Genomic DNA, 72,089 nt, shown 5'->3' with positions numbered 1-72,089 from the left:
GTACGGGTCTGGATTATGTTATCTGGGGTGCGGATTAACTCCAGGTCAAGAAATTCGATGTGTTCATAGTGAAAGTTCATTGTGAAGACCAACCCCCACTGGTTGTCATTAAGGGACTGAACAAAGGAAAGGGCTTTATCGTAGGTGCCTAACCATAAAAAGAACAAGTCATCAATAAAACGTCGATAAAAGGGCACGTGTTCAGTATAGGCTTGGGACTGTGCAATAAACAGGGCCTCAAACCTGCCCATGAACAAGTTGGCGAAGCTGGGCGCGAATCGAGTCTCCATGGCACAGCGCCTGGTCTGCCTGAACACGCATACAACCACAAAGAATATCACAAAGGATGCATACAACCGCACCAAAGATCTGCAGCAATCAGACATTGTAAGGGACATACAGAATAGGGATAGGAGTAGGAATGATGACACAAATACAATGGATAGAAATAATAAACACATGCCCAAACCAGGGAAATATGAATTTAATTTCATCACTAAATTTAACTGCGGTACCAGAGAAATCAGAAATAGTCTACAAAGGCATTGGCCATTAATACAAAATGACCCTATACTAAAAACAGTTGTACCACGTAACATTAATATTGCAAAATTACTGCAAAACTAAGAACCTGCGCAGTTACTTGGCCCCGAGCCGTCTTCGTAGTATTAAAGGTCCTGCGGCTGAGATTGGTACTGTGGGGGGCACTTCCCGCTGTGGGATATCTCGGTGCATGTGCTGGGCTTGGATCCCTGAACAACCTGTCAGTAGTTTCTCTTCTCTTATCACCAACAAGGTATTCAGAATAAAAGACAGATGCAACTTCTCTTCTGACTACGTGGTGTACCTGCTGAGCTGCCCGTGCCGCCTCCTCTATGTCGGCCGGACAGTTCAGACACTTTGTTGCAGAATGAACAAACATCATGCTAATATTAAAAATGGTTTTGTTAAACACAGCCTCTCCCGCCATTATCTGCTTAAACACCATAGCGACCCGTCTAGTTTAGTCCTCACAGTGATTGAACAGATTCCAATAAATGCCCAGAACAGATATAGGTCCCTAATCAACAGGGAGACCTATTGGATTTTTCACCTGTCATCTCTGGTACCGAATGGGTTAAACAAGTGCATTGATAGCATCAAATAATTTGTCATCCTTTTTTGCTATGTATATGAATTCTGGCTTTGGGTCCATGTATATGTGTATGTCTGTATGCATGTATATATGTGTATACTTATGGGTTTATATATACTCTGTATCCTCCTACTTGTGATGTCACTTCCTCTTGTTGGATTTAAATATGGCTACTTCCCACTGTATTAACTAAGCATCTGATGAAGAGACCAGTCAGCTCTAGAAACGCGTAATGCTGAGCCTTTTATACATGTTTTTATTATTTTAATAAAGTAGTTTTTTTACATCATCTGTTGGGAGTAGCTGCGCCTATTCATCCTGATGGAATTTGAAGAGGAGGTCTGCATCTTGTTACGGCCCTGGTGTGGGTTTGCAGGAAGGCGGCACACTGGTTCCCTTCTTGAGTATACGCATGGAGAGTTGTGCCTCGATCTTGCACAACTTAGCCAGGTGAGAGGGGACCCGGTTTTACTCCGGTACTGGAATTTTGACCATCCCATTGCAACTGGTCCTGCACATGGAGCGCTGTCTTTGTTCTCTTTTTCTCTGTCCCCAAATAAGGTGTTATTAATATAATTATTGACTCCTTGGGGGGAAAGTTCAGATTGCCATCACCCGACATATCCAGTATGCCTAGCTTCATTTTCTTTTTTTGAAATTCTCAATTTTATTAGAGTTTTCAAATTTTATGAACACAACAGTACAGACCGCACCCGTAAGGGTGAAACAATACATCCACGAAACACTCATGTCAGATCATAGTAGGAACAGTCAACGACAACAAACAATTGTGCTTGAACTAACAAGTGCACTTCACTACTCCCGACAGGGGATTGCATTGCAAGAGTATAGAGGAGTGGGGAATGAGTCACCACTCGGTCAGTGACCATGAGGGAACCACCAAGAAAGAGGAAGAGAGGGAAAAGGGAGGAAGAAAAAAAAACAAAAACAAAGGAAAGGAGGAGGAAGAGGAAAAAGAAGGGGGGGGGGGGAAGGGTGCAGGAGTGGGGTTAGGGTGTCCGTACCTCACTGAGCCAAAAGAGTCCCATATTCAGCCATCTCAGCGAATTGGTCCCAGTAAAACCATGTCCGGAAAGACTTGGAGTTACGTCCATGCAGCTGTGCAGTAAGGTCTTCCATGTGTTTAATGTCCTCGACTTTGCGGATCCACATGGCTATGCTAGGGGGGTCAGGGCGGCGCCAAAGAGCCGGAATGCATGCGCCTAGCTTCATTTTCACTTCATCTATAAGGGATGGGGGAGGAGGGGGGCATCTATAAGGGATGGGGGAGGAGGGGGGCATCTATGGGGGAAGGGGGGCCCATCTATAATGGGGGAGAAAGGGAGGCATCTATAAGGGGAGGGGGGAAGGGGGCCATCTATAATGGGGGAGAGGGGGGCATCTATAAGGGGAGGGGGGAAAGGGGGCCATCTATAAGGGAGGGGGGAGAAGAGGCCATCTATAAGGGGGGGCAAAATGCAGTGGGGGCCATCTATATATACTATAAGGGGGTCACATACAGTCAGCCTACCCACTAAATGAGGGTGTAAAGGGGCCAATACAGATGTGCAGTTTGTAGAGAGATGAGAATGGTGCCAGTGTGAGAGGCTTAAAGTGTCACTGTCGTGAATTTTTTTTTTGCAGAAATCAATAGTCCAGGCGATTTTAAGAAACTTTGTAATTGGGTTTATTATCCGAAAAATGCATTTTTATCATGAAAAAGCAGTTTGAAGCTCTCCCCCCTGTCTTCATTGTTCTCCTATGGAGAGAGCTAAAGAAAAGACCAAAACAGGACAACAAAGAGTTAATCTACAAATCCCTCACGGGATATCTCCTGTGACAGTCACCAGTGACCTGTCTGAGCTCGGATTACAGCTGTCACCCAGCTCCGTGCCTGTAATCCTCTGTTATCTGCTTTCTGCTGCTGGCTAACTCCTTCCTTCCTCCTCCCCCCTCCCCTCTCCCTAGAGCAGACAGGGGACGTCTCCTGCAACAAGTCACAATTTTCAGATTTTTCAGAGTGGATGAAAAAGAGGAAGGAGGGGGGGACCTGGGAAAAGGCTTTTTACATGCAGATAATGGCAGATTTGGCTAATAAACCCAATTACAAAGTTTCTTAAAATCGCCTGGACTATTGATTTCTGCAAAAAAAAAAAATACGACAGTGACTCTTTAACCCCTAGACGACCCAGGGCGTATAGTTACGCCATGGAAGTCTGTCCCCAGACGACCTAGGGCGTAACTGTACGCCCTGGGTGTTTCTCCCGCTATGAAGCGTGCTCCGGAGCGGAGCGCGCTTCATAGCAGGTGGGGGCCGGCTGCAATCAGCAGCCGGGACCTCACCGGCAATGACACGCTGCAGCGATCGCGCTGCCGCGTGTCATTAACTCCTTAAACGCCGCGGCCGCGACCGCGGCGTTTAAGTGTAAGTGACAGGGGGAGTCCCCTGTCACTTACCGATCGGGACCCCCGCAGTGTGACTGCGGGGGTCCCGATCGGTAAAACGGGCCGCCGGAGGTCTCTCACCTGCCTCCGTGCGGTCCGATCGGCGATCTGCTACACTAAGCCTGCACAGGCGGGCTCAATGAGCAGATCGCCGATAACACTGATGAATGCTATGCCTATGGCATAGCATTCATCAGTGTAGAAATCAAACTAATCTATGTAAAAGTCCCCCAAAGGGACTTCAAATGTGTAAAAAAAAAAAAGTTAAAAACACTAACACACTACCCCAAAACCCCTCCCCCAATAAAAGTTGAAATCACCCCCCTTTCCCATTATATAAATAAAACATATAAAAATAAATAAACAAATAAACATATAATATACCGTAGCATGCGTAATTGTCCGATCTATTAAAATATAACAAGCGTCATTGCGAACGGTAAACGGCGTAGACGAAAAGAGGGAAAAAAGTGCGCAGATTACCGATTTTATGTTACATTATATATAAAAAAAATTTAATAAAAAGTGATCAAAACGTCCAATCTTCACAAATATGGTATTAATAAAAACTAGAGATCATGGCGGAAAAAATGACACCCCATACAGCCCCGTAGGTGAAAAAATAAAACCGTTATAAGCGTCACAATAGGCCCATTTAATTTATAATTAATTGCCAAAAAAAAGGATTTAATTTAAAAAAAATATATAACATTAGAGAATCTGCGTAAACCTGCATATGGTTGTGTTCGGGCTGACCTATAGAATAATAGTATCATGTCATTGTTACCATATAGTGCATTACGTAGACACAGGAACCCCCCCAAACGTTACCATATTGCATTCTTTTTTGCGATTTCACCAATTTATATCTTCATAAATAATATATTTGGGATTCCGTCATACATGTTATGGTAAAATGAAAGACGCCATTACAAAGTAAAACTATTCCTGTAACAAACAAGACCTTACATGGCCTGTAGATAGAAAACTGAAAGTGCTAGAGCTCTTAGAAGGGGAGGAGGGAAAAACGGAAACACTAAGATCAAAATTTGCGCGGCCCACTGGGTCATTTTGGGCCTGGTCCTCAAAGGGTTAATGTGTCTGTCGGGCAGATTCTGTGGATCTGTGGCTCGGAGAAGTTCTCATAATTGCCCAGGGCAGATGGAGAAGAGAAGAAAATGAAAAGGGAATAACTTTGATCAGAGAAGATGTCCCCTGTGAGTCACCTGATATAACTGCACTGTAATTTATATGGTGTATACAACCTGTGTGGAGCTGCGTCCACCTCTATATGACTGGATAAGGTGATAGTGACAGTGTACAGTGGATCTTATTCAGTAGCAGCGGTGGTGTTAGTCAGTATGTGCTGGTATTAGTCGGTAAGTGGCGATGTTAGTCAGTATGTGGCGGTGTTAGTCAGTATGTGGTGGTAATATTTGTTACTTGTTATCTGGTACTGTGTTTTATTGGTGGCTGTGGCGGTAATATTTCCCCCTTGTATACTGGTATTATTGGTAATATTGTTCTCAGTATACAGGATTTGGACAGTAACAGTATTGCGGTAATATATATGGTGATATTTTTTCTTTCTATATGCTGGGGGGGGGGGGGGGCAAGTTGACCTCTAGCACCAGGGCCCAGGAGACATTAGCTACGCCCCTGACAGAAAGATTATCTGACAGATTATTTTCCAAATATTTGAAGCCAAAGCCAGAACCGGACTATAAATATAGATCAGGTCGTAAAGGAAAGCCTGAGATTTCTCCTCTTTTCAAATCCAGTCCTGGCTTTGGCGTCAAATCTTTGGCAGATAATCTGTCAGTTAATCTTTCTGTGTAAATGGACCCTTACAAAGTTATATAACTTTGTAAGGGTCCATTTACACAAAAAGATTATCTGACAGATTATCTGCCAAAGATTTGAAGCTAAAGCCTGGAGCAGACTGTAAACAGAGATCAGGTCATAAAGGAAAGCCTGAGATTTTTCCTCTTTTCAAATCCATTCCTGGCTTTGTCTTCAAATCTTTGGCAGATAATCTTTCTGTGTAAATGGACCCTAATATGCTTCAATCACCTATCTGACCCCCTTCCCTATGTTTCCCCCCCATCAGTCCCCTACCAGGAAGTGAAGTAAACTCATTCTTACCTAATCACTGTTGACCCCAGGCTGCTCTGTGAAAACCATTTTGTGACAATGACATCATCAAGAGGGAGGCGGGTCTAAGCCCTGTTAAGCCAGCCTCCCTTTGTCAGATGACTCAGGTTGCTCGGCTCTGATTGGCTAAACAAGATGTAAGCCATCTAACAGTTCTACAGAATCAGTTAGGCCACATTCACGTCAGTATATTTTCCTGGATGAAAATCTGGATCCTCTATTTTTCATCCTCAATCCACATTAAATCATCCGTTTTGCATCCGTATTGTGTTCCGTTTTTTAATATTTTTTTTTTTTTGCGGATCCGCCCAAAAAAGGTGTAGTGAAGAAAAAAGAGGGGATGGCAAAAATTATGTAATTTGCTGTCCCAACCCCCCCCCCCCCCCCCCCCCCCCCCCCCCAAAAGAAAAGAAAAAAGTCACCTGGTCATCTGGGGGAAATTTTACAGTCATTTCTATCAGGCAGGGGACGGTTCAGGGAAGAAAAAGAGTGCTGCACCTTACACCTGTGGCTGATACTAGTACCTCTCGGCTGCATAAAAAACATCAGAATTTTGTGTATGAATTGATCAAGCCACACTGCCCCATGTACCGCGTGCAGGTATCTGATACACATGGGTCCCTACACTAAGTCCACACTGTTCCGGTCAGTGACCACCACCCCCGCAGGCGTGCATGGGCAGGGAAGGGGGGCCATGGAATGGCCCTGTAACCCCCATTCCACAGGACCAGACCCAAAATGCCCTCCAAAAAACTCCCAGCCAGCACCGCCGGCGGAGGAAGCCGCCCCCAAACAGCACAAGTCTGGATAAGGTATTGCGCTCACCATTGCTAGTGCAGATAGAATGGGACAAACAAGAGAGATAAAAGCACAAGCACTCAGGTGTCTCCTTTTTTTTGGGGGGGGGGGGGCATTTTGGGTCTGGTCCTGTGGCATGGGGGTTGCAGAGCCATTCCATGGCTCCCCTTCCCTGCCCATGCACAACCTGCGGGGGTGGTGGTCACTGACCGGCACAGTGTGGACTTAGTGTAGGGACCCATGTGTATCAGATACCTGCACGTGGTACATGGGGCAGTGTGGCTTGATCAATTCATATACAAAATTCTGATGTTTCAGGATATTTCTGGCAGGAGGAGTTTGGTGATGTCATAAAAAAACGGATCCGTGATGGTTTTCACGGATGGTTTTACGGATTGCAATGTACTCTCCGCAAATTTTGTGCTCTCCGTAGACTTATATTGGGGTGTCCGTTCCGTAATTACGGACCGTATTAAATGTCCGGGTTTTTTTTTTGTCATGGATTGCGGATCCACAAAAAAACGGGATGTATGAATAGCACCATTGAAAATAATGGGTTGTAATGGATTCCGTATTTCCTGGTCAGGGACATGTGAATTAGGCCTTAGACATCACAAGAGACAAAGTGCATCATGGGAAAGCCCAAAAAATAGAGACACCAACTGGAGCTTCAGGGTCCTGCAAACAGGAGGGATGGTAAACGTAAAAGCTAAACGTAAAAGCTATGTTTATGATTGATTGTTTTTTTTTTTTATCAGCGCCGAAGTACCCCTTTAAGGCCCTATTACACAAAGCGATTATCAGCCGATACCGATCGTTACGTCCGATAATCGATTTGTGTAATAGAAGACAACGATCAGCCGACATCATCGTTGTCTTTCAACCCGTTGATTCTTCTTTGGCCTGGTATGGGCTTCCATTAATGGGATGCTGTTCATAGCCAGGAAGCTGCAGCATAGAAATACTGAAATACTTGTAATCATGAAATCATCTACAACTACTGTAACTACGTAATTTCTCCTTCATATAATAATAAAAATAATAATTATTATTTTTATTTATATAGTGTCAACAGATTCGGCAGCACTTTACAATTCTGGCGGTACATACATAGACAAAAAATAGACATTACAGAGGTATACATATGTGAGGAGTGATATCTGTACAGATACAAAAGGATGTCTAAGATGGAAAGTTTAGGCCACCCTCATACTAGTATTGTTTCCCTTTTTTTTTTTTAACTTTGCAGTCGTTTTAATAAATCACTGTTTATCAGCTGCAGAATAAACTGGGAGCACTAGTCTGTTTCTGAGCTGCTGCTTCTTCTGCCTGCCCACCACTGACTGGTCACTTTATGCCTAGACACAGTATAGAGGAAAAGCTGTCAATGAGCGGCAGTAGGATGGAGGGGAGAGGTCGCTCATGAGTGAGTCACACAGTACTTGACTTTCCCTGCAGCTGGTTAACCGTGATGTTATGAAAACGATTGGAAAAATAAACAAAGAAGGTGACTCAGCACTGGAATCAAAGTATCTGTCACTATGTCATGCTGCTGTCAGGTCGGGAAGCATTAAAGGGGACCTATCAGCTGGTTAGACTGATCTAACCTGCTGACAGCCCCCTATAGCGCCCGGGACGCGGAGGACGGTATGTGTCTTTTATCCTCAGCGCCAGTCCTGGGCTGTTAGTCGGTGTAATCTTCAGCCATGAGCACTGCCCTGCCCCTACAGCGTCATCCCACCGCCCACTCCATTGATTATCATTATTGGTGAAATCATAAAAAAGAATACAATACTTTTGGGGGGTTCCTGTGTCTACATAATACACTATATGGTAAAAGTGACATGATACCATTATTCTATATGCCAGTCCGAACACAACCATATGCAGGTTTACACAGATTCTCAAAAAAAATTTTTTTTTATGAAATCCTTTTTTTTTTTTTTTGCAATTAATTATTAATAAAATGGGCCTATTGTGACGCTTATAGCGGTTTTAGTTTTTCACCTACGGGACTACATGGGGTGTCATTTTTTGCACCATGATCCCTAGTTTTTATTAATACCATATTCGTGTAGCTCAGACGTTTTGATCACTTTTTAATTTTTTTATATATATAATGTAACAAAAAAATCGTCAATCCTGGCACTTTTTTCCCACTTTTCATTTACACAGTTCGCCATGATGATTGTTTTTTTTTAATAGATTAGACACCTACGCTACGGTATATATTTTCATATGTTTTATTTATATAATGGGATAGGGGGGTGAGTTTAATCTCTATTGGGGGAGGGGCTTTGGGGTAATTTTTTTTTTTACACATTATAAGTCCCCCTGGGGATTTTACATGCAATCATTAGATTGCATTCACTGATCACTGCTATGCCATAGGCATGGCTTGATCATAGTTATAGGCGCTCTACCGATTGAGCCTGCCTGTGGCAGACTCAATCAGCAGAGCGCCGTTCGGACTGCAAGGTAAGAGACCTCCGATGGTCCGTGAAAGCGATCGGGACCCCTGTAGTCACACTGCGGGGGTCCCAATTGGTAAGTGACAGGAGCTGCTCCTGTCACTTACACTTAAACGCTGTGATTTTGGCATTTAAGGGGTCAATGACAGGCTGCAGCCTGTGATTAACAGTGAGGAGTTTTCTTAATAATAAAAGTAAATTAAAAATCTCTGACACTTTGGCACTGGTTGATTTAGAATACACCTTTAAGAGGAAGGCGTCATTAGAAAATTACCCGATTGGAGGTGAACTCCTCTCTGCATCAAGAAATTTGGGTCAATATCAATGGATAGGAACATGTTGTAATGCACGCAACTTCATATCCATGGATACCCAAACTTTTATAGGGTCAGCAGACTTCATGACAGGTACCCTTTAAACATATTTCTAAAGATTTTTTTGTGATAGTACAGTGAAACGTGACACTAGTATATAGATAACAGGGTGTCCACCACAATTAGCTGCACAGAGCATGCTCCAAATGTGTCCATTGCAAAGAATAGGGTCTGGAGATGTTAAGTGCGTCTATGTCCTTGAGGCTTGCTTTAAAGCATGTCACTAAATGCTGATAAACACAGCCCCCCTAATAATCTACTACAAACAGGGCTGTCTTAACAGCATTATGGGCCCCTGGGCAGAGCTGTGAACCGGAACTGTGAACTACATTCTCTGTAAGACGGTTTATCCTATACTTACATAAACTTTCTTTAACACCAAGACGACCCTGGACGTACAGTTACGTCATGGAAGTCTGTCACCAGACGACCCTGGACGTAACTTTACGTCCTGGGTGTTTCTCCCGCTATGAAGCGCGCTCCGGCGCGGCCGCGGTGTTTAAGTGTGACAGGGGGAGTCCCCTGTCACTTACCGGAGGTCTCTCACGTGCCTCCATGCGGTCCGATCGCGATCTGCTTCACTGAGCCTGCACAGGCAGGCTCAATGAGCAGATCGCCTATCACACTGATCAATGCTATGCCTATGGCATAGCAGTGATCAGTGTAAAAATCAAACAAATATATGTAAAAGTCCCCCAAAGGGACTTCAAAATGGGTAAGAAAAAAAAGAGTTAAAAATCACTATTACACTACCCCAAAGCCCCTCCCCCAATAAAAGTTGAAATCACCCCCCCATCCCATTATATAAATAAAACATATAAAAATAAATAAACATATAATATACTGTAGCGTGCGTAACTGTCCAATCTATTAAAATATAACAAGCGTCATTGTGAACGGTGAATGGCGTACACGAAAAGAGGGAAAAAAGTGCGCGGATTACCGATTTTATGTTACATTATATATAAAAAAAAAAAAAAAAAAAAGTGATCAAAACGTCCGATCTTCACAAATATGGTATTAATAAAAACTAGAGATCATGGCGGAATAAAATGACACCCCATACAGCCCCGTAGGTGAAAAAATTAAACCATTATAAGCGTCACTATAAGCCCATTTTATTAATAACTAATTGCCAAAAAAAAGGATTTCATTAAAAAAAATATATATATATCATTATAGAATGTGTGCAAACCTGCATATGGTTGTGTTCGGACTGACCTATAGAATAACAGTATCATGTCGCTTTTGCCATATAGTGCATTACGTAGACACAGGAACCCCCCAAAAGTTACCATATTGCATTCTTTTTTACGATTTCACCAATTTATATCTTCATAAATAATATATTTGGGATTCCGCCATTCATGTTATGGTAGAATGAAAGACGCCATTACAAAGTACAACCATTCCTGTAACAAATGGCCTTGTAGATAGAAAACTGAAAGTGCTAGAGCTCTTAGAAGGGGAGGAGGGAAAAACGAAAACACTGAAATCAAAATTTGCGCGGTCCACTGGGTCATTTTGGGCCTGGTCTTCAAAGGGTTAAAAGGGGCTATCCAGGCTTAGTAAAACATGGCTGCTTTCTTCCAAAAATTCACAGATCCTTATGACCAGGTGAAGCCCCAGCACAGAGGTCCTTATGTCCAGATGAAGCCCGGCACAGAGGTCCCTATGCCCTTGGAATTGAAATACAGAACAAGTTTTATGGTTAATATTGCTGCCACGAATTGTGTGTGGAGTATGGACATGAAGTCCAGAAAGTTGCCTGTACATGTACCAGGACCTAAGTAAATGGTGTACATAGATGTGATAGTATGAATATGGTTGAGCGGCTTTTCTTTGTCTTTCAAAAAAGGTGTCCCTATGCTCAGATGAAGACCCAGCACCGAGGTGTCTATGCCCAGGTGAAGAACTTGCCCATATGTCGCAGCACAGGTGAAGCCCTGGCACAGAGACCCCTATACACAGGTGAAGCCCTGGCACAGAAGTCACTATGCACAGGTGAAGCCCTGGCACAGAGCTCCCAGCACAGAGGTCCCTATGCCCAGGTGAAGCCCCGACACAGAGTTTCCAGCTAGAATCGTAAATTCAATTTTCACAAAAAATTATTGCGAACGCCGCGGTACAGAGTGAGGCGGGCGAGTAGTCCGGAAAGGGGCGGTGTGCGCCCTTCAGGCGGGCAGTACCAAAAGATGCGTTGGGCAGCCCCCAGAAGCTGCTGAACTGCCCCTTACACACAGCGTCCCGCTCCCCGGTCTCTGGAGGAGGCAGCAGGGACTCTCCCAGCTCCCCTCTGTCACTCCAGCTCCCCAATCCCCCTTTGTCACCCCCAGTCCCCATCTGTCACCCCAGCTCCCCTCAGTTGCCCCCAGGCTCCCTCAGTCACCCACAGTCTGCCCTAGTCACAGGGGGAGCACTGTATAGTTTTTGTCTCAAACGTCATTAAAATAGTATCTGACCGACTCATCGTGCCTACAAAAAGTGGACTCAGATTGAGAAACTTTGGCTGGCCCCTTTCCACCCTAACTCCTATCTGTGGAGTTCCTCCCCTCCAGCCTTGCCGACAGGCCCCTTGTTAGGACCCATCCTGTTTACTAAGCAGATCTGGTCCTCCTGTGCGGATAAATTTAAGTTATACTCTAAGAATTGCCCACTGACTTCCTTCCTCCTAACCCCATTATTCTCTACCAGCCTAGATTCCCGAGTGGTCCGAACTTGGCGGGGATAGGGGATTATTTCAGTTTGCAGATGTGGTGGACCCCCTGACGCGCACGCTGTTACCTTTTCATAGACTCTCAGAAAGGTCTAGCCTCCCTAGAACTGAACTCTAAACGCAAACACGTTTACAGCACTTCATGATGTCCGTCATGGGGACCACCACAGTCTCTAAACCCACGGCCTTCAAGCAGCTCTGCAGGGCGGGCACCTCCACAAAAGGCCTGATCTCTGATATTTACAAAATTCTAAGTACTGAAGGCAGTGATGGTGCAATCAGACATACATATATGGATAAGTGGGAAAGGACACTATCTAGGCCCATCTCTCGAGTCTTGGGAGATTATCTTGAGCAGAGCAGCCAAATCCTCCATATGCACCACCTATAAGGAGGTGCATTATAAACTTCTCATGCACTGGTACCACACCCCCGAATTATTGAACAGGCTCAATGGGTCGATCTCCCCGCTCTGCTGGAGATGCCAGAGCTCTATTGGTTCTCTTTACCACATCTTCTGGTCCTGTTCAGGCATCCAGGGGTACTGGTCGACTGTCAGCACTCTGGTCAACGATCTACTGAGCACCCAGATTCCGTTAGATCCTCTGATTTACCTGCTCAACCTTAGTCCTAAGTCTCTGGGGAAGAAGCCTACCAAACTGGCACTTCAGGTCTTGACGGCTGCCAAGACCCTGATTGCCCGAAATTGGAAAAATACTGTACCACCATCAACCCCCGAGCTTATTGCTAGAATAAAAGAGATAAGATCACTAGAACGCCTGACGGCATCCCTGAATAACACACTCCCCATGTTCGAGTCGGTATTGTCACCTTGGGAGGCCTACTGTTTGAGATCGGGTTACACGTGTTGATCATAGGTTCGACGGTCTCATATCCATGCTGTTTACTTACTTTGGTTCCCCCCCCCCCCATGTGTTTATCCCTGTTTCAGCTTGTACTGTTATAGTTTAACTTGATACTCCACTAACTTTTTTTTTAAAGAATGCGACTGGGCTTTAGCCTGTGCTAATGCTCATGGTTTATTGTCATACTTTGCCTACAGCTGTTCATATGCATATAGGTTTATGTTTATTTCGATTCGTTCTTACTGCTTCCTCCGTTTGTGAGGAATCTACAACATTGTTTGTATTCTCCATTTATTTTCTGATATTGAAACAAAAAAAAAAAAAACTTAAACATCACAATTTAAGAAAAAATAGTATCTGACAGTGCAAGAAAATCTTTCAGTTTATTTAGCAAAAATTTTAAAAATCGAGATTTTATTTTTTTGCCATATCGCCCAGCCCTAGTCCCAGCACAAGTAAAGCCCCGGCACCGCGGCCCCTATGCCCAGGTAAAGCCCCGGCACCCCTATGCCCAGGTAAAGCCCCGGCACAGAGCTCCCAGCACAGGTGAAGCACAGGAGTCCTAGCACTGGAGTCTCCGGCACAAAGCTCCCAGCACAGGTAAAGCCCAGGAGTCCCGGCACTGGAGTCTCCGGCACAGAGCTCCCATCACAGGAGTCCTAGCACTGGAGTCTCCGGCACAGAGCTCCCAGCACAGGTGAAGCCCAGAAGTCCTAGCACAGAGCTCCCAGCACAGGTGAAGCCCAGGAGTCCCGACACTGGAGTCTCCGGCACAGAGCTCCCAGCACAGGTAAAGCCCAGGAGTCCCGGCACTGGAGTCTCCGGCACAGAGCTCCCAGCACAGGTGAAGCCCAGGAGTCCTAGCACTGGAGTCTCCAGCACAGAGCTCCCAGCACAGGTGAAGCACTGGAGTCTCCAGCACAGAGCTCCTAGCACAGGTGAAGCACTGGAGTCTTCGGCACAGAGCTCCCAGCACAGGAGTCCTAGCACTGGAGTCTCCGGCACAGAGCTCCCAGCACAGGTGAAGCCCAGGAGTCCAGGAACTGGAGACTCCGGCACAGAGCTCCCAGCACAGGTAAAGCCCAGGAGTCCCGGCACTGGAGTCTCCGGCACAGAGCTCCCAGCACAGGAGTCCTAGCACTGGAGTCTCCGGCACAGAGCTCCCAGCACAGGTGAAGCCCAGAAGTCCTAGCACAGAGCTCCCAGCACAGGAGTCCCAGCACTGGAGTCTCCGGCACAGAGCTCCCAGCACAGGTGAAGCCCAGGAGTCCCGGCACTGGAGTCTCCGGCACAGAGCTCCCAGCACAGGTGAAGCCCAGGAGTCTCCGGCACAGAGCTCCCAGCACAGGTGAAGCCCAGGAGTCCTAGCACTGGAGTCTCCGGCACAGAGCTCCCAGCACAGGTGAAGCACTGGAGTCCTAGCACAGAGCTCCCAGCACAGGTGAAGCACAGGAGTCCTAGCACTGGAGTCTCCGGCACAGAGCTCCCAGCACAGGTGAAGCACTGGAGTCTCCAGCACAGAGCTCCTAACACAGGTGAAGCACTGGAGTCTCTGGCACAGTGGCTGCAGCACAAGTGAAGCACAGGAGTCCCAGCACTGGAGTCTCCGGCACAGAGCTCCCAGCACAGGAGTCCCAGCACTGGAGTCCCTGGCACAGAGCTCCCAGCACAGGTGAAGCCCAGAAGTCCTAGCACAGAGCTCCCAGCACAGGAGTCCCAGCACTGGAGTCTTCGGCACAGAGCTCCCAGCACAGGTGAAGCCCAGGAGTCCCGGCACTGGAGTCTCCAGCACAGAGCTCCCAGCACAGGTGAAGCCCAGGAGTCTCCGGCACAGAGCTCCCAGCACAGGTGAAGCCCAGGAGTCCCGGCACTGGAGTCTCCAGCACAGAGCTCCCAGCACAGGTGAAGCCCAGGAGTCTCCGGCACAGAGCTCCCAGCACAGGTGAAGCCCAGGAGTCCTAGCACTGGAGTCTCCGGCACAGAGCTCCCAGCACAGGTGAAGCCTAGGAGTCTCCGGCACAGAGCTCCCAGCACAGGTGAAGCACTGGAGTCCTAGCACAGAGCTCCCAGCACAGGTGAAGCACTGGAGTCTCCAGCACAGAGCTCCCAGCACAGGTGAAGCACTGGAGTCCTAGCACTGGAGTCTCTGGCACAGTGGCTGCAGCACAAGTGAAGCACAGGAGTCCCAGCACTGGAGTCTCCGGCACAGAGCTCCCAGCACAGGAGTCCCAGCACTGGAGTCCCTGGCACAGAGCTCCCAGCACAGGTGAAGCTCAGGAGTCCCGGCACTGGAGTCTCCGGCACAGAGCTCCCAGCACAGGTGAAGCACTGGAGTCTCCGGCACAGAGCTCCCAGCACAGGTGAAGCCCAGAAGTCCTAGCACAGAGCTCCCAGCACAGGTGAAGCCCAGAAGTCCTAGCACAGAGCTCCCAGCACAGGAGTCCCAGCACTGGAGTCTTCGGCACAGAGCTCCCAGCACAGGTGAAGCCCAGGAGTCCCGGCACTGGAGTCTCCGGCACAGAGCTCCCAGCACAGGTAAAGCCCAGGAGTCCCGGCACTGGAGTCTCCGGCACAGAGCTCCCAGCACAGGTGAAGCCCAGGAGTCCTAGCACTGGAGTCTCCAGCACAGAGCTCCCAGCACAGGTGAAGCCCAGGAGTCTCCGGCACAGAGCTCCCAGCACAGGTGAAGCCCAGGAGTCCTAGCACTGGAGTCCCCGGCACAGAGCTCCCAGCACAGGTGAAGCCTAGGAGTCTCCGGCACAGAGCTCCCAACACAGGTGAAGCACTGGATTCCTAGCACAGAGCTCCCAGCACAGGTGAAGCACAGGAGTCCTAGCACTGGAGTCTCCGGCACAGAGCTCCCAGCACAGGTGAAGCACTGGAGTCTCTGGCACAGTGGCTGCAGCACAAGTGAAGCACAGGAGTCCCAGCACTGGAGTCTCCGGCACAGAGCTCCCAGCACAGGAGTCCCAGCACTGGAGTCTCCGGCACAGAGCTCCCAGCACAGGTGAAGCTCAGGAGTCCCGGCACTGGAGTCTCCGGCACAGAGCTCCCAGCACAGGTGAAGCACTGGAGTCTCCGGCACAGAGCTCCCAGCACAGGTCAAGCCCAGGAGTCCTAGCACTGGAGTCTCCGGCACAGAGCTCCCAGCACAGGTGAAGCCCAGGAGTCCCGGCACTGGAGTCTCCGGCACAGAGCTCCCAGCACAGGTGAAGCCCAGGAGTCCCGGCACTGGAGTCTCCGGCACAGAGCTCCCAGCACAGGTGAAGCCCAGGAGTCCCGGCACTGGAGTCTCCGGCAGAGAGCTCCCAGCACAGGTGAAGCTCAGGAGTCTCCGGCACAGAGCTCCCAGCACAGGTGAAACCCAGGAGTCCTAGCACTGGAGTCTCCGGCACAGAGCTCCCAGCCCAGGAGTCCTAGCACTGGAGTCTCCGGCACAGAGCTCCCAGCACAGGAGTCCTAGCACTGGAGTCTCCGGCACAGAGCTCCCAGCACAGGTAAAGCCCAGGAGTCCTGGCATTGGAGTCTCCGGCACAGAGCTCCCAGCACAGGTGAAGCACTGGAGTCTCCGGCACAGAGCTCCCAGCACAGGTGAAGCACTGGAGTCCCGGCACTAGAGTCTCCGGCACAGAGCTCCCAGCACAGGAGTCCTAGCACTGGAGTCTCCGGCACAGAGCTCCCAGCACAGGAGTCCTAGCACTGGAGCCTTCGGCACAGAGCTCCCAGCACAGGTGAAGCCCAGGAGTCCCGGCAGTGGAGTCTCCGGCACAGAGCTCCCAGCACAGGTGAAGCCCAGGAGTCCCGGCACTGGAGTCTCCGGCACAGAGCTCCCAGCACAGGAGTCCTAGCACTGGAGTCTCCGGCACAGAGCTCCCAGCACAGGTGAAGCCCTGGAGTCCTAGCACTGGAGTCTCCGGCACAGAGCTCCCAGCATAGGTGAAGCCCAGGAGCCCGGCACTGGAGTCTCCGGCACAGAGCTCCCAGCACAGGTGAAGCCCAGGAGTCCGGCACTGGAGTCTCCGGCACAGAGCTCCCAGCACAGGTGAAGCACTGGAGTCTCCGGCACAGAGCTCCCAGCACAGGTGAAGCACTGGAGTCCCGGCACTGGAGTCTCCGGCACAGAGCTCCCAGCACAGGAGTCCTAGCACTGGAGTCTCCGGCCAGAGCTCCCAGCACAGGAGTCCTAGCACTGGAGTCTTCGGCACAGAGCTCCCAGCACAGGAGTCCTAGCACTGGAGTCTCCGGCACAGAGCTCCCAGCACAGGAGTCCTAGCACTGGAGTCTCCGGCACAGAGCTCCCAGCACAGGAGTCCTAGCACTGGAGTCTCCGGCACAGAGCTCCCAGCACAGGAGTCCTAGCACTGGAGTCTCCGGCACAGAGCTCCCAGCACAGGAGTCCTAGCACTGGAGTCTCCGGCACAGAGCTCCTAGCACAGGTGAAGCACAGGAGTCCTAGCACTGGAGTCTCCGGCACAGAGCTCCTAGCACAGGTAAAGCACAGGAGTCCTAGCACTGGAGTCTCCGGCACAGAGCTCCCAGCACAGGTAAAGCACTGGAGTCTCCGGCACAGAGCTCCCAGCACAGGTGAAGCCCAGGAGTCTCCGGCACAGAGCTCCCAGCACAGGTGAAGCCCAGGAGTCCTAGCACTGGAGTCTCCAGCACAGAGCTTCCAGCAAAGGTGAAGCCCAGGAGTCCCGGCACTGGAGTCTCCAGCACAGAGCTCCCAGCACAGGTGAAGCCCAGGAGTCTCCGGCACAGAGCTCCCAGCACAGGTGAAGCCCAGGAGTCCTAGAACTGGAGTCTCCAGCACAGAGCTCCCAGCACAGGTGAAGCCCAGGAGTCCTAGCACTGGAGTCTCCAGCACAGAGCTCCCAGCACAGGTGAAGCCCAGGAGTCTCCGGCACAGAGCTCCCAGCACAGGTGAAGCCCAGGAGCCAGGCACTGGAGTCTCCAGCACAGGTGAAGCCCAGGAGCCAGGCACTGGAGTCTCCGGCACAGGTGAAGCATTGGAGTCTCCGGCACAGAGCTCCCAGCACAGGTGAAGCCCAGGAGTCCTAGCACTGGAGTCTCCGGCACAGAGCTCCCAGCACAGGTGAAGCCCAGGAGTCCTAGCACTGGAGTCTCCGACACAGAGCTCCCAGCACAGGTGAAGCACTGGAGTCTCCGGCACAGAGCTCCCAGCACAGGAGTCCTAGCACTGGAGTCTCCGGCACAGAGCTCCCAGCACAGGAGTCCTAGCACTGGAGTCTCCGGCACAGAGCTCCCAGCACAGGAGTCCTAGCACTGGAGTCTCCGGCACAGAGCTCCCAGCACAGGAGTCCTAGCACTGGAGTCTCCGGCACAGAGCTCCCAGCACAGGAGTCCTAGCACTGGAGTCTCCGGCACAGAGCTCCTAGCACAGGTGAAGCACAGGAGTCCTAGCACTGGAGTCTCCGGCACAGAGCTCCTAGCACAGGTAAAGCACAGGAGTCCTAGCACTGGAGTCTCCGGCACAGAGCTCCCAGCACAGGTGAAGCACTGGAGTCTCCGGCACAGAGCTCCCAGCACAGGTGAAGCACTGGAGTCTCCGGCACAGAGCTCCTAGCACAGGTAAAGCACAGGAGTCCTAGCACTGGAGTCTCCGGCACAGAGCTCCCAGCACAGGTGAAGCACTGGAGTCTCCGGCACAGAGCTCCCAGCACAGGTGAAGCACTGGAGTCTCCGGCACAGAGCTCCCAGCACAGGTGAAGCACTGGAGTCTCCGGCACAGAGCTCCCAGCACAGGTGAAGCACTGGAGTCTCCGGCACAGAGCTCCCAGCACAGGTGAAGCCCAGGAGTCCTAGCACTGAAGTCTCCGGCACAGAGCTCCCAGCACAGGTGAAGCCCAGGAGTCCGGCACTGGAGTCTCCAGCACAGGTGAAGCCCAGGAGCCAGGCACTGGAGTCTCCGGCACAGGTGAAGCATTGGAGTCTCCGGCAGGACAGGGCTCACATGACGCCTGTGGAATGAGGCCGCCCGCACCCTGGGAGGAGTCTGCGCACAGGAACTCCCCGTCTCATCCTGTTTCCTACTAACAGCCAGAGACCTGGGGAGAGAAGAGCTGGAGTTGGGCAGTCGCCCCGCTTGGACTTTTTCCCGTCACTGTCGTTGAGGCGCCGCTGCAGGTAGGTGTCTGGGGCGGAGAGGACACATGGCGGGGAGGCTGAGGCTCACTCTGGGAGTTTGCTATAAGTTGTGGAGTTGCTGGGACTGGCCGGAGTCCATGTTGGCGCGTCACCTGTCTGAGCGGAGGGGCTGTGGGCTTGTTATGGCAGTGCGGGGGAGGCGCCGGGCTGCGGCTGCTGTGCACCGGTCTCCTGCACTAAGTCTCCCACACATGGGGCGTCCTGTCCGCTCATCCTGTGGTCCGGCAGAGGCGCTGGAGGTGTCCGCCCTGTGGTCCGGCAGAGGCGCTGGAGGTGTCCGCTCATCCTGTGGTCCGGCAGAGGCGCTGGAGGTGTCCGCCCTGTGGTCCGGCAGAGGCGCTGGAGCGGACCGCACTGCGCCCCTCCCTCCGCGCCGCATTGTTCCTCAGGAATGCTCCTACCTTCCACCACGCCCTGTCATCTCTGCGAGGAACTTTCCTTCTCCCACAGACTTGTTGAAGATGCGGGAAAAACTTTATCCCGTGAAATGATGCGGTTTTACTGCGGTTCTGATCTGTCAATTTAGGATGAAAAGTTTTTTTTAAATTGGCTCACAGACTACGTGTTTCCGTCCCTGCTTCTCTACCAGCTGTCAGAACCCATTGCTGTATACAGTAAGAGCCCATTGCTATATATCCCGTATACAGTCAGAGCCCATTGCTGTATACAGTCAGAGCCCATTGCTGTATACAGTCAGAGCCCATTGCTGTATATCCCGTATACAGTAAGAGCCCATTGCTGTATACAGTCAGAGCCCATTGCTGTATACAGTCAGAGCCCATTGCTATATATCCTGTATTCAGTTAGAACCCATTGCTGTATATCCCGTGTACAGTCGGAGCCCATTGCTGTATATCCCGTGTACAGTCGGAGCCCATTGCTGTATATCCCGTGTACAGTCGGAGCCCATTGCTGTCTATCCCGTGTACAGTCGGAGCCCATTGCTGTCTATCCCGTGTACAGTCGGAGCCCATTGCTGTCTATCCCGTGTACAGTCGGAGCCCATTGCTGTCTATCCCGTGTACAGTCGGAGCCCATTGCTGTATATCCCGTGTACAGTCGGAGCCCATTGCTGTATATCCCGTGTACAGTCGGAGCCCATTGCTGTATATCCCGTGTACAGTCGGAGCCCATTGCTGTATATCCCGTATACAGTCAGAACCCATTGGTGTCCCGTGTACAGTCGGAGCCCATTGCTGTCTATCCCGTGTACAGTCGGAGCCCATTACCTTATACTGTATACAGTTAGGAGGTATTATACCCTGTATACAGCTGAAGCTAGTCAGGAGCCATTGCCGTATATACTTCCATGTGTCGCTGTGGGGGATTCTGAGCAGAGAGTAATAATAAAATGATTTAGGATGTGACAATACTAATCTGTGTCATGCACTTTTATTTTCAGTATTGTAGGGTGTGACAGCCACTTCCTTGTCCGCTATCTGTCTCCTCGATTGAGAAATGTTCCTTTTTGTTTCCCTCCGCCCACAGCAATCCAGTAGGGCACTGTTCACATGACCTCCTTATCTGAATTTACCATGATGCATGCACTAAATTGTCAATATTGTTGCATTATATATACACCATAAAAAGAGTGTCGCTTTAATGGTGCGTTCACACCTACAGGATCTGCAGCTGATTTTCTGCAGCAGATTTCATTTAAATAACTAACACAGCATCAAATCTGCTGCAGATCTGCTGCAGATCCTGTAGGTGTGAACGCACCCTAAAGAAGCGTTTAACCTGTTAAGTTGTGGTCAGTGGATGCCTGACTGCTCAGACCCCCTTTGGTCACTAGGAGGAGTTTAGCTCTGTGCTTCTCTCCTCCTACTCTTCCATGCTGCAGGCAATGGGCTCCATAGACTTCACTGCAACACCCCAAAAAAAACGCAGCTACTTTCGTGCGAGTTTTACGCAGTGAGTCTGTGCGTGTGAACAGACCCTTAAACTTTAGGATGATAACTTCACTGAGTCTTATAAATAATACAACTGGATGGCGCACTATTCTACCTTGTGAACATACCCTTATGGTGTGTAGTTTGTATAGTTGAGATTTATAAACCTTATAGTTGATGCATCTACCTGAATTATGAAATGAGAACTGTCATAATTTGGCGAGTCAGCGACTTTCTGGCTATAAAGTGACAGAGGTCGAGCATTTGCTGCCATAATCCTGCTCTCCTGTTTGCGCCTCGGCTCTATCCCATGACTGGCCTCAGTGTAGCAGGTACAGCTCCTCTGTAGATATCTAGTACCCTGTGTATGTAATGCCATGTCCCCTTCCTGCAGGTGACTCCCTTTATGCTTCTCGGACACAGAGAAGTGTAGAACTGTCTTGCATATAGTGGTCAGAAAAGTAACCTAAGGCCATTGTGGATTGTGCATCTAGACCTAGTCAGACTATTCCATGGCAGTATAGTATACAGGAATTGCTAGGATCTGTGAATTACTGTTCCTTAATGGAAAGATAATAAATGATGCCCAGATGCCATATCCCGCATCATGCCCATTGTTGACCCAGATTCCATGCTGTAAAGCTATGGATGAGCTCCAGGGGACTGCACATAGGGCGTGCTGCTCAGTTTACATTCCCCAGGTTTGGACTTCCTGTTTTGAAAATTTCTGCACTTGAATGTTTTTCCAACACACCAGAGGTAGGGAACCGTGGCTCCCCAGCAAAGCTTTGGCTGTCCAGGCATGATGGGAGTTGTAGTTTAGCAACATCTGGAGAGACAAGATTCCTTACCCCTGCAATGCACTGAAGTGTACCCAGAAGTACCCTGAAGTCATGTATCTGCCCCATAGAAGTCTATGAATACTGTACAGTGTTGTGTAGTCTGTCCTGAGAACGATCCTTTCCCTCAGGGGGATTCTTTCTTCTGTCGCAGCCTTATGCTACAGCCAGGATCTGCAGTTCATCTCTTAGGAATGTTAGGCTCCTTATAGACAGGCATGCTGCTGCCCGATCCAAGATCCCTTCCATTATATACAAATTAGACGGACACTTGTTGGAGAGTCTTTTACACCACTCAGTTATTGGGAGTGAAGGGTGGCATGACTACATGGTAGTTTGTGATGCCTTTTAGTATCGTTATTGCTCTTTATACAAGGAGACCTGCTGCTGGCAGTGATTTTCAGGGTCACACATGGTTATGGGGCCTAACACACCAGTTTTACTAATAATCACATCATGTAAAAGTGGATCAGAAAAACAGACTTGCTTTTTCCTATATTCAAGGTACAGTAAAGAATGACCTGGTCCTCTTAGATTCTGTGTTCATACGTTCTGCCAGTTTCTATAACTCTTTCCAAATGAGAGCAGACCATGAGTGATGGAATAATAATACATGGCACCTGGGTATTTCCACCTGCTGTCTGTATACAGCTGGATACAGCTCAGCATGTTTTTATAGAACCAGTGTGGTGTTGTTTTGTTACCCATAATATTTAGGGTTTGTTTGTATTGTTGTTTTCAACACAAACGCTAAATGAGAGATACAATACTAAAAATAACAAAATACTAGCAACACCATGCAGAATGTATTGAAGCCGTATCTGTCGGTTTCAGAGACTTGTTTCCCAACTTCCATTGTCATTCATTTTCTATTGTTTTTTATGAGGTTGAATGTCACAGTCAGAGTTGTGTGTTTTTTTTCTTTTAATATCCTTATAGGCAATAGTAGTATTTGCATTTCTATTGTAACTTGCCTTCAGCTTGAAAGCAGTTAGGCCACATTCACTCATTCCGTGTCCTGCAAGGAACACAGACGTGGAATGCGTGTAACAGACTCCCCCTCCATCCGGGCAGCCTCTGTAATAAGATGCTGAGAGCAGAGGAACTGTATGCCTATGCGCCGCGCTGTAATGACTGTGCTGCTTCATTACAGCGCGGCGCATAGGCATACAGTTTCCCCGCTCCCAGCATCTAATAACAGATGTTGCCCAGGCGGAAGGGGAGTCCGTTACACGTATTCCATGTCTGTGTTCCGTGCAGAACACGGAACGTGTGAATGCTGGGTTCATACTACGTCATTTAAAAAATGGATCAAAAAAGATGCAGAGAAATGCAACCCTTTTTTTTTATCCTTTTTTGTAAAAATGTATGAAAAAAAGTGTGAGCCCAACCTTATCTGAAAATTACAAGTTATCTATCCGCAGGGTAGGTTATAAATACAGCGGCTGTAGTGCAGCAGTAGAATTCACGTGATCACAAGAAAGGGGTCCCTTGTCTCCTGTATATATGAAGCAGCCGTCAAGCATGCATGCTGACACTCTATTGATTTACCTTGGGATTTCAGAAGATAACCGAGCCCTCTTATCTACTATTTCCATCCGTCCCATAGAGAAAAGTTGGACCCTCACAAATCAGTTACCTATTACCTATCCTGGGGATAGATACGTTCTAGTCTTGAGATAGCACCTTTGTGTCAACAACAAGGTTTCTCAGGTTCCAGGATTCAGTTACACAAAGATTTATCTGACAGATCATTGAAGCCAAAGCCATTATCAGACTATAAACAGGGAACAGGTCATAACCGAAAGACTGAGATTTCTCTTTTCAAATCCATTCCTGGCTTTGGCTTCAAAAATCTGTCAAATAAATCTGTGTGTGTAATAGAGTCTTAAGAGACACTCGCCCTGTGTACAAGGGCCAGCTATCAACAAAGCATGTTCAATGGATGATTGGATCTCTTGTGCAGTCATATAAACTAACCATATCTGCTGCACATCTTCCTGTCTAAACAGAGGATGTAGGACCAATAACAATGAATTTAAATGGCTGCACAAACGATCCTACAATTATTCGGCCGCACAATTAATTGAGCCATCTAAGGATGCGTTTACACAGAAAGATTTATCTGACAGATTTTGGAAGCCAAAGCCAGGAATGGATTTGTAAAGAGGACTGATTCCAGTCTTTCCTTTATGACCTGATCCCTGTTTATAGTCTGTTCCTGGTTTTGGCTTCAAAGATCTGTCAGATAAATCTGTCTGTCTAAACGCACCATAAGCGTGCGGTTACACAGAGATTTATCTGGCAGATTTTTTAAGCCAAAGCTAGAAACAGACTATAAACAGAGAACAGATCATAAAGGAAAGACTGAGATTTCTCCTTTTCTCAAATCCGTTCCTGGCTTTGGCTTAAAAAATCTGTCAGATAAATCTCTGTGTAAACACACCATAAGGCTAAACTACAAAAAGAAGAGCTGTCATTGAGTGAAATATACGGAGCTCCACCTTCACCCTTGGATGCTTCCATAATTTACAACATATAACAACCATCACGAGGTGCTGCACTGTTGCGATACCGCGCATTAGATACACATAAAGTAATTTTTTTCCCTGCACTTACTACTGCATCAAGGCTTCACTACCTGGATAAAATGGTGATGTCACGACCCGACTCCCAGAGCTGTGCGGGCTGTGGCTGCTGGAGAGGATGATGACAGGGGGATGCTCAGTGTCACTCCAGTGCCCTGTGTCCGTGCAGTGCCCTTTGTCCCTCAGTGTCATAAATGTATATTGGTGATTTGTATAGCTTTTGGGGGGCAATACAATACTTTAATAAAAATTTTCACCGGACTTCTCCTTTAAGTTATATTTGAACTGTTCCTAGGGGGAAATAGAACCCAGAACCTGGTGTACAATGCATCTTCACCTGTAGTCTCATAACCCGGCTTACATACTGTGCCACAAGAGACTTCCATTTAGGATGCCTTTTGATCCACATGTAAAGTCAACTAATTCCAATGTTTTTATTGTTTTTGTTACAGAAATGACGCTGAATGCAGGAAATATCAATTTTAAGTGGGACCCAAAAAGTCTGGAAATTCGAACCCTTGCAGTTGAAAGACTTCTTGAACCACTTGTTACTCAGGTATGTAAGACTCCTCTGCAAGTGTTGACAAGAGCAGAAGTTTCTGGGTTACAACTGTATTATAATAATTGAGATGATGTGGGTGTTTTTTATGTTTTTGTAAAGATATGTGAAGTGATGTCAGTTATGTCTCCCACCTTCCTCCCATCCTCCCCATACACAGGAATGTTTAGAATGTCCAAGTTTTCCTGTGTTCTCTATGGGAAGAGGAGGGGTAAACCGCAGCCTGAGTTGTTCTGACTTTTTTTTTTTTTTACCATTTTTTTTTTAAATCAGTGTTTCCTTCTTATATTTTGCCCTTTTAAGCTGCCATAAAAAACTACATTTGTGATTTCAGCCTAAAAGATGCAATCTATAGACGAGGCTGGGTTCACACTGTGTTTTTGCAATAGTTTTTTCCATCCATTTTATGTACAAAACAGACACATCTGTGTGCATCTGTTTTACCATTGACTTCCATTTTAAGAAAAAAAGGTTAAAAAAACAGGTCAAATCACATCCTTTTTAGCATACACAAAAGGCTAAAAAAAATGCATTTTAATCTGTTTTTGGATGCTTTTTTTTTTTTAATAATAGAAGTCAATGCTAAAACGTATACACACAAATGCATTAGTTTTTGCATAAAACCAATGGGGGGGGGGCGTGGCTTAGCCATGGAGCTGTGAGGAAGCAGCGTGTAGAGCTCCGGGTCCAGCAGTGCAGTTTTTGCCGTTTTCCCCCTCCTGTCTGACCGCCGCACACATGCCTAACAAGAAGGACAAGAGCGTGGACCCCACCAGTCACCCGGTGACCCGCTCTGCAAGCTCCGTTACGCGGATTGACCGCTTTTTACAGCTCACCCGGCCCGACGCTGCAGAAGCCGAGAGATCCATCATGGCGCCGCCGCTCTCCCAGCCAGCCATGCGGGAGTCCTGCTCCGCCTCGGCCTCCAGCACCATGCCACAAGCCGGTCAGTTTGTCCCGCAGGGCCCCAGGGACCTCGATGCCCGGCCGCCTCTCTCCCAGTCTCCTCCGTTACGAGGCTCCGACCCACAGGCGGTGGACCGCCAGCAAGGTACTCTCGCCCACTCAGAATTTCAGCTCCTGAGAGAGCTCATACAGGCGCTCCCGACCCGCTCTGACTTAGACTCTGTGGTCCAGCGCATAGAGCAGGCCCAGCAGCACGCCATTGCCTCAGTCCGCGCTGAGGTGGAACAATTGGCGCAACGCACCTCCTCCACTGAGGACGCTGTGGCGGCCATGTCTGACCGGATGACCTCCCTAGAGCGTGATATGGCGCGCTCCCGGGCGCACACCCAGCAGCTCTCCCTACTCTTGGATGACCAAGAGAATAGAGGGAGACGGAATAACATTCGCCTGAAAGGCCTCCCAGAACGGGCCCAGGAGGACGAGCTGGCCCAGCGGGTAACCGAAATTTTTAATATGGTTGCTGCGCGCCCCCTGGACTCCACTTTCATCATAGACCGAGTCCACAGAGTAGCCAGGCCCCAGCTGGGAGACGGGTCCATTCCTAGAGATGTGCTGTGTCGCCTACATTACTACTCCGATAAGGAGCGCATCATACAAGCTGTGCGGCACGCTGGAACGGTTCAATACGAGGGGGCTCAGATTAGGCTCTTTCCGGACGTCTCCCCCCGTACCCTGTATATGAGGCGCCTGCTTCAACCCGTGCTGACGGCCATTAGAGAGTCCGGGGCCACCTACCGCTGGGGTCACCCCATACAAGTGTTAGTCCGACGGGGCTCGGCCTCCTTCACCCTGCGCCGCCACGCGGACCTCCCACAGCTGTTTGAATTCCTGGCCATTCCACCGGTGTCGGTCCCTGACTGGCTGGCAATTGACAGACCGGAGCCTGTCCATCAGCCTCCCCGGCGCCGCCGGCTTTCTTCTTCAAGAGGTGCCCCGCCATCCCCGGGTCCCTTTGGGTCGGACACCATGGACCTGTCGCAGAGACTGCCACAGGAGGCTTGAACGCTGTCATGGATCTCACTTCACTCCCGCCTGCACACTCTTGGTGTGACGTGGAATAGTGACGCTCTCTAACTCATCTTACCCCCCCAGGCTTACACCACCTACGTGCCCTCATTTGAGATGCCCAGCCCTCCCATGTCACGCCACCTACGGCCGTCACATCGTTTGGTTGACCATTTTTTCTCCCCTTTTTTTTCCTTTCTCTTTGTTTTTTTTTTTTTTTTTTGGTTGCCCCCTGGTCATCTTTCACCTATTTTCTGGCCTTAGACCTCTGGTGGGGGTCCATCATTGTTTTCCTCGTTTATATTGTCTATATATGTTTCATTCTGTACATTTATTGGTCTGGAGGGAGGGGGAACTAAGTTGTGCCCTGGTCCCGCGCGGTCGGGGCCTCCACCCCGAATATTACGGGGGGCGGTTCCCGGACGTGGCGGTTCCGGAGATTGTTCTACTGTGCTGCTGGCCCGGAGCCGGCTCTTATGGTTTTCTACATCCCCATTCTGTCCTTTTCTACCCTTTTTTTTTCTGTGGGTCTTTCTCGGGCCTTCCTTTGTGATTTGCACTTTGGTGCCCTTTCTTCTCAGGCGTTAGCCGTCCGCCTCTTTGGACTGGTCCGCCTTTTGCTTTTCTTTTTCTTCGCCCTTCTCTGCCTCTTCTGGTCCCCTCTTCCTCCCCTCCCTCGTTTCTGTCCCCTTGTTTCCTTCCCTCCCCTTTTTCCCCTTGTCCACCCCAGTTGTCCCTATCTGTCTACACTCCCTCTTGTGTTTGTTGGTTGTCTCCCCCATGTCGCGGCGGTCCCAGACGGTGCTGAGGGTCGGCTCCCTCAATGTGAAGGGGCTACACGACTGTGGGAAACGCTCAATAATGTTGAACCTCTTCAAAAAACGCAACCTGCAAGTTGCTTTTGTACAAGAAACCCATATGATGTCCTCCCACAAATTCTCATTGTCTAATTCCTGGTTTCCATTTGTTTATCATAGTTTTTCTCCGATACAGAAGGCTAGGGGCACCTCCATTCTGATCTCGCGTTCCCTTCCATGGGAACTGATGGAGTCTCGCTGTGATGATGAAGGTCGATTCCTATTTGTCAAAGGTCGCATCTCCGCGCAGGTATTCACTTTCGCTTCTCTATATCTCCCAAACTCCGGCCAGGCCAGCGCTCTGGAACGCTACCTTGAGGCCCTTGATGAGTTTGCGGAGGGGGTGGTGGTCTTGGGTGGTGACATTAATGTTGCCTTAGACCCTACTCTCGACACCTCTAGAGGCTTCTCCCATATGAACCGGGCCACCCTTAGGAAGATATCCGCGCTCCTAAGAGATTACCAGTTGATAGACTCCTGGAGGCTGTGCCATCCCAGTGACCGAGACTACTCTTTCTACTCCACGCCTCATGACTCATACTCCAGGCTGGACTACTTCCTTTTGAGACACAGGGATCTGGCACTCCTCCTGGACTCCTCAATTGATAACATCACCTTTTCAGATCACGCTATGATCCTCTTACAAATTGCCCTCCCCTCACCCTACCCGACACAATGGCAGTGGCAGCTCAACCCTTCCTTGATTCAGGACATAGCCGTTTTGGCTGACCTGAAGAAGGAACTCGCGGAATACTTCCGCCTCAATGACACTGATGACATTTCCCCTATGACCCTATGGGAGGCCCACAAATGTGTCGCTAGGGGGGTGCTGGTGCGGCATGGGGCCCGCCTGAAGCGGGAGAAGTCTGCTAAGACATCTAAACTTCTACGCCGCCTCGGTGAGCTGGAGGCAGTTCACAAACGAACATCTTCCAGCGAGGTGCGGGGAGAATTAACGCGGGCCAGGGAGGAGCTGCGCACACACTTGAATGACAAGGCCAAAGCCACACTCACCAAATGCAGGAGACATTTTTATGAGTTCGGGAATAAATGCGGCCGAACATTGGCCAGGGCTTTGCGGACCCAGCGGTCTCGCACATTTGTACCCCATATCTCAACACCTCAAGGCGGCAAGGAGCACCTGCCTGTGGAGATTGCCCGGGTGTTCCGGGATTTCTATGCTTCCCTCTATACCTGTGACCGTACTAACCCCCTGACTCTCAGTGCTGATTTCAGATCCAGGATTCAGGCCTATGTGGCGGAGTCCGGCATGCCTCGCCTATCTGGGGAGGTCTTATCGGACCTTGAGGCCCCTATTTCCTCCACTGAGTGGCAGGAGGCTCTGAAGGCTACCCAAACAGGGAAGGCGCCGGGGCCGGACGGCCTTACGCTCAATTACTATAAAGCGCTTGAATCTCTTTTAGCCCCCCACTTTTTAGAAGCCTTCAACTCCCTGTCCTCCGGTATCACCCCCCCCGCGGATACGACCAGGGCGATCATTGCCGTAATTCCCAAGGAGGGCAAGGACCCAGCGCAGTGCGCCAGCTACAGGCCCATCTCGCTCCTGAATGTAGATCTAAAACTCTTCGCAAAGATCCTGGCCTCGCGGCTGGCTCATCCCCTGGGGGGCTCCATTCACCTGGACCAAACCGGTTTCTTACCTGGACGGGAGGCTCGAGACAATACGATACGCGCAGTTGACTTGATCCACAAGGCCAAGGTAGATGGAACCCCTCTCATGCTCCTATCAACTGATGCAGAGAAGGCCTTCGATCGAGTCAACTGGGTGTTCATGGAGGAGACTCTCCGGGCCTTGGGCCTCGGCTCTACCTTCCTGTCTTGGGTCTTGGCCCTTTACTCTAATCCGTCTGCGGTGGTCCGGGTGAATGGAGTCCTATCTGAGAGCTTTCCCATTGCCAACGGTACCCGTCAGGGGTGTCCCCTCTCCCCACTCATCTTCGTTCTGTCACTGGAGCCCTTCTTATCCAGAATCCGGGCCTTGCGGGACCTGGGGGGGATCCGGGCGGGGGAGACCATGCACAAGGTGGCGGCGTACGCAGACGACCTGCTGTTTTTTGTGTCCAATCCTGCCACATCCTTGCCTGTCTTGATGCGTGAGTTGGAGACGTTTGCCTCTCTTTCCAATTTCAAAGTAAATTATTCCAAGTCGGTGGCCCTCAACGTCTCCCTGCCGTCTGGCGTGGTCTCCCTCCTCCGGTCCTCGTTCGGGTTCAGGTGGGCAGTTGGATCCATAAAATACCTGGGCATCTCCCTTCCATCTAACCTCGCTGATCTGTTTCGGCTCAACTTCCCCCCCATATTGGCCCACATCCAGGCCTGCTGCCAGTCATGGGGCTCAGGTACCTTCACTTGGTTTGGCAGGTGCTCCATTTTTAAAATGTCCCTCTTACCCAAGCTCCTCTATGCTTTCCAGTGTGTGCCAGCAAAGATCCCGAAGGCCTTCTTTAAGGCCCTCTCCTCCATACAAATCAAGTTCATCTGGGGCTCCAAACCGGCGAGACTGAAGAGATCACTGCTGTGCAGGGCCAAGACACATGGCGGAGTGGCTTTACCTGATATACAGAGCTACCATCTGGCGTCCTCCTTGGTGAGGGTGATCGACTGGTTTCGCCATGGGCATGTCAAACAGTGGGTGGGCATTGAGCAATCCTTCACCGGCATCCCCCTGCGACACATTCCTTGGCTGCCGCGCCGATATCTAACCGACCTGGTGCCCCATCCGTCTGTTGGCCCTCTGATCGCGGCATGCAACGAGGCTGAGACTCGAGCTCGCCTCGCTCCATTCCTTTCCCCAATGCTGCCCGTGTTGGGCCATCCCGCCTTTGCACCTGGCCTCTCGGATCCAGTATTTCGTGTCTGGGCCCGGGAGGGGAGGGGCACGGCCTCGGAATTTAGGGTTGGCGCGGTCTGGGCGCCTATTGCGGACCTTGCTGCCAGGTCTGACCCAGTCCCTCTGGGGTTCTGGCGAGCTAACCAGCTCTCCCATTATCTCCGCACGTTGCCGTCTCCTGATCAGATTCCCTCCTCGAGGACGTACTTCGAGACACTGTGTGATGGAGAGGGTCCTCTCCGGCACTCCCTTTCCCTGATTTATAGGGAACTGTTGGTTCCACCGGATTCTGAGCCCCCTCCCTTCTTGGTCAAGTGGGAAGAGGAGCTGCAGTTGACGCTAACCCCGGCCCAGCGCTCTGACATCCTCACAATGGCTCATAAATGCTCTATCAGTTCCCGCTTCCAGGAAGCTGGATATAAAATAGTCTCGCGCTGGTACAGGGTCCCCGTTAAACTACACGCAATCTGGCCGGAGGCCGATCCCACCTGTTGGAGATGCGGAACTGCGGAGGGCACGTTCCTACATATTTTTTGGTCCTGTCCCTCCTTAACCCAGTTCTGGACCACAGTCCAGGAGGTGGCCCGAAAGGTGTCCGGGGCCACTGTGGACTTCTCGCCTGCACTCTTCCTGCTTCATCACAGCGACATGTCCTCCAAAAAATACCGCCGGTCTATCCTTCGCTTTCTTGTGATGACGGCGAGGGCCTGTATTCCCCTATATTGGAAACGGGTGGAGGCTCCCCCTATTTCTCTCTGGATACGGAAAATGAATGAGGTAATGAGAATGGAGGATTTGACTGCCTCCCTCCAAAACTCCAATTCTCGGTTTTACCGGACTTGGCTCCCTTGGACGGACTTTCAACAGTCCGCAGATTACGCTATGCTCCTCAGTGAGCCCACACTTCCTGCGGAGTGAGGGGTTCGATCATGGCAAACTCTGGGCCCTCTGTGTGTCTACCTGTTTTCCCCCTTGTTGTGTCCTGTCTTACGTCGTCCCCCCCTCCCCTCTTCTGTCCTGCCCCCTTCTTTTCCCTACCCCGTCCCCTCCACGCTGCCCCGCTGGGCCTTGGAGTGGACTTACTCCTTCTTTCCTTAATTACACTGAATGTGAAAATGGATGTGGGGGCCAGTAACGGGATGCCCCGGTATTCTCATTTTCTTCTAATGTCTGCTATAAGCTGTTTGCTCGTGCATTATTTTCCTGCCTATTCATAGTGGATATTCGAGCTGTTTGTCCAATGTTTGGTTTTACTGCACTTTGTCCGGGGCTGCGTCCCCTATGCTGGCCTGCCAGAGGTGTTTGTTAAATAAAGAATTTATAAAAAAAAAAACCAATGGGGGAAAAAAAACATTGCAAAAACGCAGTGTAAGGCTGGCTTCATACTAAGTTTTTGCAATGTTTTTTTTTTCATCCGTTTTTGCAAAAAAACTGATGCATTTGTGTGCATCCATTTTAATCCGTCTTTTCATTGACTTCTATTATAAAACGTAGTGTGAACCCACCCTAAGAAGGGCACGTGACCGGACACATCTATCAGGAACCTAGGCATTACTCTCGTTTAACCCCTTTCCTGTCAGTAACATTTATATATGCGTTCCTACTGCACATACCCCTTGCAGTAGGAATGTATTATATATATATATATATATATATATATATATATATATATATATATATGTTTATATATACATTCCTGTACTGATGGGGCTTCCTGATGTGAGCGGGATCACTGCAGTGAGAGCGATCCCGCTCACATCAGTGTCCGGGGCCAGAGGTGATGAGAAGCAGCTGCATCTCATTAAGCCCTTAAACACCGTGATCTACAGCAATCACAGCGTTTAAGGTACTCAGTGATAGATCAAGCATCTGTCACTGAGTGATAGGGATCTCCGCAGCCGTGTTGCAGGGGTCCCGATCGTATGTGCTGACAGGCGGGGGTAAGCCCCTTACCTCCGTTCTGTCGGTTCGGTGATCCATGTATAGAGTCTGCTCTCAGGCAGGCTCTATACATAGATCGCAGATAACACTGATCTATGCTATGCTATGCTATGGCATAGCATAGACCAGTATATGCAGTCTAATGATTGCATCTTTTACAGTAAATAAGTGTAAAAAATAAGGTGTCAGAAAGAAGTTTTATAAAAGTATTAAAAAACCCTTTATAACCCCCCAATAAAAGTTTAAAAGACCCCCTTGCTCATTATAAAAATATAAATAAACATATTACATATCGTAGCGTGTAAACGGGAAAAAAAACACCAGGATTGCTGATTTTTTTTAAATTATATATTACAAAAAAAATTATTAAAAGCAATCAAAATTTTTCTGTAACACCAATATGATATTAATAAAAACTAGAGATCATGGCACATAAAATGACACCCCAACCAGCCTTGTAGGTGGAAAAATAAAAGCGCTATTGCTCTTAGAAGGCGGGGAGGAACATTGCATTAATTTGACCCGGCCTTTTGTGCATCAAAGGGCTCTGTCTTGAAGGGGTTAAAAAACCTTCAGATGGGTTTTACCTGTCAAAAGTTTGATTGCTCAGTGTCTGGGTGTTCAGAGCCCCACAATCACTAGAAAGAGGTTGGCATTTTTTGAGTATAGTACTTTTATGTTTAGATTTGCTGGTGACAAAGCCAAAGCCTGAGACATTCTTAATGAGAGCTACCAATGATTTTGAAAGGTGCTGTAGTGTTAAGATCTGAAGAAGATTCAGGTCACCATCATTATTTAATTGTTACATAATCTGCGATGTGCCATGTGAGGATAATTCTATAGTGTCCCCAGCTCAGGCACATACAAGCTTAAGTATGCCAGTGCAGGTGGGGGGAGGGGGTATACGGATTGGTAGTAGGAATACACAGTTTCTTAAAATTATATGGCTTACTTAAAGCGACTCTGTACCCACAATCTGACACCCCCCTAAACCACTTTTACCTTCAGATAGCTGCTTTTAATCCAAGATCTGTCCTGGGGTCCGTTCGGCAGGGGAGGCAGTTATTGTCATAAAAGCAACTTTTAATCCGGCAGCGCTGTGTCTAATGGTCGGGGCTCATCATTAGGAATGCTCCAGGCAGATTGCTTCCTATTCCCCACCTTTGTGTATAATGAACATGGGCTGGATCGTTAATACACACTTGTGCAAAGCTCAAACAGCAGTAAATGATGAGGATTTTGGGGAGGAAGGACGGAGAGGTGGTGTCAGCCTAATGCATATACAAATGTAAGCCCCGGCCTTTAGACACAGCGCTGCCGGATTAAAAGTTGTTTTTAGGACAATAACTGCATCCCCTGCCGAACGGACCCCAGGACAGATCTTGGATTAAAAGCAGCTATTCGAAGGTACAAGTGGTTTGGGGGGGACAGATTGTGGGTACAGAGTCGCTTTAACTCCCTAGGGATTTAGCCAGTTTTCATTTTCCTTGTATGAGGGCTTGTTTTCTTTAAGACGAATTGTATTTTAAAGGGGTATTCCCCCAAAAAATATTTTTGCATTAATACATTGCCCACCCGTAGCTTTCCATCTTTCCAATATAAAGCTATTATGAATTCTGCACAGTTTTGCTGTTATCTAGTTGCATTCACCCCCACCGTTTGCATAAAATCATCAGATCTCAGTCCACTCCGACACGGCTCCCTGCTCCTGGCCCGCACCCTCCGAGACGGCATCATGTGTCCTCCCTCTCTTCAATGGGCTGGGTTAGTGCTTCTAACCCTGCCCATTGAAGTGAGGGAGGACACTGACAGCTTCTGCTGATCAGTGTCTCCAGACTACATCCCCCCAGGTCATCTTTGTGCCCCAGCTCACCTGTGGCCCCCACTCTGTGCCCCCTGACATTTCCCCCCTGCAGCTTACATGTATCTCGGGACGTCCCGGGAGAAGCAACATCGGGCAGCAGCCATCACGGGGGGTGGATTACTGCAGCCGCTCTGCCTATGGAGGATGAGAGGAGACGGCGGCACCACCTAACCCCCCCCGACCCAACACCGGCAGCCCGCGGCAATAACAACCGCCCCCCCCCCCCCCCCTCGAACTCAGCACCGGCGGGCGCACTCATCACTTGCGGCAGCACCAAAGCTTTCCCCCCCGGGACGCAGCCCCCGCTCGCCCCGGAACTCATTATCGGCAGCTAGCGGCGGCCCCCCGAATCCATCACTGGCGGCCCGCGGCAGCACTCTTGCCGCCAGCCCCCCCTGAACTCACCATCGGCGGCCAGTGGCAGCACTCTTGCCCTCCCCCCGAACTCATCATCGGCGGCCCGCGGGAAAAGGGGCTGATTTAAACTTTTAGGGGAAGGGATTTTTTTGTTAATAAAAAAAACTAATACAACTGCACTGATCTCTCATAGAGCTCAATGCAGTTTATACGTACTGCATTGAGGGGGATGGGGGGGGGTAGTCCTGCACCAAAGCACCTCATTTACATATCTAAAAAGCGGATCAAATTGCAGAGGATCAAGACAATTGCCTTCATCCTCAGTGCCCTGTGCACTATGGGGATATAGCAGGAGGTGAGACGCTTGTAACCTACTAATAGTTTCCTTATAAACATTTAAAAATTGCTTTGCATCTCCATATTCCCCCTTACTTTTTCATCTATAAAGCTAGGGCTTGTTTTCTTTTGTAATGGTGCGTTCACACCTACAGGATCTGCAGCTGATTTTCTGCAGCAGATTTCATTTAAATAACTGAACACAGCATCAAATCTGCTGCAGATCTGCTGCAGATCCTGTAGGTGTGAACGCACCCTAAAGGGTCTATATTTGTTAGTACCATTTTTGGGGTAGATGGGACTCCTTGACTAGTTTTATATTCCTTGTTTTGTTGGATGTGAGATAATGAAAATATGCAATCCTGGCAGCCGCTACCCAACATATATTGAGCTGACAGAGCTATGTGTATGGTGGATGTTGCCAAGGGGTTAAAGGGGTAGTGCGGTGCTAAGAAATTATTCACAAAATAACACACATTACAGAGTTATACAATTTTGTAATATATGTTATGTATGTGAATGGTCCCCTTCCGTGTGTTCCCCGACCTCCGCCCGTGGGCCCGGAAGTGTAGTGTACCATACATACCTGATCCGTGTCGACCGACCCCCGTCAAAGACGTCATCTTCGGGAGGCCGGCCGACCCACTCCTGCCGTCCCTCATGCTGGCCCCCCTCTGCCGCGTCATAACTATGCTCAGCCGCGATTGGCTGAGCACAGTTATGCTCAGCCAATCGCGGCTGAGCACAGTTATGACGCGGCAGAGGGGGGCCAGCATGAGGGACGGCAGGAGTGGGTCGGCCGGCCTCCCGAAGACTACATCACTGTCAGAAGACGGCGGACGGGGGTCGACGCGAATCAGGTATGTATAATGCACTACGTATAATGCACTACACTTCCGGGTACACGGGCGGTAGTCGGGGAACACAGGGAAGGGGACCATTCAGATACATAACATACATTACAAAGTTGTATAACTTTGTAATGTGTGTTATTTTGTGAATAATTTCTTAGTGCCGCACTACCCCTTTAATATTAGGACACATGATGTATGTATTTAGAAAGTAGACAGCCCTTTTATGTCCAGGAAAACAGATATACGTAGGAAAATTTTCTGTGATTTAAAAATTGTAAAATAAACATATTTCTATGCAGGTAACAACTTTGGTTAATACCAGCAACAAAGGACCATCCAATAAAAAGAAAGGCCGTTCTAAGAAAGCTCATGTTCTGGCTGCATCTGTGGAGCAAGCAACTCAGAATTTTCTGGAAAAAGGAGACAAGATAGCCAAAGAAAGCCAGTTTCTAAAGCAGGAGTTAATAGATGCAGTTGAGGATGTTCGGAAACAAGGTATGTTCTCCAGATAAACATGTCTGGTAATAAAGAAAACTTCTGATCTTCCACTAGAATGCCAGAGAGCAGGGAAACTGAACAGATGAATATAGTAAAAGATTCAGTGTAACTTGTAATTTATTCACTTATATATCTGCTACTCTTGCTCTTTAACTTGATTTTATTAGTAAGAATGGGGACATGTTGCCTTAAGGATAGCCTGGCCTTTACCTATCTTCTTTAAATGCCTGGGCACCTGTCTGCCATGAAGATTGTTAAAAAGTCTATACCAAGATCCGCAGACAGAGCATGTGTTGTTGCACTCCCCTCTGGGCACTCTGACTCTGCTTTTTGAGCTGCTTTCAGTCACATACTGCTCTCTCTCTCTCTCCCTCCCTCTCTCTCTCCCTCCCTCTCTCCCCCTCTCCTTTAGGCATTGGCTTCTAGTACAACTAGACCTCCGTCTTCTTGGTCACTTTCCTGAGCTGGGAACACGCTGTAAGTGTTCAATGCATGCTTTAAGATCCTTCTTGTTGCAGTCCTCCCGTGGAAACACCCTACATTTGGGTGTGATGCCCTGTACAGCCAATTCAGACCACAGAGCCACATTTTCCAGTACAATGACAGCCGTTGTCACATACTTTGCTTTACTCACTGCAACAAAAAAATCCTATTTTGGGCTATCTAAACCCTGCTGCCCAATGTGCATTGAACATAGATTACCCCTGTAGCCCTGCTATCCCCTGAACCTTTATCCAGTCAGTCAAAAAGTGCATAACTGAAGTGTGCCCACACACTGGTGACTTCACTAGGGTTTCCCAGTCTATGATGGGCCATCTTCTCCTTAGGTAAACTTAGCACAATGTTCAGGTTTGTATATTCTTGCCTATATCTGGTCTTGTCTCCTTGTCTCCTATATCCTTGTCTCCTTCAGTGGTTCAGTCTGAGACATCAGTTCCTCCCAGGGATTCAGATTCCAATTTTTTTTTTATTAAATTGTCCAAAAAATTGTCTAGCGCCTGTCTGCGTTTATACAGGGATATGGGAAGCAGCAGTCACTTCTTAGCAAGCCCTTTTGGTGAGTAACAACAGTTACAGTGTGGAACATGATGGGCATGACAGGAGATTTGTGGCTGTGTGGAGCTAGTAATAGCTGCAGCAATGGTAGCAGCAGTAGTACAGCATGCACCATTATGGATATTCTCAGAACATTCCCAGAAAGATTGTCCCTCATGCTATGGCCAGTTTAAACAATTATAATGGTCAATATATTACTGGGTCTGCAAAATGAGCATTTATCAGACAATTGTTTCCTCCAAAGTTGTTTATAGAGATCTATTACCTTCATGCATAATAGACAGCTTGTTTGGGTGAATAGGGCAGGTTACTGTAATAATCATACTCCTGTCCAATGATTATACACTTGATACTCCATTGACTGACTCCTTTCTGTCTCTTAAAAATGTCCTCCTCTTTTCTCCTCACTATAAAACACACCCACTGAGCTGGCACTAATCCGCCATCTGTATATGCTGTGTTTTACTATATTTCATTCTCTGTCTGACCTTTCTCCTATTTCTGTCCTTACAAAATAGCAGGATTTCCTGGTTGGGCTGTTTTATAGTGGCTATAACCTATTCACTGAATCATCTCTGTGATTATGTGACTCACACCTATAGTCTCTCATGATTGGCTGTGCTACAGGATAAGCTGTCTGCAAGGCGTTATGGGGGAGCCTGCTGGGGCGTGTCAGTCCTCCCTTACCTGCATGACATCATTACAGCCTTGAAGTTCACACTTCGGCTGGATGATCAGTCTATCCTTGTCCTCTTTTTTTCCCTTCTCAAGTTTTTTCCCCTGGTCATGTCTGTCGTCACTACTCACTTCACACCTTCTAGCAGGGTATTGCCCAGGTGGTACTTCTGTACAGATACCTTACTCCTCTGTTGAATCTGAATTTAGTCCTTGATGCCCTTGAGTCTGTTCCTTTTGGAATTCTTCATTTGCTGGTTTGGAGGGGTGGTCTTCCATGTAAAGGTTCTCTCTTCGTTTCTGAAACGTTGTTCTGGACCCATCTTTTCCTTTCTTAGGGTATGTTCACACTGAGCAAATACGGCGGAGCTCTCCACCTGTCTGTGTCCCGATGTGAGTAAATGGGAGGACGCACTCTTCCGCTGCAGTCGCTCTCTGCTTAAAGAAGTGGCACGTCACTTCTTTGAGCAGAGAGGGGCGGCTGCGGAGGAGTGCGCGCCCTGGCACACATGGGCTATGGCACACTGAGACAGGCGGGATTCCGCGGCGGAAAGTTCCGTCACGTAATTCCACCTGTCTTACTCAGTGGGAACATACCCTTAAAGGCCTATTACACTGGATGATATTTAGTACAACTTGCCTGAGCTCTTGACGCCCTTTACTGTTCAATTTGTCTTTTTAGTCTTGCCCATTATATTCTTCCCTTGTTCTTATAAGGAGGAGGATTATTAATTTAGCCCAAACAGTTAACATAACCCAACATAGCTCTGTTTTCATGCATGCCGTCCCTAACTTGCTTTATAGAGGAAAACAGTACATCCCCTGTCTGCCCCCCTAATTGTTGAAATCCTCCCCTTTAGTCTTGTAACTATAGGCTTGATGATGCCACCTAGCCGTGGCCTTATCGTAGGTTTCAGAAGCTTATTCCAGATTGTGAGGTGATGCTTTAGATACAGATGCAGGTCACATAAGAGGCTGTACATGGAGCATTTGTACACTAGCTTTGTCATACATGCTGGAGCTCACTGCCTGGAGGTAAGGAAGATGGTGGCTGGCAGTGGTCTTACATTATCCCCAGGGCACAGGCAGGAAGAGAGTCCGCGTCATCCCAGTGTAGTCTATGGTTGTTGTCGTACAGACACATTCTGCATGATATTTAGTTACTTGGAAGCCTAGAGGCAGTAGTGGCATCAGACATTTTGAATACCACTGAGAATCCATATGGTTTTGATGTAGAGGAGGTAGATATGAAACATTAAATTGTTTTTCTTCTACTTTAGATCTCTTTTGACAGAAACTTTTCTTTACTTTCAGGAGAGGTAATGAGAAGCGCATCTGGAGAGTTTGCTGATGATCCGTGCTCCTCTGTGAAACGTGGAAACATGGTCCGAGCTGCACGTGCGTTGCTGTCTGCAGTTACCAGGTTGCTTATATTGGCTGATATGGCTGATGTCTACAAGCTACTTGTTCAGCTGAAAGTGGTAATGTACTTATTTTTTAATTTCTTAATTCATTTATTTACATTTTTTATTCTTTCGATCCAGAATACAAATAATTTTAAAACAGCAACACATTATCATGTATCATCACCTCGTAATTCCATATTTAAACAATTTTTTTCTTATTCCGTTATTATACTTTCTCAACTGCTAGCTCTCCTTTCCTTTCCTTTCCTCTCAAGACATAAAACAAACAAACAAAAATGTACTGATGTCCTTTAGGGCCCGTTTACACTACGGAATCGGTGCTGAAATTTTGTGCAGAATCTGTGCTGAATCCTGCCTGCTATCTGTTTGAATGGGAGGGCTTGTGCGCCTCTGCTCTCCGCACCTCTCTGCACATAGAATTGACATGTCCGATTCTGTAGTGTGAACGGGCCCTTAGTATGCAATACTTTTACCTGTCCAATGAGGTTATTTATTTGTTCTTTCTTTTGAAAGGTGGAAGAAGGAATTGTAAAATTAAGAAATGCTGGTACAGAGCAGGATTTAGGAATACAATACAAGGCTTTAAAAGCAGAGGTTGACAAGTTAAATGTAATGGCTGCAAAAAGGCAACAGGTAAACCTATGGGCAGTATTTGTATGTGTATATATGTGCATCATTGTGATTTATTTGGAGTTGTGTAGAGCTAAAGCTTACCAAGGTAACTGTGATTCCAAGTAATATTAAAGAATCAGGGCACAGCAGCTACCACCCTTAACAAGGATTGGAAGGTGTTTTAGGGGATCTGTAAATGCATAGTGTAAGGCTGGGTTCACACTGCGTTTCACACAGCTATAGGATTGTTTTCTAATCTACTCGTCATTCCAATTCTAACTCTATACACTAATTGTAAGGCATGAAGGGGGATACTAGTGGAGATGATGTAGCAGAAGGCATCCCAAATTTCTGATCCACTAGTGTTTCAGAAGTTATGTAAACAGCCAAGATCCTGGGGGTATGCCTTTTGCACAACTCCAACTAGTCAAGGGGAGTTACACCAATGGTTCAACTGTTTATGGCTTTCCGACCACCGCTGGCAGCCAAAAACAGGCCAGAGGACACGGCCATCTTTATGAAATGGAAATACCCCTTTAGGTATGTTCATACTGAGTAAATTCGGCGGAAGTCCCCGTTGCGGAATCCCGCTTTTCTCATTGTACCATAGCCCGTCTAAGGCAGAGCGCACGCCCCTCCCCTGCCATGGCTCTCCACTCACAGAAGTGACATGTCACTTCCCTGAGCGGAGAGCGGCGGCAGCGGAGGAGCATGTGCTCTTTCATAGAGAAGAAGTGTCACACTAAGACAGGCGGGATTTCATGGCCGAGAGTTCCGTGGCGGAATTCCGTCTGATTTACTTTAGTGTGAACATACCTGTTAGGTAAGAAGCTCGCATTACACTCTGTAGAACTTACAAGTTTAGTTGGGGATTTATTTTGCCACTGGCAAATAAGAGAGGTTTTGTATTCTTTTATTTTTTGTGGCCCTTCACCACAGTTTCCTAACTTGTCAATCATAGACTTAAGTTGTCTTTATTACTTTGCCCCCATTATAGGAGTTAAAAGATATAGGGCACAGAGATCAGATGGCTGCAGCTCGAGGAATTCTGCAGAAGAATATCCCAATTCTTTATACCGCTTCCCAAGCATGTCTGCAGCATCCTGATGTGGCTGCTTACAAAGCAAACAGAGACCTGATCTATAAACAACTCCAGCAAGCAGTCACTGGCATCTCGAATGCAGCACAAGCCACATCATCGGAGGAAGTCTCTTCACAACATGGAGGAGGAGGAGGAGGAGAGCTGGCCATTGCGCTAAACAATTTTGATGTGAGTTTTAATTTTGTAGGTTTAGCTAGGATGGTAATAACCCAAAGTATAAATAGGCTGCACCTCACGATAATGAATAGGAAATATATGGTATTTAATTTTATTAGTATGCAAATAAAGACCACAATACATTTTTAAAAAGGGGGAAAAATGGCATACACTGGTCCCTGATAAGACTCTTTGTAAACTTGTACACCCAATATATTTATAAAGAGCAGAAAATAACAATATACTAGAGGTCTGCTATACATTGATGAATAGTGCAGGACACACAGTGCCAGTGCAAAAGCTATCAATGTGTAAACTTTAACATATATTAAGTTGCAATGCAGAAAAAAATGTAAATGTGTTTGCACAATAAGGCCCTGTTCAGACATGGCAAAACAGTGGCTTTTTTGTGATACGGCCGTGTCACAGAACGACCTCTGTCTGAGATGAAAATATACAACAACAGCCAATAAACAGACAACAGACAATAAAAAGATACATAGTGTAAAAGTGGCCTAAAAACGCAAAAGAAAATGCCCAAAATAGTGACAATACTGCTCAAACAGGTGGACAGGATTATATCCCCATGCATTTTGTCCCTCACACTTCAGGAGTTAATGGTTGGGCCCAAGTTTGCAATATTTATTGCACCGTCTTTGCTCTTGTGACCTAGTCACATGATCCAATCGCTGATCTCGCAAGGCAGTCACAAGATGATGGGAGAATTTTGGCACATGCGTATTAAGAATAGAACCATAATAAACCCAATTGCATGGGAAAAATAGTAGCGAAAGATGGAGTCTGGTCTGTAGGGTTTTGGACACCATGAAAAATTCAATGCCATATTCTCCTACACATCCATATAATTACCTTTTTATAGGATGTGTATGTGGTTTCTAGTAAATTCTAGTAATACAAAGTGTAGTGAGAGTCCATAACCTATTTTCTGTTCTGTTTAATCAGAAACAAATCATTGTGGATCCCCTTGGCTTTAGTGAAGAAAGATTCAGACCATCCTTGGAGGAGCGACTGGAAAGTATCATCAGCGGGGCAGCTCTGATGGCCGATTCTTCCTGCACCCGTGATGATCGCCGTGAACGAATAGTGGCTGAGTGTAATTCTGTTCGACAAGCTTTGCAGGATCTTCTCTCAGAATACATGGGAAATGTAAGGACTGTTAATTGGTTATTATTGGCTTCAAATATAGAAACTTTTATTTAGTAAATAATAATGTAAAATCAGATCCAATAGGATGACAAATTGCTGTCATAGAAAACCAGACAATGCGCAGGACTGGGTCATTATGTTGTCTGATGTCCAGTGAATACCATGACAGTTCAGGTTTAATATATCAGAAGAAGGTTCTGCAGGCTGGAGGTACAACCGTGCAAGAGGTCCAGGACTTTGGTGGCACTGACTGCATCCGATGGATTTTACTCCTTGAATGATGGCAGTAGTAGTGGTAGATGTAAAATCAGAACTTTATTACAATTATTACGCGTTTCAAGGCACAACCTCTTCATCAGATTAGTATCTTTTAAATAAGAGTTTGGTTGCAGCTGGAGCATTTGAGACCAGACAGAGCAGCATTAATAATGAGGTTGGTTGAAATGGAACAAATCAGGATCAGTTTTGTAGATTAGTGTTGATACGTCAGGCGCAAAATTATTTTGTTTAGCATCCTGGCTGCCTGCATTGCCTTTTGATTTTCAAGTATACAGTATATGTCCATAAACTGTATTTCTTATTTAATTTTGTAGACTGGACGAAAGGAAAGAAGTGATGCATTAAACACTGCAATAGACAAGATGACTCGGAAAACTCGAGACTTGCGCAGGCAGGTAAGTAATTCAAATTAAACAGTAGTCTCACTAGTCTTGTCAATCCCTGCTATTGTGTGTTAAAGGGAATTTTTCATGGTAAACATTATTTTTTTAAGGGAAAAAATAATATATATATATGTGTGTGTGTATGTATGTATATGTGTGTGTGTGTATATATATATATATATATATATATATATATATATATATATATATATGCATTTTACTATCTTAAATATCTTTAGTTTATCTTTAAAGGGGTTATCCAGCGCTACAAAAACATGGCCACTTTCCCCCTACTGTTGTCTCCAGTTTGGGTGGGGTTTTGAAACTCAGTTCCATTGAAGTAAATGGAGCTTAATTGCAAACCGCACCTGAGCACCTGCACCCACAACAGTAATTCTTGACCGTTTTAGTATGCCTTCTTTGGCGGCCATCATTGTGGCACCAAAATATGTGCATTAAATTATATCCTCAATATGCGATTTACGACCTTAATTTGCAAATCGAGGATGTAATTTAATGCTAAAAGATGGAGGCCAAAAAGGCAGCCATAACACTACCCCAAAAAAAAAGACTTGAATGTGGCAGCACAGTAAAAACAGACACCAGTATATAGATAACAAAGGTACACTTAATAGCTGCTGCTCTCAACTCTGAGCCCCCCACCCCTTCTGTGAATGAGCCTAGGAAGTGTGTTTACAAATGTGTCCCATACAGAGACAAGGGTCTATGGGGGAGATTTATGAAAGGGTATAAATTGTCCACAGCAACCAATCACAGCTCCTCTTATATTTTCCAGAGCTGACAGCTGAGCTGTAATTGGTTGCTGTGGGCAGTTTACACCAGGTGTATATTTACACCCTTTCATAAATCTCCCCTTATGTGTCTATGTTCATGAGACTTGCTGCAAAGCATGTCCCTAAATGCTCCTAAAATCACCAATGTACTTCAAATAAAATAAATTACAATTAAAAAAATAGAGACAGATAAAAAGAAAATAACATTTAGAAAGGAAATAAAATCTAGATGCTGCATTCTCTTGTAAGGTAATTTATTTGGGTTCTGTGGTTTAATCAGTGATTTTATTCTTTGTAGCTGCGTAAAGCTGTTATGGATCATGTTTCTGACTCCTTTCTGGAGACCAATGTACCACTTCTGGTTTTGATTGAAGCTGCCAAGAATGGAAATGAGAAGGAGGTCAAAGAATACGCCCAAGTGTTTCGTGAACATGCAAACAAACTAATTGAGGTAAAATGGATTAAAAGGGAGTTTTCATTTAATGATTTTAATTTCAGCTCTCTGTGCCCTCTGTCATCATTTTGTTTCAAGTTACCTAAAGTGTGCATTTTTACATTACACCATTGCAGAAAAAAATGGTATGCCAGATCTATGGTACAAGGTAGGGCTGGGTGATATGGCCAAAAAATAAAATCTCGATTTTTAAAAAAAATTTTGGACGATTCTCGATTTAAATCTCGATTTTTTTTTTCTCTTTTTGCTAAACAAACAGGACATTTTTCTCCCTGCAGCATCAGAAACTATTTTATAGACGTTTGAGACAACAACCATATTGCTTCCCAGTGTAACAGTGCTCCTCCCGTGCCCCTATGTAGTAGACAAGCCCATTGTGTGCCCCATATAAGTAGTTTTCCCAAATATGTGCCCTATGTACTAGTGTATTAGTAGTAGTACAGATGAGCTGATTAGCAGTACAGGTAAAGATGAGGGGTGTAGTAGTGGTACAGATGAGGGGTGTAGTAGTACAGGAACAGATGAGGGGTGCAGTAGTAGTAGTAGTGCATGTAAAGATGAGGGGTGTAGTAGTAGTACAGGTACAGATGAGGAGTGTAGTAGTAGTACAGGTACAGATGAGGAGTGTAGTAGTAGTAGTAGTACAGGTATAGATGAGGGGTGTAGTAGTAGTACAGGTACAGATGAGGGGTGTAGTAGTAGTACAGGTACAGATGAGGAGTGTAGTAGTAGTAGTAGTACAGGTATAGATGAGTGGTGTAGTAGTAGTACAGGTATAGATGAGGAGTGTAGTAGTAGTACAGGTATAGATGAGGGGTGTAGTAGTAGTACAGGTATAGATGAGGGGTGTAGTAGTAGTAGTACAGGTACAGATGAGGGGTGTAGTAGTACAGGTACAGATGAGGGGTGTAGTAGTAGTACAGGTACAGATGAGCCTGGTGTAGTAGTAGTACAGGTACAGATGAGGAGTGTAGTAGTAGTAGTACAGGTAAAGATGAGGGGTGTAATAGTAGTAGTACAGGTACAGATTAGGAGTGTAGTAGTAGTACAGGTATAGATGAGGGGTGTAGTAGTAGTACAGGTATAGATGAGGGGTGTAGTAGTAGTAGTACAGGTAAAGATGAGGGTCAGGGACATAGCTAAGAGCATGGGGCAGACTGGGGGGGGAAGGGCATGGGGTACACTGGGCTGGAGAGCATGGGGTACACTGGGGGGGGGCAAGTATGGGGCACACTGGGGGGAGCAAGGTTCAGACTAGGGGGGAAAAGCATGGGGTACACTGGGGGACATGCATAGGGCACACTGGGGGGAGCATGGGGCAGATCGGGGGGAGAATAGGGCAGATCGGCAGGGGCATGGAGCAGACCGGGGCAGGAGGGAACATACCTGGTGTACTTGCGCTCTCCTCCCGCCCGCAGTACTCCCCGCAGCGGACCCGCCCCCATAGCCAGACATATACGCGCGCTTCCTCCCGGCCGCACATGGAGGTCCCCGGAGGAGGCTGCAGATACTGAAGCATCGGGTGATAGTGTCGCTGCTGTACAGCTCCAGCACCTGCAGCGATCACCCGATGCTTCAGTATCTGCAGCCTCCTCTGGGGACCTCCATGTGCGGCCGGGAGGAAGCGCGCGTACACGTCCGGCTATGGGGGCGGTTCAGAGGCGGGGACATAGGGCGCTGCTGGGCGCTCTCGCTCCTCACGCTGTTTCAGTAGCTGGAGGATGCGAGCAGCCCGCCCGCGCGCCCAAATCCAATGATTTTTTTGGAAAATCGATTTTCGATTTTCCAAAAAAGTCAAATCGATTCTCAAATTCTGGGCGAATTAATCGAATTAATTCGATTAATCGCCCAGCCCTAGTACTAGGGGTACCAATGGTGATACCAGCGTAATAGGTTCTGATGGGATCGGTCATTGTATCATTTTGACAAAATACTAATGCAGAGGTGAACACAACCTGAAGAAACTGTATCACACTTTGCACACACACAAAGTGTCTTCCGTGAGATCTTTCATGCGTCGACTTTCCTGAGCCACCTAGAGACCTGTGAAGGGTCTGGAAAACCACCACAGGGCAAGGTATACATGTTGTAGCAGTGTTGATCAGATGGCAGAGAACTGGAGTCGTGCAGGAGGAAAAACGCTGGGGTAAAAAGCAGGTGGAGGTCAGACGCCACACCTCCTTCCAAAAGGAACACACACAAAATTACTTCCTTACCTTTTTGTTTCAGGTCATATAAATGAAAGGAACACTAACAGGGACTGTATGAAAACTGGCCTATGAGTACACTAGGCTTAAAGCACCACCCCCTTTTTCAGGACGGATTTACTAAGAGACACACGTGTAGATTTGTATCATGATTTACACCTGCAAGGCGTAAATCATGATAAATCAGGTGCAGGAGGAGGCCACTCCTCCCCTCCCCCCAACTTCTGCAATAATAGTAGTTTTTGTCTGTATTTTGTACTTTCTTCCATTAACGATTTGATTTGTTGTAACTTGTTCCTGTAGGTGGCCAATTTGGCATGCTCTATATCCAATAATGAAGAAGGTGTTAAACTGGTTCGCATGTCTGCAAGTCAGCTGGAAGCTTTGTGTCCACAGGTAACAGTCTGCACCTTGCTAGATATACAAGGATGTTCATTTCATGTTCCTGTCATAAGGAAATTAAAATTACAATATGTTGTTATTATACAGTGCATAGTCAGTGTTAAACTAGACAGTGTTCTGTGTGTGCAGCATCTGCACCATGAGAATTTTTGATGACTTATGCCTCTGTCTACATACAAATAGTCATCACTCTTATTTTTAGGAAGTGTTATAAGTAGAGATGTGTGAATTTCTGGGAAACTTCCAGCTTAATACAGATTTTCCAGGCACCCGTGGTTAGTGGAGATCAAGCCGACTGCCGAGCAAATGAAGTGCTTCACTTCGTTTGTAATGTAAATTAAGTAATCTCTAGTTATGAGTCTCTGGCTTTATTTGGGTCAACTTTTAGACACAGACACAAATTTTTATTGTGTGTGGGGTTTTTTTGTCTTTTTTTTTTTTTTTAGTTCTCTGTACCAGAGTTTAAAATTCTATTTGTCTAATTCATAATGTGGCAAATATCTAATTACAGAAAATATATAGATATAATGGGATTATGTTTATGTTCATTTTATTGTATGTGTGGTAAGTGGGTGCTTTTCTGTATATGCACCTGCAATGTCTAGCATTCTGTGGTAAGCGCTTGCAGTTACTATTACAGTTCTCTTCTGCCTCCTTGCATTCAGTAGCTATTCTCCGCAGAAGGGCTTATAGCAGACCTGTCAGCAGGAAAACCAGGGTGTAAATGACTATGGCTAGAAAGGGCTTCTCATTAGGACCCAGGGCATACTTTTTTATTTAGTTATTAAAGATATAAGCCTTTTTGTTATCTAGTGGCCGTCAGTCATATAGGCAGATACAAGCTTATACAGTGGTGGTGGATAAGAGGACATGGGCTGGACATGCATGGGCTCTTGCCGTGCTCGGAAATTTCCCCTAGGCTTTTGAGTTTCATTAACTTAAAGGGGTAGTGCGGCGCTCAGAAATTATTCACAGAACAACACACATTACAAAGTGACACAACTTTGTAATGTATTTTATGTCTGTGAATCGCCCCGTTTCCCATGTCCCACCACCCCCACCCGTGTACCCGCAAGTGTTGGTGCATTATACATTACCTGATCCATGTCGAGGGCCGTCCGCCATCTTGTGCCAAACGTCATCTTCGGCCGGACGGCCGAGTCGCTGCCGCCCGTCCCCCCTCCGCCGCGTCACAATGTGCTCAGCCGCGATTGGCTGAGCACAGTTATGCTCAGCCAATTGCGGCTGAGCATCAGATGACGCTGCAGAGGGCGGCCGGCATTCGGGACAGTCCGCCCCAAAGAAGACGTCACTCGCTGAAGATCAGAGACTGGTGTCGGCACGTGACAGGTAATGTATAGCGCACCACACTTCTGGGTACATGGGTGGGGGTGGTGGGACACGGGGAAGGGGGCCATTCACAAACATAACATACATTGCAAAGTTGTATAACTTTGTAATGTGTGTTAGTCTGTGAATAATTCTTTACCACCGCACTACCCCTTTAATAGAGTGGGGAAAAAAAAAGTAAAAAAAACTTAATAGAGTGAACCTATGAGGTTCAATTCACGTTCCATACTGCTGACACTGATAGCTGTTAGGTCAAGGAGACACATGCTACCTTTCATATATCTGTTTGTGCTTCTGTAACATAGAAAGATTTTTTTATTCTCCAGTGCGAAGTCTCAGGCTTTTCCAAGCCCCTGAATTACTCCAAGCTGGAATGCCTCCCCGCCACCCCTCCCGTGGAAGTCGGGGTTCAATAAGGGTGTTATTCCACTTCTGAGAATCAATAATAAAGAGGGCATACAGTCATAATAATGATATTATTCCTCCAAAATAGAGCTAAACTCCTGCCTAGCAAATATATGGCTGCATAAAAACAGCATTAAGCCCTTCTGTCACATTAACAGAACACACCAACAATTACAGTACAAAGGAACTTTTTTTTCTCTCCCCCATGGATTACAAATATTTATAGACTGATCTTTACTAGATACATAGCAATGTCATATTAAGGGTAGCTTCACACGTACCGTATCGCTGCGTTTTTAACGCTGCGTTTTTGGTGCGGTTTTTTTGTTTTTGTTTTTTTACTTGCGAGTTTCTTTTTTCACATGAAAATCGTGTGAAAATCAAAACGCGCGTGTAAAAAACGCAGCAAAAGTGCAGCGATAAAAACACAGCGATACGGTACGTGTAAAGGCACCCTAAATGGATATCCTCTCCCATCAGTGGGGTGTAGGTAGACCTCTTGCCAGAAACATAAACACAGTGACAGATACCTATGTGGTCAGTCCACCCACCTACAAAGAACTTAAAGGGGTTATCCAGCAAAAATCTTTTTCTTTCAAATCAACTGATATCAAAAAGTTTATAATATAGATTTATAATTTACTACTTTAAAAAAAATCTTAAGTCTTTCCATACTTATTAGCTACTATATGTCATGCAGGAAATGTTTTATTTTCAGTCTGACACAGTGCTCTCTGCTGACATCTCTGGCCGAGACAGGAACTCTGTCTCGGTTTTCTAGGAATCCCCATAGAAAACCTCTGCTGATCAGTTCCTGTCTTGGCCAGAGGTGTCAGCAGAGAGCACTGTGAAAGACTAAAAATAAAACATTTCCTGCATGACCTATAGTAGCTAATAAGTATGGGAAGACTTGAGATTTTTTAATAGAAGTAAATTACAAATCTATATAACTTTCTGACACTAGTTGATTTGAAAGATAAAGATTTTTGCTGGACAACCCCTTTAAGTGACCATCAACAAGAATATAACCAACTGCTGGCCAATATGATTGCTCCACTCTACACTTTGTTTGTGTTTAAGTGGCTAGATTGCTGTTAAAAAAATTTTAAACTTTTTTCCACTCCCTATTCACAGATACCTCATAGGGCAATGACTCGTGATATCTTGTTTTTTTTTTCCATTCTGTGCGACAGGGTATAATGGAAAATGATATGAGTTTAGCTCTGCATCATAGTAACAGTGCTGCCAGTTTTTTGTGGGAACTAACTAGCTGTTACTGAAAAATGATGATCCCCATTTTCTCCTATTTTAAATGAATAAATCCAGGTATAGATTAACATTTCATAACCAAACATTGTTTTTGTGTTTTTCTGTTAATGAAGGTAATAAATGCAGCCTTGGCTCTTGCTGCTAAACCTCACAGCAAACTAGCTCAGGAAACAATGGATCTTTTCAAAGATCAGTGGGTAAAGCAAGTTCGTATCTTGACTGATGCAGTAGATGACATCACATCAATCGATGACTTCTTGGCTGTATCAGGTATTTATGGTCTTTTCTTCCAACTTGTTCTTGGAGGGGATGTACTGTCCTTTTAAAGCGTGACGGTAATTTTGTATGACAAATTATCACCACGAAGGACTTTGTACGATAATCATTTTTCTAAGTAACTTTCACTTGATTTTTGCCTTTTACAGTTTTTACACGTAAAAACACAATAGGCATAGTCATGTAACATTCATATTAAACCCTTTAAAATATTACATAAATAAAATATTACATAAATTATAGTGCGGGGAGGTTCTAATAGCACACTCAGAATTGCACAAGTATCACATATACAGTATACCGTATATAATCAGCATGTATAAACATCATTAGTCAACAGGGTTATGGCTAAGTAAGAACCCAGGACCCCATCCTTGCAAGGCTACAGTGCTAACCAATGAGCCACCATGCCTGATGTACATCAAAAATGGCACAACCAGATAAAAAATTAGAAGAAAAACACAATTCACAACCTTTGTCCATTGCTGAATCCTGGAAAATCCTCTTGAGAGGTTTTATATGCATGTTAATATTCAATCCTTTAGTCATGCCAACAGAATTCAGGGCCATGATTTAAGAGAAGATGCATAGAGAAGTTGAAACACTACACATTCTTTCATTTATAAACATGACTGGAATAACGATTAAGAATCTATTGTAGACCATGGCCCTACAAACAATATAGCATTTTTCTATTTTAATAGTGTTATTTTTTTTTTTTCCAGAAAATCACATTTTGGAGGATGTCAATAAGTGTGTCATAGCTCTTCAGGAAAAAGATGTTGATGGGCTGGATCGTACAGCTGGTGCAATACGTGGACGTGCAGCCAGAGTAATCTATGTCGTTACTTCAGAGATGGATAATTATGAACCTGGAATTTACACAGAAAAAGTTTTAGAAGCGACCACACTTTTGTCCAATACAGGTATAACATAAAGCATGTACAATGTCGTCAAAGTTTTTCTCTTGTTCTGCGCCATGAGGCCGAAACTTTTTTGAGCTTAAAGCTTTGTGGGTGTAAATGGGGAAATGTCTCTAGTTTTGTTTACTTGATATACATGATAACTGCAGATATGGCCCAGAAATAGTTGGCGGTGATTATAGATGAACGAATTTACAGTAATAATCAAGTGAAGCACTTCATTATCTCTGCAAATTGCCTGCTACATTCTAATGGACTGCGGCTCACTGCAGCTTTTCCCATTGGTGCTGGGAAAAGCTGGATCTGGTCCTGGGAAACTGGGAGATGTTTCCCAGGACTGGATCAAGCTTTTCCCAGCACCAATGAGAGAAGCTTCGCTTCTTTATTACTGTAAATTTCTAGCAGCAACTACTAAACATAGTGTGTGCCAATTGCTTTTTTTTAACATTTGTTTTTTATTCTTTGTTGAATTTTTTTTTTTTTTGTGGTAGGGAACCTTTTAGCGCGAAGCTCTAAAACAAAGGTCTGTTTCCAAAGTAATGTCCACCAGAGAACAGAGAGCATTAACAATTTGGCAATAAAACTTTATTATAACATGAAGCTGACCAGACACGTTAAATAGCTGTTGGTTGGATGAATGCATACTTAGCCGACAGCTCTCTCCTCTGCTCTTGCCTAAATTTTTTCAGATTTACCACATTTATTTCAATGGAATTTTTCTGATGGAAAATGCCATCTGTTAGTAACCGTTGGCATCCTTTCCATGTGTTTTTGGCAGGCAGAATAGCTCAGTCTGCTTTTTGGTCTATAAAAAAAACAATTAGGATCTGTCAGGATCCACTATACTTTCATTTTGATCCATTAGACGTATCAGTCAGAAAAGCAAGCCTTGATGCATAAATGGGCATAACGTCATTTAGATATTTGCATATTGCATGTCTGCTCATACTGCCCTAAGCTGTCGATTGTTTTGTTTTTTTATAAGGGTGTACAGCCTTGTAGCACTGTTATACTGCATGTGCTGACCTGTTCTTCTTCTTTTAGTCATGCCACGGTTCACAGAGCAAGTTGACGCAGCAGTGGAAGCCCTCAGTGGAGACACAAATCAGCCAATGGATGAGAATGAATTTATTGATGCATCTCGATTAGTGTATGATGGGATCCGCGATATCCGAAAGGCAGTGCTAATGATAAGGGTAAGTTTTATAGGATTTATTTTAAATATTACATCTGCTCAGAAGCTGCTAATAAAAATGAATAAAGATCTAACAGAAGATGACGACAAGATGACATTTAATTTGTTTTTAATACTGGATAACTCCATTAACACCAATCCCCCATCTTGAGAACAGAGTCCCAACTCTTTTCTCTCGAAATGCAGAGCAGAAATTTGTGCACTCTACTGAATCTTGACAGAACACCGCTTTTGGACTCTGGCGACCGCGCGCATCTCCACTGCTTCTATAGGCTTAATTCTATGGTCTGCCAGATTCCGTTGTCCGCCCGAAAAATGAGCGGGTTCCTACTTAAGGCGGATGGCGGAATCTGGCAAACCATAGAATGGAGTCTATGGGAGCAGTGGAGATGCGCTCGGGTGTGAGCTGCGGAATCCGCAACGGGTGTTCCACTGGGATTCCGTATTGTGCACATACCTCTACAGCACACAGCCCCTAGAAACCATGGATAGAGCAGAAATACATGCACATCAGCCGTTCCATTCCAATGGAAGACTCTGTCCTGTTTTTTAGGTTCGCAGGGGTTCCACCAGTCAAACCATTAGTTACTTATCACCGTTCTTTCAGCCATACCTCTTTTATTATTTATACATGACAGTTCACTCTGCCTCTGTGAGACCCACACTTAAAAATAGCTTTAGTCGAGACTGTGATTCACCAATAAGCCTTCCACTAGAAAAGTATGGACTCCTACTTCTGACGTGAAGCCAGCAAGGGAATAGCCTTGCAGCCTAACATCAGTCTTTACTGGTCTCTGCTCTGAAATTTTCTATATGGCTCTCAAATTGTAACCGCACACATTCTCTTACAATTAAAGCATAATTTTAACACATGCAAGTAAACTTAGATTTATTGTCAATTTACTTTCCTTATTTCAGACTCCTGAGGAGTTAGATGATTCTGATTTTGAGACCGAAGACTTCGATGTGAGGAGTCGAACCAGTGTCCAGACTGAAGATGACCAACTTATTGCTGGACAAAGTGCAAGAGTGAGTTATATAAGCGTTTTTATTGAATAATATACCTATATTTATCTATTCAGAAACTCTGTATTGGTAACTACATCTGTTAGGAAACTTATTATGACCAATAGCGAATATCAAGTGTCATCTTGAGGTTGTCATAGGTATCTAGAGCCATGCGGACTGCACTGCACCACACAGCTGAGGGAGGGTTTCACAAGGGAGGATCCATAGAGCGAACACAATGTTCATAGTTGCTCCACTGATGCTCAATTGGGTTCAAATCTGGCATATTATTTTGAGATATTATTCTTGCTGGAAGATCCTGTCTACCAGTCACATCCTCCACATGGAGTGGGCCCAGAGAATTTCATCAAAGTATTCCCCAGACCATACCGTTGCCACCACCAGCTTGTTTTCTTCCAGCAGAAAACATTTCCCTTTTGCCAATCAGCAGAGGTCCAATACCGATACTGCTGTGAAATTTAAAGCCTTCCTTGCAAATAAATGAAATTTTATCATAGGTGCAGTGACCATCTGTCCACTTTGGAGCCCCATGCACAGTAGGGTTCATTGAAATGTTTTAGACACATCCAGTAGCCCTTTGGTTTATTCAGGCAGTGAGCTTCTCTACTGTAGCGCATTGGTCCACCCGAACGCACCCTCTATACACTGCCGATGTAAAAGGTCACATTGTGACTCAACTGTGTGTAGATGTATATTAGGTATGATAATACTAAAAGTTGTTTTATCATGCAGTCAATCCCTGTATTATCCATTGAGGAATGATGTATATAGGTTTGTTTTTTCCCCTTAAAACTAAGCAAACACAAATCTAAAATAGTTCTCATCTTGCAGCTTTTACCTTTACTTGTCTCTGACCCCATGTTATCTTTGTTGCAAAGGATTTGAGAGAAATACATGGATTTACACATGTTTTGTTTAAAGGATACAACATCTGAGAGAGTCTGGTTCTTTTGGGTTATTGATATATGGGAAATAATTATTCTTTCAGGATCTCCTTTTAAAAAAAAAAAAAGTTTTTTTTTTAACTTATTCATTTTTATTACATCCTAGGCAATTATGGCTCAACTGTCACAAGAACAAAAGGCTAAAATTGCTGAACAGGTTGCAAGCTTCCAAGAAGAGAAGAGTAAACTGGATGCTGAAGTATCGAAATGGGATGACAACGGCAATGATATTATTGTTTTGGCCAAGCAGATGTGTATGATAATGATGGAGATGACAGACTTTACTAGGTAAGTTGTGTTCAATAATACATTTCTTTACTAAATGGCTATCCCTATGTCAACTAATGTAGTTAATCTCGTAGTGCTGAGTGCTGTACCTATTCGGTTTTGCTTGGTTCAACACTGAGTGTGGCGCAAGCTGTGTAGCATTTCACTTAAAGATCTTTTTTTTTTTTAAAGAAGCTTGTTAGCCTTTTAATAACATTGAGGCCTTATTCACATGTCCCTATGTTTATTTGTCTGTAGTTGCGAATCCGCAACTGCAGACAAAGTTCAGTCCCATAGGTTTCCATGGCCCTATTCACATTGCAATTTTGGTAATTTTATAGAGATGGTGATAATGTTAGCAAAAATATGGATCTGTAATTCTAACTGGTGTCATCATTGTGATCGTTCATAAACTTTTTTACAAGCAAAAAAATCCTATATACAAGACCACCACTTCAATGGCAAAATATAAATCCCTTTATTTAAATCACATATAAAATCACAAACAAATGGAGTAAGAGGTGGTAGCACGCAGCTTACATCAGGTACTGTTTTTGGTCTTTGGGATTGAACTTTATTTGTGACCCAGAACTGTCTATTTATCAGTGGACTTTGGTTCATCCGGGATCAGTGCAATAGCAGGTAGCTATTTCAGTCTGTCTAGATACATTCTAGCCGATATCTATCTGTTAGGATTTAGAGGGATTTGTCTACCACCTCCAGTGGTAGACAAGACTTATTCCTTTTCTATAGATTTATTACTCTGTCTTATTATTCTTGCATATTTGTACAGTACCTCTTGTTCACATAATTTTACTCCATTTGTTTGTGATTTTATATGTGATTTAAATAAAGTGATTTATATTTTGCCATTGAAGTGGTGGTCTTGTATATAGGATTTTTGTGTTAGGACCTGGACCAGGTCCGGTGGTCTTTGTAGGAGTTATTCTTTTTTACAAGCACTTTCTGATCTGCATAAAATCAGCACAAATAGAGACACATTACAGATGCATTTTTGCTTCTCTACAGGGGAAAGGGACCACTTAAAAATACATCGGATGTAATCAGTGCAGCAAAGAAGATTGCAGAAGCTGGGTCACGCATGGACAAACTGGGACGCACCATTGCTGATCATGTAAGTGTTTTTAATTGTTTAAAGATGTAAAGCCACTTTATACTGTACTATATCACCACTATATCTTAATGTATCTCTAGCACGTCCTCCAACTTGCAGCGTTTTACTTACTCTAATTTATGTCTTTTAAACTAGCCCTCTTATGTTAGTTTGTTGCTGTCTTTTATGAACATGAAAATGGAGATAGCACTTTTAGTAGAACTTTAGAATGACAATGCATGGAGGATAAAAATGTAAAGAATTTCTACCTGTTTAGTACCTATACTATGTACTCACTTTAATGTTTGTTTTATTCCCCAGTGCCCTGATTCCGCTTGTAAACAAGATCTTTTGGCATATCTTCAACGCATTGCTCTGTACTGCCACCAGCTAAATATCTGCAGCAAAGTTAAAGCTGAAGTTCAGAATCTTGGAGGTGAATTAGTTGTCTCTGGGGTAAGTAGATTTTTATTTATTTTTCAATGCAAAGTGACAAAGCAAAAAAGAATACAAAAAAGGGTAACACTGTGTCAGATTTAACGCACAAAGATGAAAAAAGGGTATAATATCAGTCCCATAACCTGGTACCTGTGGATTAAAAAATCAGTTTGTTACATAGTCAGCGCAAAGGATCCTTTTCTTTCTGCTCCAGAATTTTTCAGTTTTATGAAAAATATCATACTAATAGATTGTAACTTCAGACATCTTCACAAGTCTTCATTAACCCACTCACAACACTTACTGACAGCAGTTCCCCGTTTACCTCATGGAGCTAGAATCAGGCCCCCTCCAGGCTGTGCTGTTATGCCCTATGGTTATTCTGTCCAAAAGATGGCCGACATGGAGGAGCATGTAACCGTGCCCTGCCCCCAGTGTCCTCCATAGGCATATACAGACTCATTGGTGGACAGTGGGAGTGGGGCATGGTCCCTTGCTCCCCCATGTTGGCCACCTTATGGACAGACTCGTCTTAGAGCAGAACAGCACAGCCTGGAAGAGGGAAGTCTGATTTTTAGCTTTGTGAGGTACACAGGGAGCTGCTGTCAGTATATAGAGTGTACGGTTACTAATACTGAGCACTGAGCAATTTTATTATAAAGTGGCCAACCCCTGTAACCTGTTGCATTTTTACACATTCTGACACCTATAACTTTTTTTCTCTCTGTCTACTGAATTGTGTAAAGGTTTTTTGTTCTTTTATGCACAGTGATCTGTCATTTTGCTGTTAAAATTTTAGGCAAGATTGAGCTTTTCTACAGTAAAACTAATATTGGCATTAACAGGTCAAAGGTAATCTTTTAAGCATAGGTTCTAAGTAGAGATGAGTTAATCTACAGTAAATTAGGGTTCATGCAAACCCAATTGCTTGGCATTTAAATCCTGCACCCAAGAGAAGATGCATACAGTCCTCGAACTTCTCCAGGCTGCGGGATTCAAATGCTAAGCGGTCAAATTTGCGTAAACCTGAAGTTACTGTAAGTTTGCTCATTTCTAGTTTTAGGATCTACGTGGTTTGCACATTCTCCGTTAATGTTAAGAATATTACCTATTCTGCTCCGTAGCCCTCCACTTCCACCCTCGGCATGTCTCAGAGGTATACCTTCCTAAAGGGGGTAGTTATATCATAGCAGATATGTTTGTGGATAATGGGACTCTATATGAAACATTTAGGGTCAGTTCACATGTAGTAAAAGAGGCGGAATTCCGCGACAGAACTCTCCGACACAGTATCCCGCCAGCCTCCATGTAATACATAAATATGCAAAAGAAGAGCCCATGGAGCCTCAGCAAAGAGTCTCGAAACACAGGACTAGCCAGATATCCCTCCGGGAAGGACCCAGCCAAGGGGTGGCTCCTGTAAAGAAACTACCAAAACCACCATACTAAGTGGCCCTATAAGTCAATGTAATGACAAGGGACAAACCAAGGCCAGGTAACCATCCACATACAGTTGTTTCGGGGTGTTGCCCCTCATCAGGATTCTGGCTAGGTGGGAGCAATGCCTAGTAGAGCCTTTTTTTCCCCCCCTTGTCATTACATTGACTTATAGGGCCACTTAATATGGTGGTTTCCTTACAGGAGCCACCCCTTGGCTGGGTCCTTCCCGGAGGGATATCTGGCTAGTCCTGTGTTTTGAGGCACTTTGATGAGGCTCCATGGGCTCTTCTTTTCCATATTCATGTTTCCCAGGGGCCAATGCACCTGGGACTTCACTGCTTTGAGCGCTTTCACTAGCAGCTGGCGGTGTTGTCATTTGGCTGGTCTCCCTGAGATCAGCGATCTGTTTCTCCATGTAATACAGGCTGTCGATGGGACAGCTTGCGCACTGCGAGAGTTCCGTTGTGGAATTCTGCCTTTTTTACTACATGTGAACTGGCTCTTACAGTACAACAAATGCAAATTTGAGGAGTTAGTGTGTTGCTGTTAAAAATAAATAAAATACTTACAAATTGGTGTTTTAGGTTGACAGTGCCATGTCCCTGATTCAAGCTGCTAAGAATTTGATGAATGCTGTGGTGCAGACCGTGAAGGCATCTTATGTGGCCTCTACCAAGTACCAGAAATCACAGGGAATGGCTTCCCTGAATCTCCCTGCCGTCTCATGGAAAATGAAGGCTCCAGAGAAAAAGCCACTGGTCAAGAGAGAAAAACAGGACGAGACTCAAACCAAAATAAAACGTGCATCTCAGAAAAAACATGTCAATCCTGTGCAGGCGCTTAGTGAATTTAAAGTCATGGAGAGCATATAAGCATATGTGACGTAAATGTGATATTTTGCATTGTTCACTTTTTTAGCAGTTTTATTCTTATTAATCAAGTTGAGGGTATAAAGTAATTAGGGAATGAGATAAAAACTGTCTTTTTGGGCAATGCTTATATCATATAGATGACACCACTGTCTACATGGAAAGTTATGTACATCTTGTTTTCAGTAGTTGAACATTGCCTGCCTGACCAACCATTAAGTTACAAAACTGTGAGCGAAGTCTTTATATTTTCAATCTATAATCTGAGGTTTAATAGTATCTAGCAATGGTTTTATCTCAGAATGATGTATTGCTTACATACTTTATACACAAGCCAGTTTAGGTCCCCTGTGTATGCCAGTGCTTTGACTGATTTGATTGGATAATGGTTATCTTTTACTCTTTATATGTTTTATTTTTTTAATGCCACTTTTTAGTCCAACACTAAATCAGAAGCCATCTTTCTTTCTCTCTCTCTCTTTCTATCTTTTATAATAGTTGTCTCCAATGCTATATAGCTGCTTTATCTGATAAGTTAAATATGCAGCAGTGAACATTACTGAATGCATGCTTAGTAGAGTCAGAGTCGCATGATACCTAGTCTCTCTGGAGAATAGCTTTACCATCTTTTTTGTATTAGCCTAAATAAGGGGTGGGGGACCTTCGACCCTCTAGCTGTTGCAAAACTACAATTCTTATCATGCCTGGACAGCCGAAGGAAATTGTAGTCTTGCAACAGCTGGAGGGTCGAAGGTTCCCCATCTCTGACCTAAATAATGCAGGGTCATGTGGTTTAGACTTAGAACATAACAACCTGATTCTACATTGTAGTGGTCATTTCTTTCTGGCTTAATCAGACCCTTTATGGCTAATAAGTTCAATTTCGCTAGAACTGTAACATATTTTTAGATTTTGGAAGAAGTAAAGCAAAAACTGCAACTTATATTTTTCATTTTCTTCTCAGCTACATTCCTTTTTATAATTCTATTTTTAATTTATACAGTTCTTTGTTCAAGCACATTTCATAACACTGAAAAAAGCTTTGAAAGTGTAATTATAAATCCAGAAATCTGATTTCTATGCGGAAAATAAAGTAAACTTTTTACTATAAAATGTTTTGAACCATTTTAATATAGTGTACTATAATAATGTGTGGATGCACATTAACGCATACCTATCACATCACAGTCTATTAAACTTACCTGTGCAGACTTATCTCGGTAGCTGGGGAAATGTTCTAAGCATCTGGGAGTTACTTACAGCTGTACAGTAAATTTAAATGGACACTATCTTCCTTATCTTACACAGATTGTGCTATATCAACAGTCCGAAATATAATTGTGAATCAATTGATGTTTTGTAACAAAAATGCTAATTTGCTGTTCACTTACTGTTGCTAAGTACATTCTGTCTCTAGTGACCAGGATGCTGAGAAAGTTGGTGGACAGGTCTTTTTCTGTTCACCAGTTGAAGGAGTTATCCAGTGTTAGTAAAACATGGCCACTTCCTTCCAGAGACTGGACCACTCTTGTTTCCATTTCAGGTGTGGGTTGCAATTAACTTTTAAATGTGTGTTTTGTTAATGAATATATAATAAAGTATCTAGTTTTATCAACACTTAGTAGGTGTATTGGGAAATGTCGTGGTGGCTCTTGGTATAATTTGTGATTAACCCTCCAATCCTTGGTCCACTATTTTGCCTTATTGATTAGTAGGCATCAGCACTGGTAGGTGATGTGGATATTCAGACATAACCCTCACTCAGAAGTGATTTATAGCACCCCCTCATTTCTCTGTTTTCATCCTTTTTGGCTGCTGTTTTGGTCACCTTTGCATTTTCCCATTGCTCTCATTACTAGAGGTAGCATGAAGCTACATCCCACAGTTGTTGCTCAGGTAATGCAGCTCATCCAGGATGGCACATCAATGCGAGCTGTGGCAAGAAGGTTTGCTGTGTCTGTCAGCATAGTGTTCTGAGCATGGAGCAGATACCAGGAGATGTGGAGCGGGCCATAGGAAGGCAACAATACAGCAGCAGGACTTTTTGCAAGGAGGAGCAGTGGCAAAGCCCTGCAAAATGACCAGCAGACCACTAATATCCATGTGTCTGCTCCAGGGCTGTGGAGTCGGAGTTGGAACTAGTCTTGGCTGGAGTCGGGGAAAAAATGAACCGACTCCGACTCCAGCTTTAGGGTACAAACCCACTTGACGTATTTTCTGCGTGAATCAGTCTTAAAAATAAGCAGGCAAAACGCAGGTTGGCTTTATACAATTGTTCTGCGTTAAAATACGCAATTGCGTATTTTTGAAGCGTGAAGCTACATGCGTTTTTCGCACAGGTTGTTAACAACTGATGCTTTGCTAACAACAAGCTTCATGCTTCAAAAATACGCAATTGCATATTTTAACGCAGAACAATTGTATAAAGCCAACCTGCGTTTTGCCTGCTTATTTTTAAGACTGATTCACGCAGCAAAAACGTCAATGGGGTTGTACCCTTAAAAAGAATCTTAGAACAATTTAAAATTGAGTTTTGATATCAATTTTAAAAGTTATCAATCAAGTCATCAATATATATTATGAGCAACATTCTAATAGGACACTGGTCCTATTAGATAAGGGTGGTCGAAGAAAAGTTGTCGGTCACTATTTGGCAACTTGTTTCTGAGCTGGATGAGCCCATTGTGTGGGGGGAGATCTGTGCTGTTCACTTCCTGGATGCTGGATGACTGTATATGAGCAGCAGTGTAATATGAAGATATCCTGTGTAATATAGAGGAGGAGAGGACATAAGTAGTGCAGCAGTAACCTCTGTCCTCAGTGTGGTGTTTTTTTCAGTGTTCTATGGCTGCAGGTGTGTGTGTGTGTGTGTGTGTGTGTGTGTGTGTGTGTGTGTGCGCGCTATGGCTGCAGTAGGCTGTGCGTGTTTTTGCACTATGGCTGCAGCAGGCAGGGCCGCCATCAGAAATGTCTTTGAAGTAACTGGGTGGCTTTGGGATAATTCTGGAAAGCTGGGTCTCTTTGGATACATCCCACGCCAGCCAAGTTCCGTGCACTATTAATTAAAATAAAAACGATGGAACCCAAGGGCCAGGGCCGGTTTTAGGTCAAATGTGGCCCTGGGCACAATTTAAAAGTGGGGCCCCAAGTGCTTAGACATTAAACCACTACACAGTCATAGTTAAATAAAGAAGGTGGTCTGAGAGGCGTGTTGCTAGAGTCTTAAAAGATCAGGAGCACAAGCCCCCTACACATGGCCACAAAATATTTCTACGCATTGGTACCAAATAATACTGCTGGGATGTGGGGGCAGACAGGGTGCAGGGATCAGGGATGGGGGGTTAGACAGGGTGCAGGGATCAGGGATTGCATCCCCCCCAGCACACATCATCCCCCCCAGCACAAATGCACACATCATCCCCCTCAGCACACATAATCCCCCCCAACACACATTCACACATCATCCCCCCCAACACACATTCACACATCATCTCCCCCAGCACACATCATCCCCCCCAGCACACATCATCCCCCCCCCAGCACACATGCACACATCATCCCCCCCAGCACACATGCACACATCATCCCCCCCAGCACACATGCACACATCATCCCCCCCAGCACACATCATCCCCCCCCAGCACACATCATCCCCCCCAGCACACATCATCCCCCCAGCACACATCATCCCCCCCAGCACACATCATCCCCCCAGCACACATCATCTCCCCAACACACATTCACACATCATCTCCCCAGCACACATCATCCCCCCCAGCACACATCATCCCCCCCGCACACATCATCCACCCTCAGCAAACATCATCCCCCCCAGCACACATCATCCCCCCCAGCACACATTCACACATCATCCCCCCAGCACACATTCACACATCATCCCCCCAGCACACATCATCCCCGCCAGCACACATGCACACATCATCCCCCAGCACACATGCACACATCATCCCCCAAGCACCACACACATCATCCCCCCCAGCACACATGCACACATCATCCCCCCCAGCACACATGCACACATCATCCCCCCAGCACACATCATCCCCCCCAGCACACATGCACACATCATCCCCAGCACACATCATCCCCCCCAGCTCACATGCACACATCATCCACCCCAGCACACATCATCCCCCCAGCACACATGCACACATCATCCCCGCCAGCACACATGCACACATCATCCCCCCAGCACACATGCACACATCATCCCCCCAGCACACATCATCCCCCCAGCACACATCATCCCCCCAGCACCCATACACACATCATCCCCCCCAGCACACATCATCCCCCCCAGCACACATCATCCCCCCAACACACATTCACACATCATCCCCCCCAGCACACATGCCCACATCATCCCCCCAGCACACATTCACACATCATCCCCCCAGCACACATCATCCCCCCCTGCACACATCATCCCCCCAGCACACATCATCCCCCCAACACACATTCACACATCACCCCTCCCAGCACACATGCACACATCATCCCTCCCAGCACACATCATCCCCCCCCAGCACACATCATCCCCCAACACACATTCACACATCATCCCCCCCAGCACACATGCCCACATCATCCCCCAGCACACATTCACACATCATCCCCCCAGCACACATCATCCCCCCAACACACATGCACACATCATCCCCCCAGCACACATGCACACATCATCCCTCCCAGCACACATGCACACATCATCCCCCCAGCACACATGCCCACATCATCCCCCCCCAGCACACATCATCCCCCCTAGCACACATCATCCCTCCCAGCACACATGCACACATCATCCCCCCAGCACACATGCACACATCATCCCTCCAGCACACATGCACACATCATCCCCCCCAGCACACATCATCCCCCCCAGCACACATGCACACATCATCCCTCCCAGCACACATGCCCACATCATCCCCCCCAGCACACATGCCCACATCATCCCCCCAGCACACATGCACACATCATCCCCCCCAGCACACATGCACACATCATCCCTCCCAGGACACATGCACACATCATCCCCCCCAGCACACATGCACACATCATCCCCCCCCAGCACATATGCACACATCATCCCCCCCCAGCACACATGCCCACATCATCCCCCCCAGCACACATGCCCACATCATCCACCCCAGCACACATGCACACATCATCCCCCCAGCACACATGCACACATCATCCCCCCCCCCCGGCACACATGCCCACATCATCCCCCCAGCACACATTCACACATCATCCCCCCAGCACACATCATCCCCCCCAGCACACGTGCACACATCATCCCCCCCCAGCACACATGCACACATCATCCCTCCCAGCACACATGCACACATCATCCCCCCAGCACACATCATCCCCCCAACACACATGCACACATCATCCCCCCAGCACACATGCACACATCATCCCTCCCAGCACACATGCACACATCATCCCCCCCAGCACACATGCCCACATCATCCCCCCCCAGCACACATCATCCCCCCCAGCACACATCATCCCTCCCAGCACACATGCACACATCATCCCCCCCAGCACACATGCACACATCATCCCTCCAGCACACATGCACACATCATCCCCCCCAGCACACATCATCCCCCCCAGCACACATGCACACATCATCCCTCCCAGCACACATGCACACATCATCCCCCCCAGCACACATGCCCACATCATCCCCCCCAGCACACATGCACACATCATCCCCCCCAGCACACATGCACACATCATCCCTCCCAGGACACATGCACACATCATCCCCCCCAGCACACATGCACACATCATCCCCCCCCCAGCACATATGCACACATCATCCCCCCCCAGCACACATGCCCACATCATCCCCCCCAGCACACATGCCCACATCATCCACCCCAGCACACATGCACACATCATCCCCCAGCACACATGCACACATCATCCCCCCCCCCGGCACACATGCCCACATCATCCCCCCAGCACACATTCACACATCATCCCCCCAGCACACATCATCCCCCCCCAGCACACGTGCACACATCATCCCCCCCCAGCACACATGCACACATCATCCCTCCCAGCACACATGCACACATCATCCCTCCCAGCACACATCATCCCCCCAGCACACATCATCCCCCCAGCACACATGCCCACATCATCCCCCAGCACACATGCCCACATCATCCCCCAGCACACATTCACACATCATCCCCACCAGCACACATCATCCCCCCAACACACATTCACACATCACCCCCCCAGCACACATCATCCCTCCCAGCACACATCATCCCCCCCCAGCACACATAATCCCCCCCAGCACACATCATCCCCCCCGGCACACATGCACACATCCCCCCCCCCCCCCCCAGAACACATGCACACATCATCCCCCCAGCACACATGCACACATCATCCCTCCCAGCACACATGCCCACATCATCCCCCCCCAGCACACATGCACACATCATCCCCCCAGCACACATGCACACATCATCCCCCCAGCACACATGCACACATCATCTGCCCCCGGCACACATGCACACATCATCTGCCCCCGGCACACATGCACACATCATCCGCCCCCGGCACACATGCACACATCATCCGCCCCCGGCACACATGCACACATCATCCGCCCCCGGCACACATGCACACATCATCCGCCCCGGCACACATGCACACATCATCCCCCAGCACGCATGCACACATCGTGTGGTCATCTCCCCCAACACACATTCACACATCATCTCCCCCAGCACACATAATCCCCCCCAGCACACATCATCCCCCCCAACACACATCACCCCCCCAGCACACATGCACACATCATCCCCCCCAGCACACATCATCTCCCCCAGCACACATGCACACATCATCTCCCCAGCACACATCATCCCCCCAGCACACATCATCTCCCCCAGCACACATGCACACATCATCCCCCCAGCACACATCATCCCCCCCAGCACACATCATCCCCCCCAGCACACATCATCCCCCCCAGCACACATGCACACATCATCCCCCCCAGCACACATCATCCCCCCCAGCACACATGCACACATCGTGTGGTCATCTCCCCCAACACACATTCACACATCATCTCCCCCAGCACACATCACCCCCCCAGCACACATGCACACATCATCCCCCCAGCACACATCATCCCCCCCAGCACACATCATCCCCCCCAGCACACATGCACACATCATCCCCCCCAGCACACATGCATCCCCCCAGCACACATCATCCCCCCCACACATGCACACATGCATCCCCCCAGCACACATCATCCCCCCCACACATGCACACATCATCCCCCCCAGCACACATGCACACATCATCCCCCCCAGCACACATGCACACATCATCCCCCCCAGCACACATCATCCCCCCAGCACACATCATGCCCCCCAGCACACATGCACACATCATCCCCCCCAGCACACATGCACACATCACCCCCCCAGCACACATCATCTCCCCCAGCACACATGCACACATCATCCCTCCCAGCACACATGCACACATCATCCCCCCAGCACACATCATCCCCCCAGCACACATGCACACATCATCCCCCCCCAGCACACATGCACACATCATCCCTCCCAGCACACATGCACACATCATCCCTCCAGCACACATGCACACATCATCCCCCCCAGCACACATGCACACATCATCCCCCCAGCACACATCATCCCCCCCAGCACACATGCACACATCATCCCCCCCAGCACACATGCACACATCATCCCTCCCAGCACACATGCACACATCATCCCTCCCAGCACACATCATCCCCCCAGCACACATCATCCCCCCAACACACATTCACACATCATCCCCCCCAGCACACATGCCCACATCATCCCCCAGCACACATTCACACATCATCCCCCCAGCACACATCATCCCCCAACACACATGCACACATCATCCCTCCCAGCACACATGCACACATCATCCCCCCCAGCACACATGCCCACATCATCCCCCCCAGCACACATCATCCCTCCCAGCACACATGCACACATCATCCCTCCCAGCACACATGCACACATCATCCCCCCAGCACACATGCCCACATCATCCCCCCCAGCACACATGCCCACATCATCCCCCCCAGCACACATGCACACATCATCCCCCCCAGCACACATGCACACATCATCCCTCCCAGGACACATGCACACATCATCCCCCCCCAGCACACATGCACACATCATCCCCCCCCAGCACACATGCACACATCATCCCCCCCCAGCACACATGCACACATCATCCCCCCCCGGCACACATGCCCACATCATCCCCCCAGCACACATTCACACATCATCCCCCCAGCACACATCATCCCCCCCAGCACACGTGCACACATCATCCCCCCCAGCACACATGCACACATCATCCCTCCCAGCACACATGCACACATCATCCCTCCCAGCACACATGCACACATCATCCCTCCCAGCACACATCATCCCCCCCAGCACACATCATCCCCCCAACACACATTCACACATCATCCCCCCAGCACACATGCCCACATCATCCCCCAGCACACATTCACACATCATCCCCACCAGCACACATCATCCCCCCAGCACACATTCACACATCACCCCCCCAGCACACATCATCCCTCCCAGCACACATGCACACATCATCCCCCCCAGCACACATCACCCCCCCCCCAGAACACATGCACACATCATCCCCCCAGCACACATGCACACATCATCCCCCCCAGCACACATGCCCACATCATCCCCCCCAGCACACATGCCCACATCATCCCCCCCAGCACACATGCCCACATCATCCCCCCCAGCACACATGCCCACATCATCCACCCCAGCACACATGCACACATCATCCCCCCCCGGCACACATGCCCACATCATCCCCCCCCTGGCACACATTCACACATCATCCCCCCAGCACACATCATCCCCCCCAGCACACGTGCACACATCATCCCCCCCCAGCACACATGCACACATCATCCCTCCCAGCACACATGCACACATCATCCCTCCCAGCACACATGCACACATCATCCCTCCCAGCACACATCATCCCCCCCAGCACACATCATCCCCCCAACACACATTCACACATCATCCCCCCAGCACACATCATCCCCCCAACACACATTCACACATCACCCCCCCAGCACACATTCACACATCACCCCCCCAGCACACATCATCCCCCCCCCAGCACACATCATCCCTCCCAGCACACATGCACACATCATCCCCCCCAGCACACATGCACACATCATCCCCCCAGCACACATGCACACATCATCCCCCCAGCACACATGCACACATCATCCCTCCCAGCACACATGCCCACATCATCCCCCCCAGCACACATGCCCACATCATCCCCCCCCAGCACACATGCCCACATCATCCCCCCCCAGCACACATGCCCACATCATCCCCCCAGCACACATGCACACATCATCCGCCCCCGGCACACATGCACACATCATCCGCCCCCGGCACACATGCACACATCATCCGCCCCCGGCACACATGCACACATCATCCGCCCCCGGCACACATGCACACATCATCCGCCCCCGGCACACATGCACACATCATCCGCCCCCGGCACACATGCACACATCATCCCCCCCGGCACACATGCACACATCATCCCCCCCGGCACACATGCACACATCATCCCCCCCCGGCACACATGCACACATCATCCCCCCCCCGGCACACATGCACACATCATCCCCCCCCCCGGCACACATGCACACATCATCCCCCCCCGGCACACATGCACACATCATCCCCCCCCGGCACACATGCACACATCATCCCCCCCCGGCACACATGCACACATCATCCCCCCCGGCACACATGCACACATCATCCCCCCAGCACGCATGCACACATCGTGTGGTCATCTCCCCCAGCACACATAATCCCCCCCAGCACACATCATCCCCCCCCAACACACATCACCCCCCCCAGCACACATGCACACATCATCCCCCCCAGCACACATCATCTCCCCCAGCACACATGCACACATCATCCCCCCAGCACACGTCATCTCCCCCAGCACACATGCACACATCATCCCCCCAGCACACATCATCCCCCAACACACATTCACACATCATCCCCCCCAGCACACATGCACACATCATCCCCCCCAGCACACATGCACACATCATCCCCCCCAGCACGCATGCACACATCGTGTGGTCATCTCCCCCAACACACATTCACACATCATCTCCCCCAGCACACATCACCCCCCCAGCACACATGCACACATCATCCCCCCCAGCACACATCATCCCCCCCAGCACACATGCACACATCATCCCCCCCAGCACACATGCATCCCCCCAGCACACATCATCCCCCCCCACACATGCACACATGCATCCCCCCAGCACACATCATCCCCCCCACACATGCACACATCATCCCCTCCAGCACACATGCACACATCATCCCCCCCAGCACACATCATCCCCCCCAGCACACATGCACACATCATCCCCCCCAGCACACATCATCCCCCCCAGCACACATGCACACATCATCCCCCCCAGCACACATCATTCCCCCCCCCCCCCCCGGCACACATCATCATCCTCCCCCCCCCCCCCCGACACACATGCACACATCATCCCCCCCAGCACACATCATCCCCCCCGGCACACATGCACACATCATCCCCCCCGGCACACATGCACACATCATCCCCCCCCGGCACACATGCACACATGCATCCCCCCCACACATGAACACATGCATCCCCCCCACACATGCACACATGCAACCCCCCCACACATGCACACATGCATCCCCCCAGCACACATGCATCCCCCCCAGCACACATGCACACATCATCCCCCCCAGCACACATCATCCCCCCCCAGCACACATCATCCCCCCCCAGCACACATCATCCCCCCCCAGCACACATCATCCCCCCCCAGCACACATCATCCCCCCCCAGCACACATCATCCCCCCCCCAGCACACATCATCCCCCCCAGCACACATGCACACATCATCCCCCCCGACACACATCCACACATCATCCCCCCCGACACACATGCACACATCATCCCCTCCCCAGCACACATCATCCCCCCCCAGCACACATCATCCCCCCCGGCACACATGCACACATCATCCCCCCCCCCCCCCCCAGCACACATCATCCCCCCAGCACACATCATCCGCCCCCGGCACACATGCACACATCATTCCCCCCAGCACACATGCACACATCATCCCCCCCCCGGCACACATGCACACATCATCCCCTCCAGCACACATCATCTCCCCCAGCACACATGCACACATCATCCACCCCCCCCCCCCCCCCCCGGCACACATCATCCCCTCCAGCACACATCATCCCCCCCCAGCACACATGATTACACACACATCTACACTTAGGCCCCGTTCCCACTGAGCAAAGCTAGCGGAATTCCGCGACGGAATTGTCCGCCGCGGAATGCCGTTAGCCTCCCGCTCATAACGGGAGTCTATGGGAGGAGCGCGCTGCTGCTCTGTACGCGCTGAAGAATGAAAAGGAGTGCTGTTTACCTCCTGCTCCTCACACAGCATGGCTCCGGCCCTGGGGAGTGAGGAAGAGGAGGGGGCCCTGTGTCTTCCTGCCTGTGCGGTACAGCTGGCAGGAGCTTACACACAGGTAGGCTGGACTGCCGGGCCCCCTGGATGCTAGTTTTAGCCCGGGCCCCTGACAGCTGTACCGCCAATACTGCCCTGATGGCGGCCCTGGCAGCAGGCTGTGTATGTGTGTGAGCTACGGCTGCAGCAGGCTGTGTGTGTGTGTGTGCGCGTGCGTTAGGGCGTGCCCCCACACCCACAGGTGACCCCTCTATATCACTGTGTGTGACTTCTCTATATCACTATGTGTGACTTCTCATGGACATGGAGGCTGGAGACTGACTGCATCCACTGCACACACAGGAGAAGCTGCTTTATATCTTTCCTCATTCCCTCAGAAGTCGCCCCAGGATCATGTAGGACATTAGAGAGAAGCTGCTGAGCCAGTGTGATAAATAACTCCGGCCATTTATGAAGGAGTCTGATTCGGGAGTCAGTCGGTCCTGATAAAATTCAGGAGTCTGAGTTGGAGCTGTGGCTTACCGACTCCACAGCCCTGGTCTGCTCAATCAGAGAACACCAAGATTGGCAGATTTGACAATGTCACCCACTGCGCTTCACAGATGAGAGTAGGTTCACAATGAGCACATGTGACCGAGTCTGGAGACACCATGGAGAACATTTTGCTGCCTGCTACATCCTTCAGCATGACCAGTTTGGCAGTGGGTCAGTAATGGTGTGGTGATACATTCTCTGGAGAGGGATGTAAAACCCTCCAAGTGCTCGCCAGAGGTACCCTGTCATTTAGGCAACAGGAGGAGATTCTGAGACCATATGCAGTTGCAGTCGGCCCTGGGTTCTTTTTGATGCATAACAATGCTAGGCCTCGTGGCTGAAGTGTGTCAGCAGTTTGTGCAAGTCATTGATGCTATGGACTGGCCTGCCCATTTTCCAGACCTGAATCCAATCAAGTACATCAGGAGCATCATGTCTCGTTCCATCCACCGTATGCCACATTGCGTATGGCAGCCTAACTACAGTATGTTAACACAAGAGGGTCTAAATACAATAAGGTGACACAATGAGGCTTATCTGCAGTATAGGCACCTATCTACATCAAGGGGACCTAAATACAGTATGAAGGTACAAAGGGGCCTAGCTACTACATGGTGGCACATAGGAGGGTCTAACTACAGTACAAGGTGGAAAACTACCTTTGGAGAACAAGGGGGGGGGGGGGTTACTGCTTTGTGGGGGCAAAAAAGAGCCATATTACTGTATGTGGCAGTATCACAATTTGTGGCACAATGTATGTGTGTTTTTGTATAGAGATGGGGAGGGCGCTGGAGCAAGGAGCCTGGGAAATGTGTTTAGCAATTCTACATAGACAAGTCATGGCTGGATGAAGTTATGACTGGAAGATGTTTTCATGGTGGTTCAGGCTTTATGAAAAAAGATGGCAAAAGTGACTGGCTCCAATTAAAGAAGCCATGAGATACTGGGATCTTTTTAGTAATAGTTAAAAACCGTATTGTGCTATTTGTTCCTTGACTACTTGAGTTGTTTGCTAGCTATATTACTATTATTTACAGGTATATCATACCTACAGAAAATTGTCAGAAAATTCTGCCACAGAAAATATGTTCCATCTAAGTGGGATTGTTTTGTCAG

The 72,089-nt window shown here is 47.5% G+C and overlaps 1 protein-coding gene and 1 long non-coding RNA gene across 2 annotated transcripts; one reads left to right on the top strand and one right to left on the bottom strand.

Annotated features, from left to right (window-relative positions):
- Nucleotides 1-18,993: 18,993 nt before the first annotated feature.
- Nucleotides 18,994-60,379, top strand: CTNNA1 (catenin alpha 1). Its single transcript, XM_069970351.1, has 18 exons — nt 18,994-19,103; nt 24,896-24,999; nt 36,333-36,528; nt 39,577-39,743; nt 40,203-40,322; nt 41,299-41,571; nt 42,523-42,726; nt 43,320-43,400; nt 44,481-44,633; nt 47,147-47,239; nt 50,383-50,539; nt 51,271-51,471; nt 52,513-52,664; nt 53,582-53,692; nt 54,743-54,924; nt 55,933-56,038; nt 56,339-56,473; nt 58,480-60,379. The coding sequence occupies exons 2-18, from the start codon at nt 24,898-24,900 to the stop codon at nt 58,765-58,767; spliced, it is 2,721 nt and encodes a 906-aa protein (XP_069826452.1). The 5' UTR covers nt 18,994-19,103; nt 24,896-24,897; the 3' UTR covers nt 58,768-60,379.
- LOC138792668 (uncharacterized) lies at nt 54,057-58,746 on the bottom strand. The gene is made up of 3 exons (XR_011363172.1): nt 58,465-58,746; nt 56,315-56,605; nt 54,057-54,686 (listed from the first exon to the last, which is right to left on the bottom strand). It is a non-coding gene; the product is annotated as an uncharacterized lncRNA (long non-coding RNA).
- Nucleotides 60,380-72,089: the final 11,710 nt, after the last annotated feature.

This window comes from Dendropsophus ebraccatus, chromosome 1 (assembly GCF_027789765.1).
Source record: "Dendropsophus ebraccatus isolate aDenEbr1 chromosome 1, aDenEbr1.pat, whole genome shotgun sequence".
NCBI classification, from domain to species: Eukaryota; Metazoa; Chordata; class Amphibia; order Anura; family Hylidae; genus Dendropsophus; species Dendropsophus ebraccatus.
This window is presented reverse-complemented; position numbering and strand designations above follow the sequence as displayed.

Excerpts from the sequence above, each read along its gene's own strand:
- CTNNA1 (XM_069970351.1), top strand. The coding sequence starts at position 24,898 with ATGACGCTGAATGCAGGAAATATCAATTTTAAGTGGGACCCAAAAAGT. Across the intron at positions 36,529-39,576 it reads TGAGGATGTTCGGAAACAAG|GAGAGGTAATGAGAAGCGCA; the intron begins GTATGTTCTCCA and ends CTTTACTTTCAG. Across the intron at positions 44,634-47,146 it reads ATGCAAACAAACTAATTGAG|GTGGCCAATTTGGCATGCTC; the intron begins GTAAAATGGATT and ends TTGTTCCTGTAG.